The sequence below is a fragment of the Schistocerca americana genome, chromosome 3 (genome assembly GCF_021461395.2).
Source record: "Schistocerca americana isolate TAMUIC-IGC-003095 chromosome 3, iqSchAmer2.1, whole genome shotgun sequence".
NCBI lineage: Eukaryota > Metazoa > Arthropoda > Insecta > Orthoptera > Acrididae > Schistocerca > Schistocerca americana.
Window position 1 is genome coordinate 348,429,824 of NC_060121.1, and position 72,089 is coordinate 348,501,912.

Here is a 72,089-nt window from a genome sequence, read left to right on the forward strand (position 1 = left end):
ATTACATGTCAGACGTCTCTCATTGCTATTGTATTTTCAATGCTCTGCAGTATCTAGACGGATATATCTGGCCCCCACAGCTCGAATGTCAACTCTGTCCCAGTGCCAGTATATCAGAGCCTGGTTACAACAGTTGTACACCAGTTTGCCTGAGAAGAGGATACAGCGGCTTTATGGCACACTTCCAAACCGAGTCAGTGCATGCATTCAGGCCAGATGGAGTGCCACATCAGTGAGCTCATACTGCCAAGCGCTCTATAAATTTGACTCAATTTTGTAATCACTGAAATAACATCGGTTACTCTCTCCACCTTTCCTCCTCCTCTCCTGGGTACTTTACTTTTTTTGTTTGGCAGAGTACACGTGATATTGCGGTGATGAGTGAAGGTGACAACTACTTTCTTAAAATGGACACACGACCACACAATGCAAGTAACAAAAATAACTATAACAAAAAATAAATGTAACAGGTAAAAACCAGTCTAAAAATAAACTAAAACAAATCTTTCACTTAATATGGGAATAAAATGAATTCTTCTTCTTTTATGCCTTATTCTGTGTCTCTCTTCTCTTGGGGTCCATCCTCCTAGTCTTGTTATTCCATCCTGGTCGTATTTGCAGTGTACAGTTACAATGTTTTCAGGTCGTTCTTTAGGTTCCTCATCCATGTACTCGGTGGATGTCTGGGGACTCTTTCCAGTTATTTTACGCCAAGCACTGTTCTTGTTATACGGTTAGGTTCACAGGGCATGATGTGTCTGCACCAGCATAGGCAGTAACCTAGTTCCTGTATTCAAGCATTGGTCTCCCACCATGATTTTTAGCCACCACACTTCTTGATGTTACCAATTTGGTGATTCCTTAATGCCTAAGGACGTGTCCTATCAATCCATCCCTTGGAATTTCCTGGCAGATTAAAACCATTTGGTGGACTGCAACTCACACATGGGATCTTTGCCTTTCATGAGCAAGTGTTTTATTTACTGAGCTATCCCAGCTCAACTTATGACCTGCCCTCACAGCTTTACTTCCACCGGTACCTCATTTCATATCTAAGTAATGTCTGCAATATCCTTTCTTCCAGGAGTTCCAGTCCTGTTAGGTATGCAGGAGAACTTCTGTGACAGTTTGGAAGGTAGCAGATGAAATACTGGCCTCAGTAAAGCAGTGAGGGCAGGTTGTGAGTTGTCCTTGTATAGCTCAATCAATAGAGCACTTACCTGCAAAAATCAAAGGCCCCATATTTGTGTCCTGGCCAATTTTAATCTTCTAGCAAGTTTCAAATCAGAGCACACTCCACTGCAAAGAAAGAATTCATCCTGGACACCTATCCCTTGTTTTAGTCAAGTTCTGACAAAATGTTTGATTCTTCCCAATTGGATTTAGTAATCTACATTAAATATTACTGAATATAAAACTGTACACTATTTGAATGAATGATTTATTTCACTGCAACTATTTTTGCGTGTATGCCCTTTGTTAGATAGTAGTGCGGATTTCTTGGCTGAAGATGGCACTCAGCCCAAAATCAATGATAGTGAAATACATTATTCATTCAAAAAATGGAGCTGATAGCAGATTTTTCTTCAGTGGAGTTTATGAAAACAGCTGTGATATTCCCAAGCATCATGGACATTTTCATTAACTGATCTCCCCATATGGTTCTCAGCTTCTTCTATAAAATCTGACAGACAAATATAAACACAGTATAAGTGAGTATTTATAACATAACTACATTTTGAGAAGTCGAGTTCACGTAAAAAAATATGGACCACATTTATAAACTATTCTCTAGGATTTTAGTTTGTGATCTTGTATTTTTATTCACTATAATTACACCTTGGTACAACATAAAATGCAGTCACAACATACGGGATAATATTTTCTGTTTATGAAATTGTACGCTCCCCTCAATACTTTCAACTGGCTACTGTTCGGTAGAGTTTACAGACAAATTTTATATAAACCAAGACAGTAAAATTACAGAAATGGTCCACAGTATTCTTCAGCAGTCACAAGGGTTACAGGCAATGGAACAATATCTTGCAGCACATACCCACCATCACATCATATTGTAACTTGCAGATGGTATGCAAATTGAATGACTGACTAATTTTGAAGGGTTCCTTAAAATGAGTGCATGGATATAAATTTTCACTAATTTGTAAAATACAGTTTCATATTTTAAAACAATTACTTATTTTCTGTGGTGTGTATTTTCTCCTCCATATTTTTTCCATGAAACTAATGTTTCCTAATGTGGTATGCTATGTATGTGTCTAAATTGCTATCTGTAATTGCTTGTTTATCAGGTTCCAGCTCCCAGAGTTGGGTGGAGAGGGGATCAAGCAGGAGTAGAGGTAGGAAATGTGCAGCAGACTTTAAGCTTATGAACACCAAACCTAGGAACATCACTAATGTTAGAAAGGAGAAAGTACTGTAGTCAAAAGAGAGGGGTAGGGCTCCCCTTGCAGGAGAAGTTAAGGTGAGTATCAGCTCACCAGTTTTTTCAAGCTGGGTGCAGAGCTCAGTCAAGTGACAGAAGACTGACGGCCTCTGTGTGAAGATTTTACGACAGGTAATCATGTACTACTAGTGGGTGGGACAGGGAAAAGCTTGAAGAGGGACAGTGCTCACAAACAGGTGTTGATCTAAATAAGATAGCCTTGTTAATTGAAATCACAAATGTTTGGCTTGAGCTGTTACAGTGCCCTGATCATCATAGCAAATTTTCCGTATTTTTCAACGAATATTTCTCAGGTACTGCAAAGAAGCTGCAAAAAAATCCCTAAAACAACTGTATCACCAACAATGAATTACACAGCCAGCACAATGATGCACAATAATGCATCCCGTAACAAAACAAAGCATGAAGTCAAGAAGACAACACAGAAATTAGAAACATAGGAAGTTGCAGACCTAGATGAGGTGCTAATCAATACACAAAACATGGACATTATTTTCAAACTGCACAAAAGGGTTTTGAGAATATTAGCTAAATGTAGCACTCATGTTTATTGTAAAGACATGTTTTAAAAATGGGTAGCCTATCCTTACTGTACCAAGTGAGCTCAGTTACCAATCTGTTACGCACATCAGGAAAAACAATTGCAGCACTGTCACAAATAGTTCAGTATGTGATTATGCAGCAAGAGCCCATTTGGACTTACATTTACCAAAGAAAGAACAACCAAAAAACTCAATACAGCAGTTTCTATCTGGGATTAACACTGCACAATAATTTGCCCAAGATAATGACATAACTACAGAATGCCTGGAATAGAATAAAAACAAAGAAAGTGTTGAGTGCTAAACAAGCACATTACAAATATTCACATTACCAGTACCAGTTTCAAAATAATATTGCAATCTGCAGATGTGATAATTAATCCACAAACACTTTCATCATGGTGACCAAATTCTAGTTGTGTGTATACTGAACATTATGAAAAGCTATAAAATATGCATCACAGTGTCATAACAAAAGTATCTCCTTTACCTTGTAACACTCGACTCCACATTTTGATTTTGTTGGCATACTTTTTTTTGTGTGTGTGTGTGTGTGTGTGTGTGTGTGTGTGTGTGTGTGTGTGTAATTCTATAGCTATCACTGTAAAATGATCTTTATACATTATTTTAAGATACCACACTATATTCAGTGCTAATGATTCCTGCAGCAGGAAAAATTACTTAGTAAAGCTTCTTATTATTTAATATAGCTTCACTATTACTTAATATAGCTTAAGGTTTCCTTGATCTGCAGTCACAGAAGTTAACTTCAATAGAGAACATTGTTCTTTCCTCTTCAATAATGTTTAAAATAATTTTTACTTTATACTTCATTATTTTTAGATGCAGTACAGACTGTGTAATAAACAATTTAGTATCCCTTACGTCACGGGTCAAAGCCGACGCGTGAGATCGGACGTTTCTGTCGACCCAAAACTTGTTACTGTAGCTGCTAATCTGAATGTGTGTTCTTCTTAATTAAATGGATCTGTTTGTGTTAGCTAAATTTTGGTTGAGTCTCAACACACATGAAGTTGCATTTTAAATAAATATGATTTAAATGTTTTAATGTTATGTTATAACCTCACTCATTACGTTTTGTTTTCCTGCATAAACACAGCTACCTTGAAAAATAAATTTCTTCAAAACTTTAGGAGCTGAGAAGGTAATGTTGCGTTAAAAATTTTCAGTAAATAAATTTTATGGATCACAAATATATTTTTAACAGTAGCTTCTAAAGCACTACATTATATCTCATTTCTTTTATGATACACACATACACAGATAGACAGATATATAATTTCACATTAAGAGCATCAACTATAACAATTTTTTAAATTGTGTTAACATAACATATAGTGACTTTAGAAATAGTTACAAACTGCACTCATAAAAGTTTCTTGGAATACTTGTTACTCTAAACTAAGGTCACTAGCATTACCATCGTCATCATCATCTTTCTGTTGCCTTATAATTGCAGGTACACATGATTTGTCAGGAAGCATGCCGTGCTGAAGAAGAAAACTCTCGACGTCTTCCATAAAAAAATCATCGCCTAACTCCTCACTGACACGCACAAAGTTTCCTACCAACTGGCCACCTTTATAAACCAACAATGCAGGCACTCCATTGATTTTGAAACGTTTGCTGACACCAGCAGCTGATCCAATAACTTTGCAAAATTTAACATTCGCATATTCCTGGCATAAATTCAAAAGACAGCCATTCATTGCTTCACATGCTGGTACGTGGTCTTCATATATATGGACGACGATAGTGACAGATTTATGTTCTTTATCTATTGCATCAAGGAATTCTTCTCCACTGGTCAAAGCTATAACTTTGCCAAATCTTGGAAGCGAACTTATCTGCTGCATCATTTCTTGCATCCTTTGTTTCTGATATTCAAGTAAAATGTTCTCGTCATTCAAAAGCTCTGCAAGTTCGGGATCTAGCTCCTCATTGTTTTTGTCTCTCTCTTCATCTAATGCTGATCTACACGTCAAGGAAAGTTTTTTTATCAGGTCCAACCGCTCCTTTTCTTGTTCGGCGCGCTTCTCAATCTCCAGTTGTTTATATCGCCGCCAATCCTGAACCACTCCTTTAGGGCCGGTGTTTGTGGAATATCCCTCCCATTTGTATGGGTCAGGCGTAGGTACATCCGATGACTTTCCTTCAGCGCCCGCTACGGCATTTGGTGTTTCACTCTCATCTTCTGATTTCTCTTCATCACTTTCACTACTGCTGCAGTAGCAGTGAACTTTCTCACCCAGAATTTTGTCTTCTAGCGTAGTCATGACCGCTTTCAGTAACCGCGAAAATGCTAATTGTTTACCTGTCAAAACGTTTGATACAACTCAAACAACATAGTGCAAAGATATGCAGTTGATTGCTTCTCGTGCAGTGTTGTTATTTGAGCCATGAGCTCCTTTATATATTTAAGGACACGATCTAAATACTGTAAATAGTTTGGACATGGCGAGGAAAAAGTAATAAAAAGAGCGACTTCATACACACAAGTTATTTTTAAGTCCTAATACAATTTCAGATTCCTGTAAACATGAATGTTATGATTACACGCACTGTGATGAAATCATCTTTGAGCGGTTGCATTAAGTTGATGGTTATGGGCTAGCGTGAAGAGATGGGTGTTTGAAACTTACAGGAAAAAGAAATTTCGGGAGAAGGTATTCGTGTAGACGGACCAGAGTCCGCGAATTCCTTATTTTCGGCGACCGGGACAAGTATGTCCTTAATTCAACATATATTACATTCAAAGTGGTCCTGGTGCTTATCGCTTCATCTGGGCGTTTCCTGCAGATATGTTGAAAAGCTGACAGGAAAAATAAATGCATCTGTTTTCAGGTGAAGACCGAGCCAAACGAAATGGTGGAAAGACACAGCTTTGGAGTAAATCCCATAACGTGTCATGCTTGGAACAGAGACAGAACTCGTGAGTATAGCTTGATAGATAGATACACACGTCTTTAGACTATATGTCTTCTTGGTTTTTGCTTGTGGGCAACAAACATTAGAAGTTTAAGTCCGTCGGGTGCTACAACGGTAAGTACTGGTCTTGAGGATGCGTGCCTTAAATGAAAGACGTGTTTTCCTTCTCGCAATCACTTAACCACCGTCATTCACACACTACCGTGTGCTGACCGACCAGTAATCGGTTCTTAACTGACTGGGTACTCCTACTGTTTGTTCCTAGTGTTTATTCTTAGAACTGATACGTGATCTTTGACACATCCGATCGAAGTAGTTGTAATACTATTTTTACTATAATAGTATTTTCTAACCACATTACCCTTTAGAAAAGTATTCTTTGATACACATACACCAACATATTGAACTGCAAAAAATCTTGTAAAAAAAGAAAAAACTTTTTTCTGATAATTATTCCCTGAAACAGCCCTCTATTGTATCTGAACCTGCCATAAAGCCCACTTTTCCCATTAAATTATTTGCAATGTGAACATTATTTAGAAACCCATCACACCTTTGTGATTACTGCAGTTTCAACAAAACATGAAAGATGAACACTTACTATTAATCAGTCATCTCAACAAAATAATAATCATGTTCAAGTCAGGTCTAACTTGAAAATGGAGGCGAAATAACCATTTGACCACACACTTTATTTCTGTTATGAATATTTGTTAACTGTGCATTGTGATGTATACATTCTGTAAAGCCCATCTGCCTTTCTAAAACATATTAGGCCCTACATAAGGAAAACACATTAATGGAGGTGAAGGAGTTTGAGTGGATTCATTTGGAGGAGCTCAAAATCTTAACACCTAGGTTAGGTATCGCAATTGTTACTAGGACACCCCTATTTAAACAGTCTGACCCTTCTGTGCATATCAGCAGAAATTACATGACTGCTGGGGAAAGGGCTTTTTGTAACTATTCTAGGACAGCTGCCACAATTCTCTCATCACCCTTCACACCAACTTATGAGCAGTGTTGCCATTCACATTTATTTGGCACAGAATGAGCATATCCATTGGTCAGCTCTTACTGAGTTAATACAGCTACTTTCCCATCAAATTCCCCTAAGAGATTTTAATGCACATGGGATGATGGAATTTGTTCTTTGCACAACCTCTGCACTAGGGATATAATTCTTGATAATTCATTTTCACTCAGAATATCTACCACTCAGTAAGTACTTTAGCGACATTTGGATGTGAAAATCACCTCAAAGGGATGACTCCACCGTTTTATTACTGTTGTACACACAGTTTTGTATGCAGCCACAGCTGTTATGTATAACAGTAATGTGCCCAGCCCAAAATTTGCTGGACACCCAATGATACAACTTGTGTCCTGTTTGAGTGACACGTGTATTGCTCTGCCATTGGGAATGTGTAGGTGGCACTGCAGTGGTACAGACAGAATCTATTGACACAGGACAAATTAACATTCTGTATCACAGGCACAAAGACGTTACAGATAATTGAGTAAAGCCAGAAACTGCTCATGTTCCTTAATTCCATTAACTGTTCATCGCCACATTGTCATTTGATACAGAGTTACAGTAGATAACCACCTGTCACAGCTGCACTGAACAATCTAGAACTGTTAATCACTCCAAGGAATTAAGGCCAGATCTCAGAGAACATCAAAGAAACTATATTTCTAATGCAGGAGGAGGCTATAAATTGGGGTTGTCTTCAGCTCAAACATGGAAGCATATATCATTCTGCTCTGTGTGAGAAATTCAATTCAGTTTATCTGTGGCTAAAGGTATACACTGCTAGTATCCAGTAACATTCAGTACTGCATGCTGATCCATCTCAGTTGTGCATCTTTTGACATCATCTTCAGCTTTATCAACCAGATTGACCAGTAGGTACTACATTTCAACTCATGAAATGAGGCTACGCTGATTCCCCTTCTAAAACTACACAAACCTAGCACATCACAAAAGTCTATCACAGTGTTGCCTCAGCAGCTGCCTAGGAATGACTCCTGAAGGAACTGCACACTAGTGCCTCACTTCGATTCCTGAATCATGCAAACTTGGCCTTTGTTTCTAGTGTTAATTCATGAGATATCACTCAAACGTTGATAGTCTGACCCTACTGGAACTGACCGCGTAAATATCATTGGGTTGTGTTTCAACTTTATGAAAAGTCTGACATAACATCGTGGTACCCTTTACTGCAGACAAATTTTGTAGTAGGAATCACTGCCATATTTAAAGTCCCTTGTTGAACTGTCTCAAATGAAATGTAGTGTGTTACTTTCTCAGGTTAAATAGGTGGATACGACAAAGAAGAAATATTATGCAAATTTGTCCAGTCTGTATTTCAGGCATATACCAAGAGACACAAAGCTTTCAACAAACAGAATACTGTCATTATGGAAATATACTTTGCATAGCAATAATCAAGAAAATGTTAACTGGTATGTTATGTTGCTAACTTGTCCTCGTATATGACAACATAGAATTAACATCCCGCATTGGCTCTAAATCGAAGAACATTACTTCTGGTGATGGGTACTATGAAGTTGACAGAAATTTAGAAAGTAATTAGCAGAAATTTCTACTGTTAGCCCAAACCATATGCCTGAAAGAATTTGTGGTGATAGTATACTAGGCTAATAATTCATTATTAGCAGAAGGTGGTTGATAATCAACAGCTGGTACTACTACCAGATGGGGACAGTAGGCATGCAGAGGTTTTCCTATGATTTAATTACTGAAGGAAATTCTAGTCATTTACAGCTTCAGTGAAGAACATGAAAGCACTCATCTTAAGTTGGGACATTTCAATATTACTGATATGAGTAAGGTGGATTGGTTCTTCTGTTGTAGGCCTACTTATTTTATTGGTACTTGACTGGTTTCTGGCTTTTAGGCCATTTTCAAGTTATTTTTTGCAGTAGAAAAATTTGTTATGTGCATTAAAATGGAAGCGTCTTTAAATTTATATGTTCCTTTCATTTCATTCACACATGTTAAACAAGACATAATGGCCTCAAAGACAGAAACTAGTAACATAACAATAAATAAATAAAAATACATACAGAAGTGGAAAAATACCACCTTCTTTTAATAAATTTCTTGCAGTGGTACCTACATAGAAGAAAATATATTGGCAATGTTGACTGGAATACATTCTTTGAAATTCTGAAGATAATAGAGAGAAAATAACAGGAGTGAAATGTTACCTTCAACTTGTACAGAAACCAAACTGCAGTTATCAGTCAGACATGACGGTGAAAAAGTGCTTGAGAAGAGAGGGAAACAGGGTTGTTGCTTATTCATGACTTTATTCAATCTGAGCATTGAGCAAGAAGTAGAGTAGAAATTTGCAAAATATGATTAAGTTTAGGGAAAATAAATAAAAACTGAGGTTTGCCAGAGACAGCACAGCGTAAGACATGGAATGGGTAGAACTGGGAGTCAAACCCAGAATCTTTGCCATTTGCAGTCGGATGCTGTACTGATTGAGCTATCTATGCATGACTCGTGTTCCTCTCACAGCTTTACCTCCACCAGTTCATCCAAACTTAACATAAGTTCTGCACATTTTGTGGGATATTACTGGAAGAAAGTAGTGAAAGTTACACTTTTTAGAGTATATACATTTTTTAGAAAAGGTTGCAAGTTGATCTGTTTCTGGAAACTTGTTCTTCTTACAGTTAGTGCTATGCAAGTTAGTAGGCAGAAATATGGTGCATTCTGCCCAGAGAAAGATAAAGCTAATATTTTGCAGTTTAGAAGCATGCTGGTTTGTATCCATCACCTGTTGTAACTGTTGTCTCCACTAGTAACTTCGTCAATGAACAGAACGAAGAGCATACTGGCAGTTGCAGAATATTTTCCGCCTCACCCAGTGCAGACCAGATCATGCACTTGTCTTTGAACATTCACAGCACTCCAACAGCAGGAAGAATGTCTCCATAACTCATCTGTTTCTTAAGTGAATCCAAACCTCTTGCACTGCTAAGTACAGCCCTTAGTGTCTTGCCTTCAGAGATGAAGTACAGTTGCATGTTAAGTTGTAGGAGTGCCAATAAACCAAAAAATGGCCCATGATATTTTATTCTCAATTCTGTGATTAACATAAGGGACCAAAGGGTGGTGATGAATAATGTTCAGATATGGTGGTGGCTACCTACACTATACACAGGGTGGTTGGAAACTCCTGTTACAAACTTCTAAGACATATAGAGGGTAGTGAGTACATAACATTTTGAATAGGAACCCATGTCTGGAAACGTATCATTTCCTTTCTACCACAGTTTCAGTGCAGATGATTATCTCATCCACACCCACATGAGGAATGTACTTAGGCGTGACACAGTACAGTTGTTGCAATCCATTTGAAAAGAATACTGACTCATTCCGTTATTACTCACGCATTTGCATTACAACTTACACCTTATGGTTTACATTAGTCGACAACAACAAGAACCCAGCATCTACGGCACCAGCCACAACTTACCGATGCATTACAACAGTGGCTCGATGTGGCGGCCACCAACATTGTTACACACATTGTACCTCCGAAGCATGTTCTGGTACACTCTCTCCATCCCACCTGGTCTCTCTTCAGTGTCTTGTGCAGTGGCCAGAACTCGTGCCTGCAGGTCTTCCTCTGTCTCTACAGGTGTCTCATAAATTAGGCTCTTCATATGACCCCACAAGTAGTCCATAGGGGTTAAATTCAACGATCGTGGTGGCCAAGCAGTTCGACCACCACGGCGTATCCATCTTTCACCATACTGTCTGTTGAGATGTGTCTGGACAGCCAGTGAAAAGTGAGGTGGTGCTCCATCATGCTGAAACCACATTTCCTGACGGACATTCGATGGCACAGCTTCCAAGGACGGGTCCATTACGTGTCATAGGAAGACTAAGTATGCAGGACCTGTGAGCTTGGATGGAAGGAGGTATGGTCCAGTCACCTGCCCATATGTTAATTCCAAATCTGTCTTGAAATCCCTGAACATGTGCGGCATGAGGGTTTTCGTTCACACAGACATGGCTATTTTGAGCATTCAGAACACAATCCCTTGTGAACCTACATTCATCTGTGAAGAGAACTTGACATGGAAACAGGCGCGTCGATGCAATGGTGCAGGAAGCATGTGCAGAAGACGACACATTGTGGAAAGTCTGCTGGACCCGTAGGGTGTACCCTTTGTAAGTGGTACGGATGTAATTGTTGCTCATGCAGGATGTCTAAGACAGTACTGTGACTAACAGCCATTGCACACACAATTGTTCACGAACTCGTTGACGGGCTATCTTCAATGTGACGCAGTACACCTTCAAATTCGGGAGTGCGGTGTCGCCGTGGAACACCACAGTCCTGCCTCCTCATGGTGAAGGTACCTGTTTTTCGTAGCCGTTGTGTAACTTGGGCGAACAGTTTGTGTGATAGAGAGTGACTGTGTGGAAAACGTTTGTGATGCAGCTGACTAGCAGCTCTTCCGTTAGCTCCAGCTTCACCATACACAAGGAGCATGTCTGTGTATTCCCCAAACATGTACTGCACCATGTTTCCTCTACGGTGATGCACAGGTATTGACTTGGTCTCACAGGAAAGTGGACAATAAGTGACATCTGGGGATCGTTTAAAGTAGTACACGTCATCGTGTCTACCCTGTTGCATACCAGGACAGGGAACTCTGAGATATTTCTCTTGTCCTAAGCAGACGTTGACGAGGTACACATCTGAATTGAAACTGATGTAGAACAGAAACGATACAATTCCAGACAGGGGTTCCTATGCAAAATGTTCTGTACTCACTACCTCTACATGTCCTAGAAATTTGTAACGGGAATTTCTGACCACCCTGCTGAGCTAAGCACATGGTTTCTGCTTAGCACCCAGCAGCTGCCACATTAATTTCTAGTTTAGTTCCTGATATCTTACCACTGACTACATAAAGTTACGAAGTTGTAATTTCTTAGAACTGACCTTAAGTAGTGCTCTGTTTGCAGCTGAATATTACTCTGTAAGTAATGTTTATATTAATCTTAGTCCATTCTCTGACAGTATACAGAATACATTCCGAGCCACTCGGAATGTTGATTGCTCCATGAATTTACAAACTGTGTGTCAGGTGAATGTTGCAGCTGAATTTAGACAGACAAAGCTGTTAATTATAGCTACAGTATCAACCTGTTTAGCTGTGTATTAGTTGGCATAGCAATTAGTAAAGCAGCTTAAGGCTGTTGAGGTATCTACTGTTGTGATATTCAGTTTTCTGTATGATTCACAAGTGTCTGCTTTGCAAACACCGTATGTCTGTGAAAAGAGTAGAAGGTGCAATCATCTTTTCACTCTAAGGATTTTCCAAAAATGTTCAAATGTGTGTGAAATCTTATGGTGCTTAACTGCTAACGTCATCAGTCCCTAAGCTTACACACTACTTAACCTAAATTATCCTAAGGACAAACACACGCACCCGTGCCCAAGGGAGGACTCGAACCTCCACCGGGACCAGCCGCACAGAAGGATTTTCCAAGATAAGCTGTTGAATATAATTTAGTTTAATACGTACATGTTATAGCTGTGAGACTGCTTAATTTCTTTCCAAATCCATTCAACCATCTCATAAGAGAACATGGTTTCTCTTTTACTATTTAATATGCTCTGGAAGATATTTTATCAACCTGTTGTAGAATTACTTGTACAAGAATGCCAGGAGACTAAATTATAACTGTTTTGATTTCGCACACACAAACAAACTTAAGAATAGAATTGAGAAAAATATTAATGTGAATGCTCCTGAACACTGGACTTGAGACTATAAGTGAGAGACATTTACCACTAGACCATTGGCCCATACAGCAACATGTGAATCAAATGCTAGAGAATGGCTTGTGTAGGCGTAAATGACTCAATGTTGGAAGCTTGTGTAATGTATTGGGCTTCATAGTTGAACTGCTTATCGTAGAGATAGTGATTCATTCTGGTTAGTCACAGTTGTGAGGAGGTGACTGCCCAATTTCTTGTCAGAAACTGAGGTTAGATTCAACTGTCTGTTACATAAAAATTAGAGAATAAATTGTGAGTGGCCAGTATGATAATACCAATATCAACTTCGGAACTCCTGTATTTCAGTAGTTCCTGCTATAAAAAACCAAATGGAGTGCTGCAAACTTTTGAGACATTGATGTGTGCATCAATAAAATAGCAAAAGGGACCCTTAAAGGCCCCCAATTTGGCAACATCCTCAGTGCCGCCCACGTACGTTTGTTGAGCGCCTTTAAAATGTACTTGTCAGGTACTACTGGACCCATTCAGCTGAGTGGTGCCTTGCTGCTGTAGCACTCGAGGGGAGGAAAGCCACCCCCCCCCCCCTACAGTAGTAGGGGTTGCCTGCCCTCAGACACTATAGCAATCATGAGACTCCACTCAGCTGAATGGGTTTTGAAGTCTCTTAGAGGCACACTGCACTGCAAACTGTCGTTTCCAACTGCGAAAATTGTAGAGATCAAAGCCTCAGGGAAGGAGTGGTTTCATTGACTTCTTCGGCCACCCGTAAGAAAAGAGCACAATGTCAGTGCTGGGTGTCGGGGTTATGACCTCTACTGGAGATGCATCAAAAGAAGGGGTGAAATGTGGGTAAGAGGTGGTGTGACAATCTTCCCATCATGCGGAAGGATTGTGGTGAAATTTGGTGATAATGTGGCATTAAACCACCCTACACCTCATACAGACTTCTGAATTGTGACCTTTTTTTGCACATGTTCACACGTTGCTGTCTGAAGTGTTGCTGAGCCTGAGGGTGACGCTGCAGGACACCCTGCTTTTGCATCATTATGAATGAAGATTGTAGGCACCCTTGAGCCAAATTTCAAACTAATGTGATACAGTGGGAGACAATTGAAGGGTTTTGAAAATGTGAATATCTCTCTTCATTCACAAAAGTAACCACACGTAATGCACACATTACTTCCAACCGGTCAGAGTTCCCAGTGGCAATGGTCATGTGCACATGAAGTGTGCTTGCTCGTGTGAATGTGTGTGTTTCCTTTGCTAAAGAAGGCTTTGGCTGAAATCTATAATATATAACAGGCATGTAGTTGTGCCTGTCTGCAACAGTGGGTCGTCTTTTACGGTGAGTATCAATCTATCCTTTCCCTAGTATTGTGGATATTTCAACCTACAGTTTACATTGCTTTATAATAGTCTTGCATTTTTAAATTAAGAGGCGTGTTTTTAAAATAAGTACCATTTTGAAATTTAAAAAAAGACGTACTAAGATATCTCAATAATTTTATTTTCACATGAAAGCCTGTACCTTAATCTACTTTTCTACATAATTTCCGTCAATATTGAGGCACTTGTCATAACATTGTACCAGTTTTTGAATACCCTCCTCATAGAAGTCTGCCGCCTGACTTGTTAACCACTGCATCACCACTGTTTTGACTACGTCATGAAGATGCTGACCGCCCAGGTGTTTCTTCAAGCGCAGGAACAGATGGTAGTCACTGGGCGCAAGATCAGGGCTGTACGGAGGATGATCTAGAGTTTCCCACCGAAAAGATGTGATGAGATCTTTGGTCTGATTCGCCACATGTGGACGGGCATTGTCTTGCAGCAAAACGATGCCCTTGCTCAACTTGCCACGTCTTTTCTTCTGAATTGAACAGCGCAGATTGTGCAATGTCTTACAGTAAGCTGCTGCATTGATTGTCTCATTATGAGACAGAAATTCCACAAGCAATACTCTTTTTCTGTCCCAAAAAACTGTGCACATGATTTTCCGGGCAGAAATTGTTTGCTTAAACTCCACTTTTCTGGGTGGATCTGAAAGCCACCATTCCGTGGACTGTTGCTTTGTTTCTGGTGTGACATAGGCCACCCATGTTTCATCTTGAAGAAACACATCGGTGGTCAGCGTCTTCAAGACGATGATGAAGTCAAAACTGTGGTGATGCAGTGGTTAACAAGTCAGGCGGCAGACTTCTATGAGGAGGGTATTCAAAAACTGGTACAACATTATGACAAGTGCCTCAATATTGGCGGAAATTATGTAGAAAAGTAGATTAAGGTACAGGCTTTCATGTAAAAATAAAATTATTGAGATATCGTAGCATGGTCTCTTTCTAATTTCAAAACAGTACTTACTTAAAAAACACGTCTCGTACCTTTACTGCAGCTGTTACTTTCATGTTACAATATACAGTCTAATTCTTTATTTTTTTGTGCCTCTGATGCGTTTCTTCCATGTTGTGATGATTTTTGACATCAAAGTTCATTATAGAGGGGTGAGCACACAATTGATGTTAGAGTATCATTGAAGCATATGGTAGTTCCACTCCAGACTGTATAATTTGTTATGATATTTTTTGCAGAAGTGGCTTTGTCTCCTAACAACCATGAGGTTCACATTTATAAACGTCTAGATAATGACTGGAAGTTACTGGATGTGTTGAACCAGCATGATTTACGTGTGACTGGTATTGATTGGGCTCCTAAAACAAATAGGATTGTGACCTGTGCTGTGGTATGTTTAATGTACTATTTAATCTTGTAATATTTTTATTTTGCTCTTTATATCTTCAGAGATCACAGAATTTCTGGATATTGACAGTTGTTTTATTTCATTACAATATTAACCATATATATATATATTTTTTATTTGTATACCTATTAAGTACATTTTGAGAAAAATTTCTTTATTTTTAGGATCGAAATGCGTATGTGTGGACTCAGGGTGAAGATGGAAAGTGGAAACCAACACTTGTCTTGCTGCGCATCAATAGAGCAGCCACATGTGTGAAGTGGTCACCACTTGGTATGCTTAGAATCATACTTTTTGATGTTGTTTTAGTAGTTAATACTAGGAATATGTAATGGAGTGCTAAAATTTCATGGCTGCAAATTTAATAATTGTACATAACAACTCCACATTGTGCTTTGAAAAATACTATAATGCATTGGCCCATAACGTATTTGTTGTTTCCGCTCTTTCGATGTGGTCACTCCAACCCAGTACAATTGACTGTGTAAGAGTGGAAGAAGGAAGTTTCTTACATTATGTAACAAAAGCTTTCTGAAAAAGTGTGTGTGTGTGTGTGTGTGTGTGTGTGTGTGTGTGTGTGTGTGTGTGTGTGTGTGTTGGATCTGTATAGCTCATACATAGTACAGGGGTGTTTTTTAAGTAAGTATCATTTTGAAATTAAAAAAAGACATACTAAGATATCTCAATAATTTTATTTTTACATGAAAGCCTGTACCTTAATCTACTTTTCTACATAATTTCCGTCAATATTGAGGCACTTGTCATAACGTTGTACCAGTTTTTGAATACCGTCCTCATAGAAGTCCGCCGCTTGACTTGTTAACCACTGCATCACCACTGTTTTGATTTCGTCATGAAGACGCTGACTGCCCAGGTGTTTCTTCAAGTGCAGGAACAGATGGTAGTCACTGGATGCAAGATCGGTGCTGCACGGAGGATGATCTAGAGTTTTCCATCAAAAAGATGTGATGAGGTCTTTGGTCTGATTCACCACATGCGGACAGGTATTGTCTTGCAGCAAAATAATGCCCTTGCTCAACTTCCATGGACTGTTGCTTTGATTCTGGTGTGACGTAGACGACGCATGTTTCATCGCCCATAACAATTTGGCTTAAGAAATCATCACCGTCATTGTGGTATCACTCAAGGAAAGTCGATGCACTGTCTAAACGTTTGGTTTTGTGCACATCCGTCAACATTTTCGGTTTCCAACTTGCGCACAATTTTCGGTAATTCAAGTGCTCGGTCACAATGCCACACAAAGCACTACGAGAAACTTTAGGAAAGTCATCCCGCAAGGAGGAAATTGTAAAGCATCTGTTTTCTCTCACCTTATTGTCCACTTCCTGCACAAAACTTTCATTAACGACCAAAGGACGCCCACTCCTTTGTTCATCATGCACATTTGTGCAGCCATCTTTAAATGCTCTCACCCACTTTCTTACCATTCCATCACTCTTAATGTTTTCTCCGTAAACTACACAGATCTCACGATGAATATCAATTGCTTTTAGGCCTTTAACACTAAGAAATCTTATAACAGCCCGTACTTCGCAGTCGGCGGACTCACGATTATCGGAGGCATCTTAAACACTCAGTACACAACGTAAACAAGGAAGAATCGGACTGCAATGGCATCAGTGCATAGATTAAGGTACAGGCTTTCATGTAAAAATAAAATTATTGAGATATCTTAACATGTCTTTTTATAATTTCAAAACGGTACTTACTTAAAAAAACACACCTCGTAGTGTTTTATGACAATTTCATACAGATTCTGTTCAATGCAATAATTCTTGCTCAGTTAGTGTGATTTATGATGTGCAGTCTCCTCATGATCCTTGATCAGTCATCTCAGTTATTTACCAAAATCATCAGTCAGTAATTAACTTTTCATACATTTTTTTGAGTTCCTATGTTTCTGTTGAAATTGCAGCACTGTAATTACACATTTGTGGCATAAACCACATTGCTATGAAATATTCAAATATGTTTTGGTTTAAAAAACAAGCATTAACAATGACACATTATTTTAAATGTGTAAAGGGAAACAGTTTCTAATCTAAAAGAATGTTGTTGTGAAATGGCAAAAGGTACGTTTCATTATAGCTCGCCTGCTGATTGTTCTTATTAGTTAGAAGGATAAAATATGTATGATTAAGCACACTGTCTGATCACACTTCTCTGGACACCTATTAGGGGAAATTCATGTGGGTTGTATCCATCCTTTTTCATTATGATGGCATGGACTCTGCTGGGGTCACTCTCAGTGTTGTGTGTGTGTGTGTGTGTGTGTGTGTGTGTGTGTGTGAGAGAGAGAGAGAGAGAGAGAGAGAGAGAGAGAGAGAGAGAGAGAGAGAGAGAGAGAGAGAGAGGCAGGGGGGGGGGGGGGGAGAGGAATGGTAGCCCGTTCTTCCTCAAGACCCAAAACCAGGGAAGGTGGCGATGTTGGACACAGGGGTCTTGGGTCTTGAGCCAAGTCAGTGTCTTAACTTGTCCATTGGGCTCAGGTCGAGACTGGTGCGGCAGGCCACTCCATTTCAGGAATTTATTGTCCACCAAATATGGCTTTAATGCTTAGCATTGTCATGCTGAAACAAATAATTATCTCAAGAATGTTCCTCTGCTGTACACAGGTCACAGTGCTGTAAATAATGTGTTCATAAGCTTTCACATTTAGTATTTCCTTAAGCTCAATAAGATGACTACACCCCAACCAGGGAAAACACCCCAATGCCATATCACCATATCTTTGGTACTTCACTGTTGGCACTACACATGATGGTACATAATGTTCTTCAGGCAATCACCAACCCTAAACTCTTCCATCGGATTGCCACAGGTTATAGCTGGATTCATCACTCGTTTCTAGTCATTCACTGTCCAATGACATCTTTACACCACCTCAAGTCTCGCATAGCGTTGGCTGCAGAAATGTGTGCTCAACCTTTGTATCCCATTCATTTTTAACTTCCTATGCACAGACATTGTGCTAGCTGAACTGCTGATAGCACTTACGAGTGATATTTTGCACTAATTTCATGCAGTATTTTACATCCCCCCTCCACAATGCTGGTTCCTGTCTGTCAGTATATGAGGTCTGCTTGAACTTGGTTGGCTATGCTTCCTTCCTTGATGTTTCCAGTTAACATGGGCAGCATTATAAGGATTGAAATATCTTTGATGAGTTTGTTACTCACGTGACATCCAATGTTCCAAATCAGTGAGATCACCTGGCTGACTCATTTTGCTGTCACTACTTCTCTACTGACAACACAATATTCCCTACCCCGTTTGATACAGGCAATCTGCCTCTCGTGAAATCTAGTGGTCAGTTGCGAATTATATTGGATTTTTAATCAGTTAGTGTATTTCATTGCAAGTTTGTATACAACAGATATTTTAAACAAAATTTACATATAATTTGAAGAAAAAGTGAATAAACAAATATGAAACCTAAAATGTCATTTAAAAATATGTGAGTTACCTCCAGACACTGAGATTAGCACCCGGCTCAAGATTAGTTATTTTGAGTTCTCATCCTGGTGAACTCTCTTCATTACAAGTATTGACCAAGAGGATGAAAGATGAACATTCTGGTTACTGAATTATTGTTTGGTTTCAGGTTCAATTCAGGGGTTCAGAGTTGTACACTATTGGGTATTGTTAGAATACATTTCATCTGTTAGCCATATATTACAGTACACTATATATAAGTTCTTCCGTGATAAGATGAGATTGCATGAAATCCAGCGCTCGCAGAGGTATTTAGATAGTCATTCTTCCCTCACACTCCATATGCAGATCAAACAGGAGGAAAGCCTGATACATGGCGCAGTGGAAAGTACTTTGTCACACTTTTTACAGTTGTTTGCAGAGTATGAGTATAAGTGTAAAAGTCTTATTATTTAATTTACTGCCACAATGAGAAATTGTCAAGTATGGATCCTCCTTGAGCTTGGATATTTGTGAAAGTGTTTTTTCATAAAAGCCTTCATTTGCCAAAAGGGCTTTAGAATGTAAATGTTTAGTATCACATGAAATAGTGACTGCCTATACACTTGCTATTGGTATTACATCATCCTTGGTGAGAAGTCATGTAATGACCTTAATTAAATCCTGTAGTATTCCTTATTATATCTTTGTTTGCTAGTAATTTGGACAAGTATCATAATTGCTGCATTATGTACACTGATGAATTCAAGTACTTTTGTTGTTTTGTATTCCAAGTTATATATGAGCTTCTGAAAAAAAGAGAAAGAAGCTAGAGCTATTCGTACACAAGCAACAGCCAGAAAATTTAGTAATAATAGCAATAATAATACCACAAATAAAAATTTCATGTACTTGCACAGCTTTTACTTGCACTTCTCTCTACACAAATGAAAGCCATTTTTTCAGAGCTTCAGTTAATAAATGTTACCCTATTGACTGTTTTTGAATCAAATGCTTTTGTCATTTGTGCTGCAGAAAACAAGTTTGCTGTTGGTTCCGGAGCACGACTGATTTCTGTGTGCTACTTTGAAAGTGAAAATGATTGGTGGGTTTCAAAACATATAAAGAAGCCCATCCGCTCCACTATCACAGCAATTGATTGGCATCCAAACAATGTGTTGCTCGTTGCCGGATCAACAGATTTTAAGGTGAGTAATTGTATGTGAATGTAATAAAGAAGAAACTTGTTTTCTGTGTTTGTAGGTAAATCATTATTTTCAAAGTAGCTGCAAGTTTTAATAATGTTTACAACTTTAAATGTCAGTCATGTGCATTTCCCAAATTGCTTAAAAACAAATGCAACATAGCTTTGGAGAGGATGAGGCTTACCAGTTTTGTACTTACTTGTGGAAAGGTAATGTGTTCACTCTCCATTCTTCCTTATTTTTTCTAAGATAGAAAGCATTCCAAACCTTTATAACGGTTCTTCTAATAGCGTTGATCTGGTGTATCATTTTAACTTCAGTAAGCGTGTGCAGATGCAGTTATCTGCTCTGCTGTGATGTCGTACAATTTTGAAGTACTGTACAATTTTGAAGTACCGTACAATTTTGAAGTCATGTATATCACATGGTTTTGAAGTCGTGTGATGAAATTATTTACCTCTCGAAAAAAGTAAACGTCACATGGTTAACAGAGAAGTACATTTTGGTTGTTCATCACACCCATCTCGTTCACATTGCATGTTGGTTGAGCATCCTCATATATGAAAGTCCTCTCATGGCGTGTGAAGTTGTTTCAGCCACCATATAAATCGATTATCAGGAAGATTGTATTTTGCTGCAGATAAGGTTTCACATTGCGAACCAGATAAGATTCATGCAGTTGGGAGGTAATTTTGCCATTTTAAGCATGTGGCAAAAAAACGTTTCCAGATTGGCTGTGCAGAGCTTCAGCTTCCTGAGAGACTGGTGGACTGAATTTTCTAGTGTATTCTTGCTAACACAAGAACACTGTCAGCATCAGTTTTTCAGATGCAGCAATGGAATATTGCATGATGTAAGAGAGTTCTCAGTACCAATTGAAACAAATGTTTTTTATTGCTTCAGCGTATCAGCATGTTTTATACTAACTGTACAAGAGGGTATGAAAAAAAGGAATTATTTTTTAAAAGCTATATATTTTCAAGTTGTTTACAAAACAAACTTATCTTCTTTGAAATACTCTCCATTACAACTAATATATTTGTCCCACCAGTGCTGCGCTGCGTGAAAATTTTTTTTGTAGTCATCTTTAGAAATGGCTGACAGCTCCTCCCTTGTTTTTCTCTTGACGTCTCAAATTTTGTCAAATTGGTGTCCTTTCATGCCCCTTTTCATCTGTGGAAATAAGAAAAAGTAACACAGAGCCAGGTCGTGGGAGTAACATGTATCGGGCAGCAGAACCATGCCATTTGTAGCCAAAAACTAACAGAGATGCCTGTGTGTGCAGGTGCATTGTTGTGGTAGAAGAATCAGTCTCCTGTCTGCTACAAATTAGGTCTTTTTTGAAGAACACTGTTGCACAATCCTCTGAAAACTTCCAAATAAAAGGTTTGACTGACTGTCTTACATGGGGGAACAGGCTCTGAATGAACTATGCCCTTGGCATTGTTTTGATGTTTGATTTGACTCAACATTTTTCTGGCAGGGTGGCGATGACATCTTCCATTGGTTTGCGGGTCGTAACCATAGCACCATTACTCAGCACCCGTAATGACCTTTGACACAGAATCTTGATCAGTTTCAAGCTGTTGCTTCAAAGCACGCAACTTGATGTTGCTTTGGATTATCAGTCAGAACCCGAGGAACAAACTCAGCAGCAACCCTTTTCATTCCCAGATCTTCTGTTAAATTCCGCTGAACTGAGCTCCAAGATAATCCACTAATTCCTGACAGTTGATCAGTTGTCTTTCAATGGTCTGTGAGCAACAAGCTCTCAAATTTTTTCAATACTTTTGTCGATTTGGGCAGTTGATGTACGTCCTGAACCAGGTTTGTCATCAATGGGCATATCGCCATTTTTAAATCGAGAAAATCACTCATACATAGCATCATCTTGGTAAGCTGTTTCCAACATTAAAATAGTTTCAACAGAATTTTTACTGAGTAGAAAAACAAGAATGAAGCAGCACTAGCAGAAACAATCACTACAGATGAACAGAACAAGCCAGGTCAACAATGCAGGCAGCACTGAACTGGCAATGAGTTATGCTGTACATGCCTAGCAACAGAAATGCATACTGTGCAAGCTCCGCCCACTTCAGTGTTATTCCAATATCTCTCTCTCTCTCTCTCTCTCTCTCTCTCTCTCTCTCTCTCTCTCTCTCTCTTCTCGTAAATATTGTCATCCTGTGTGGTCAGTGTTTATTACAAAATCTCAGTCATAGGTTGCAATGGAGGCTTGGCCTGTCGCTGAAAGAGCTTGATAGGATGATGACGACGACGACGACGACTCTGTGAACTGAACATCACTTGCCTGTGATTTAAACTGCATACTTGCTGCTATCGCCCACTGCTGAAGAGAAGCTGCTATGTGCTCTGCACCTTCTCTGGCTTCAGTGAATCTCTTGAATGCCCATTTATTGACAGCATTTAATTTACCAACTCAGTATACTCCGTTTTCGATGTCTGCTGCTTCCCATCTTTTCACTAAGTCCTTTCTTATTAACCTTGAACTTACTTCCTTGGTCTGCAATGTTTTCAGACTCCAATCAGGATGCTGTTTCGCCAATACAATTGCAGTTATTTTGACACTCAATGTTACTTACCCCCAGGTCTTCTCTCTTTGATTTGGTTCATACACTGAATCTTCATATTTTCATCCTAATTGTACAGGTGATGCGGTTGATGCACTTGAGTCATCGGTGATATTAATACTGTCAACAAAATCTGGAAGAGCTTCAGTTTTATTTTCATAGACAACCTCTTCAACTTTTACAAAAGTCACTTCCTGGTGCATACCATATAATCCAAAACTGTGGATAAAACAAGATCTTTCAGAAATTGATGTGCTCGCAGCTGGCAGTGCAAAGCTCTTGTCTCAAAATAAATTTGAGAACTTTTATCACGTCAGTGAGTGCTTGTTTGCTTTTTTCACTCTTGTTTTCAACAATACCTGCAACATCTTCAACATTTTGAACTTCACATTGTGCCAGCAAACTTGTCGAAGGTTGTTGATTCTCTGAATTCGTGAACAACACTGACAGTTTAATGTGAACGCAGACCACCAACCTCACTCTGCTATATGCAGAGAATCACGGGTAAACAAGCTACAGCATGAAAACACAAAAAACATTAATAACTTGAACATAATTAACTAAGCATCTCATATTATATTAATAATGGATGTTTGTTTTTAGATGCTCTTTCTATGTATAGTATTGAATGTTCGATTTTTCATAATCGACTTTGACCTCATTTTTTCAAAAACTAACACTGTATTCATCTTTTTGATGTTATCACGTACTTTGCCTCCTCAGTTATGTAGGTAAACCCCCACACATGCCAGCTATCACTTACATTGATTGTTTGTATAACATCACAAAAAATACATACGTAAATACTGCACCTGACAATGAGAATAAATTCTCGAAACACATTTCATCCAGCATTAAAAAAATCATAATTATATGGCACTGTGTTTAAACCAACACGCAAGCAACACAAAGTGACTGAAGGTTTCAACTAGTGCTGCAGGCGGTCAATCGGTGAAACGCACTAAATATGATTCGACAAAGATGTAGCCTCGATCACAACAATTACGACATTGTGCAAGACTGTATAAGCAGTTTGGAACTGGTCGTGATTCGTCATTATATCTTTATTCGAAGTAACGTTGATGACCCAGAAGCGGTATTTGGACATCAGTTTACGAAATCCGTTTTGGGAGCACCATATATATGGGGTGCAATTACTCCCATCAGCCACCACACTGAGTAGAACTTCGCAGCAGCAGGAGATACGGCACAAATTGTTCCAACTTTTACATGTTTCCCGCTCCAAATCCACTGAGCAGAGCGCCTAGGTGTCAAGAAACTTAACCACGTAATGTTTGTAAATACTACTTGATGGCCAACATCATTCCAGCGTCATTTTATGTAATTTTTTTTCTTCGCAAACTTCTTTTATAAAGTTTAAGTTACGGGAAAATGATAAATATGTTGATGTAAACTTGGGTGCAAATTAACATTGTGGACATAGGATATTTCATGGGAGCGATAAAAAAGTGTTGTAAATGGCAGGAAAACATTAATTCCAAGAATATAAAAGTGGGGTTATACTGTAGAATGTCCTTGCTAAACCTGATAAATATTGGTGACCCACATGTCAGTCCCTCACCTTGTTAGTCCCTAGAACAGATTCCCTGCTGACAACCTAGCTTATACATTGGACTGGACTACAGCTTTTCCTTCATTCTTTCATTATTTTACACCACCTATTTGTTGACTTACATTTGCTCCTCACTTCTAGGTTTGAACTACACCCTTTCAGAATTTTTTCCTGAAATGCAGGGAAGGTCACTCAGTCCATGTGGAGATTTATCAGGTACTTGTACAGTGGTAGAACCTGAATGCACAGGGAATGCCCCGTCAATACTAAAGCTGTCACCTCCCTGTTCATGTCAAGGAGTAGGTGCCTGTCCGTTTGGGTGCACCATGACTATGGGCAACGGCCATTGAGACAGACGGTTATTGCTCTGGCTGGGTGGCTCCCATGGGAAGAGCCTTTGTTTGGAATAGGCAGCAACATGGTGGATAGCTGGCCAAAGTTTGGATAGCTGGCCAAAGTTATCATCTGGTGGTCACAGGGCTCTGACAATCTTTCCACAGCAGATATCAGGCACCATGAAAAGAAATAAGCTTTCAGCTTGCTGCTGTGAAGCTGCAGCTGTGTTAAGACATATGAGAATACTTCTGTGCAGATTTTTACAAACATGTGACCTTTTTCTCCTTGGAAAAGTCTTAGGAGGCAAGCAAAACAAAGTGATGTACTCCTCTCTGTTCCTGGTTTGCATCCAGACAGATGGAGAAGGTCAAAATCATGGTTTACTGCTGTGATGTGAAGCTGCGTTTCCCTCACTCAATACCTCCTCTCTGTTACATAGGACATATTGGCCTCATCAGCTGACTGAGGAATTGGAGGCGTGCCCTGTCGCCCACTCTGACTATGGGAGCACATAACTGATGATGTTCGTTGGTCGGACCTGGCTCCTGTCCTCCCAACCTTTTCCATTTTCCTTATTCTTTTACGTTGTTGTTGATTTACTGTCTCATCATTGTTGTTGCATTTCCTGAGATTCGATAAATTTGTCCACATTGCTAGTTTTCTTGTGGTAGTGAAGGGTGAGAGAATGAGTCAGATGCAGCAAGTGCATCTCCCATTGCATAATATGTCGTGGGGTTCTCCAGCTGCTTTCTGAGCTGAGCATTTTGCTCACCTACACCCTCAGCCCACTCTCACTTCTACTTGCGTCTGTCTCTTAATTTTATCGGTTCTTAGTTACAATCATATTGATCAGTATTTGTCTTCTGTATACATCCTCTCAGAAGACTCTTCCCGGCTTGATGCATATAGAGTGGAGCCAGTGATGATCACACCTAATGCAATGTCAGTGCGTCAGGCACATATTTACCCACGGTACTTACGACCTGATTTGTGGAGACTGCGGTTGACTACTGCATGAAAATGCACCATGTGAGCTGCCCCTTGACTGTGGCAGTTGCATAAACAGCCAGCCTCACCAGCCCCCATAGTGTGCTACATTATTTAAGAAATGCAAAATCCAAGCATTGAAGATAGCCAATCGCCTCTCAAATTTTTAAGAGTGGAAAAAATACTATTTGTTTATATTCTGTCTACATGATATCGACTTTTGCCACCACTTTAACCAGGTCGTCGGCAATACTTTGTATATTTACTCCCACATTGTTGACTTCTTGTGGTTCCTGCAGCACCATGTTCAGGGACCTAAACTCCCTGTACCCAGCCAGAGAAGGAGCATCCTCCTCTGGTGTCTACCAGTGACAGGAACCCCTTTTGGAAACCCTGTTGCCAGAAGTCTGCAGACCAGTGACCCAACACCAGCCAGTTGCTGAGGAAGCCAAGACTATGGATCCCAGGATTGGCCTCTCCTCTTCCATTCCCATGCACATTCAACTCGGTTCTTCAGAGAACCCGTCAACCTCTTTATATGACACAGTTCTAACACCTAAGTGTTTGGCCTACCGTGCAACTACCATGATGTTGTGGTTTTCTCTTTTGATTATCTTGGGGATTTGTGATTTAGATTCTCCTTCTTGGCCTTTGCTGTTGGCTGTGTTTCTGGTAGCATGACTGTAGTCAGCCAGGATGATCAGTCCTGCAGCTCGCACCCGTGAGCACGCGAGGTAGCAAGTTAAGCTGCTAGATGTTGAGCAGCTGGCAACTTGGCTGTACCCACAGCAGTGTCACAGACATCTAGAGCAGCAGGTTGTTTGACTATGTTCATCGTACGATCAAAGAGTATCAGGAGCAATGTGACAAAGCTGTCGATGTCTCCACTTCTAGCAGCGTCAGTATAGTTGGTGCTGAGTGCCATGTTGTTGCAGTTGGTAGCTCCGTCATGGTCATGGCTACTGCCACCTTCCGAGAAGCTGACATCTAACCTAGTCTTCTGGCTTGTGGGACAGAGATTTGTAGTCTCATGTTCTGTCTCCACCGCTGCTTGTGGGCCGCACTACATCTCCAGGACATGTGGGATGTCAATCTGCACCTGCAGTGTGCAGTTTATGGAGCAACATGCCTCCTACTGGGAGTTGGTGTGGGCACAACTGTTGCCTCGGTTCAGCAGTAGCGGTTGTTCCACATTGTTGAAGCCTCCGACGAGGCTCACATTCAGTGGTGCTTTTGCACAAGGACCTCAACCAGAGTGCTGCTTTGCTTTGCTGACCTAACATGACGGTGTGCAGACAGAGTGAGTTGTCTACTGGATGGTTGGTGTCTTGTAGGTTATTCCACATTGGCAACCTAAGGCAGCTTTGAATTTCTCACAACTAGAATAACATGCTGAGTGTTTTCTACCACAGTTTGTACACTTAAGTGCCTCTTCATGTGGAAGTGAGCAGATATAGACATCAGGCATAAAGCATTGGCGTACCCTGTGCCCGATGCACTGGCATCTGAAACATTGATGTTGTTGTTGCCTCGCCTTCAAGTTCCGCACTGTGACTGGCATATTTGCCATTTTATTACAAACTTTCTTGGTGCACTGAATGTATGTAAATAATTGCAACAGTATGTTATCTAAGGTGCTTGTATTTTCAGGTGAGAATCTTTTCTGCCTTTATCAAAGACATAGAGGAAATGCCACAACCTTCTCCATGGGGAATGAAGATGACCTTGGGACAGTTACTTGCAGAGTTTCCAAATTCATCAGGAGGAGGTATGTCCATAAATATTCTGTATTTAGGTGAAACAGTTTCTCTGTAATCTACGAAAATTTTGCAAACCTTTTCCACTTTTTCTCATGTGAGATTTCCTATTTTATTTGCAGGAGGATGGGTGCGTGCTGTTGCCTTCTCAGGTGATGGGAACAAAGTTTGTTGGGTGGGGCATGACTCTTCCATATCTGTAGCTGATGCAAACAAACAAATGACAGTTAGCAAATTACGTACTGAGTTCCTGCCATTTCTGAGCTGTGCATGGGTTGGTCGAAACTCGGTAGTTGCAGCTGTAAGTAATTTTATGAAGTGAAGTGTCTCAGAATATTTTGAAACTTACCAGTTGTCATTCAGTCAGTCATCTTTTGGATATATTCAGTAGTTGATTGGAGAACAAATGTTGGTGCTCTTATATGACCACATTGGTTACCCACTTTTTGCAGGTGTGCAGACAAAAGAAGTCATGTGCTCACTACTCTTACCTTTTGTATTTGCCAATGAGATCAGTATGTTACTTACAAGAAATTGATAAATGTGGCTGATATGATTAGTCCCATGAAGTTCGAAGTGAACAGTCTAACTGATTGAAACTTACCAAGATAGTAATTAAAACTGTGTGCTGAACTGAGTCCCAAACCTTGACCCTTGCCTTTTGTGGAATGCTGTTTCTAGGAGAACTATTGAGACAGGCCATATCATCAACCTTGCAGCTTCAACTTAGCAGTACCTCACTCCCACTTCATGAATTACACAGAGGGTCTAATATATACATCTTGCTGAACTAGCACCGTTGGAAAAAGAATTGGAGAATTGCTTAGCTACAGTCTGTGTGTTGTTTTGAGAGTGAATGGCACAGTCTGAGAGAATACTTTGACCATACATACATGCAGTTATTCTGTTAGGATGGCATTTTTTCTTTTGTGGCTGTTATTATCTTATGAATAATGAGCATTGAAGAATGTTGTTCTAAGCTTCTTTGTTCCAAATGGGAAAGCACACTTGTATGGTGAAGGTACAAACCAAGTATTTGAGTAACTGCAAGGGCAGAATATCCTTTGCAGCTCATTTCACAGAAAGATCATTGTTGAATGATTCAAATGGTACTGCAATAATTATTTATGTTGACAGCATTTACATAGACATTACTGGGAAGTTTAGAAAACAAAAAGTGTGCACACTTTATTTGCTGATGCAAGTAAAGCTCCACCACCACCACCACCACTGCCGCCACCAACCCTACTTCCGATGGGAAAAAAAATTGTGATGGCTTAATAAATTAGTAAATGTTGACTAAAGGTCCATTGTTCTAGATTCCAATCCCCAGTTAGTCCTAGTAGAATTTTTTGTCATCCTTATTGTTTCTTCTGTTTGAATAGGATGCTGGCAACAATCAGAGCAAAATGTTTCAGACCTTTGGAGGTGACGGAGTCCCACCTCTAATTGACAAACCAGGGACTCCTCAGATACAACTCGGCAAACGAATGGTAATGAGATGGGGAGCTATTAATATCAATGGGGGCTACTCCGGGAAGAAGGTAGAGCTGGCAGAGGCTGCAAGTAAGATGGGGTTGGACGTTTTAGCTGTTAGTGACATTCAGGTAAGGGGTGAGAAAGAAGAGGAAGTGGGAGAATACAAGGTCTACCTGTCAGGAGTCAAAGCAGGAATAGCACAATGGGGTATGGGGCTTTACATCAGGAAAGAAATGGAACCCAGCGTAGTTGCAATAAGGTATGCAAATGAACGACTGATGTGGATAGATTTGAAAGTGTCTAGCAAAAAAATTAGGATTGTGTCAGTATATTCACATTGTGAAGGGACAGATCAAGATAAAATGGATAGTTTTTATGACGCACTCAGTGATGTGGTTGTTAGAGTAAAGGACAAGGATGGTGTTCTGCTCATGGGTGATTTTAATGCCAGGATTGGAAATCGAACAGAAGGGTATGAAAAGGTTATGGGTAAATTTGGAGAGGATATGGAGGCCAACAGGAATGGGAAACAACTCTTGGATTTCTGTGCCAGTGTGGGCTTAGTAATCACCAACTCCTTTTTTAAACATAAGAACATTCACCGGTATACCTGGGAAGGCAGGGGAACCAGATCTGTCATTGACTATATAATAACAGATCAGGAATTTAGGAAGGTTGTGAGGGGGACACGTGTATTCAGGGGATTCTTTGATGGCACTGATCATTATTTAATCTGCAGTGAAATTGGGATTGTGAGGCCGAAAGTGCAGGAGGTCAGGTCCATATGTAGGAGGATAGGAGTGGAGAAACTTCAGGATAAGGAAATCGGGCACAAATACGTAACAGTGATCTCAGGTACCAGTTAGTTGAATGTAGTCAGTTACAGTCATTGGAAAAGAAACGGACAAGGTACAGGGACACAGTACTAGAAGTGGCTAAAGAAAGTCTTGCAACATTAGTGCTTAAAGGTAGGATGAAGCAAACAGCTTGGTGGAATGACACAGTCAAGGCAGCCTGTAAAAGGAAGAAGGCATATCAAAAATGGCTACATACTAGAACTCAGGTAAACAGAGAAAGTTATGTTGAAGAAAGAAACAAAGCCAAACAGATAATTGCAGCATGCAAGAAGAAATCTTGGAAAGACTTTGGAAACAGGTTGGAGACTTTGGGTCAAGCTGCTGGAAAACCATTCTGGAGCACAATTAGCAGTCTTCGAAAGGGAGATAAGAAGGAAATGACAAGTATTTTGGTCAGGTCAGGAAAACTGCTGGTGAATCCTGTTGATGCCTTGGGCAGATGGAGGGAATATTTTGAAGAGTTGCTCAATGTAGGTGAAAATACAATCAGTAATGTTTCAGATTTTGATGTACAATGGGATAGGAATGATAATGGAAATAGGATCACATTTGAGGAAGTGGAGAAAATGGTCAATAGATTGCAATGCAATAAAGTGGCTGGGGTGGATGAAATTAAGTCGGAACTCGTCAAATACAGTGGAATGTCAGGTCTTAAATGGCTACACAGGATAATTGAAATGACGTGGGAGTTGGGACAGGTTCCATCAGACTGGACGAAAGCAGTAATCACACCAATCTTTAAACGTGGAAACAGAAAAGATTGTAACAACTACAGAGGCTTCTCTTTAATCAGCGTTGTGGGTAAAATCTTCTCAGGTACTGCTGAAAGGAAAGTGCGAGCATTGGATGAAAATCAGTGTGGGTTTAGGACCAGATCTTTAGCTTACGACAAATAGTGGAGAAGTGTTATGAGTGGAACAGGGAGTTGTATCTATGCTTTATAGATCTAGAAAAGGCATATGACCAGGTTCCTAGGAGGAAGATATTGTCTGTTCTACGAAATTATGGAATAGGAGGCAAACTTTTGCAAGCAATTAAAGGTCTTTACGTAAATAGTCAGGCAGCAGTTAGAGTTGACGGTAAATTGAGTTCATGGTTCAGAGTAGTTTCAGGGGTAAGACAAGACTGCAACCTGTCTCCACTGTTGTTCATATTATTTATGGTTCATATGTTGAAAACAATAGACTGGCTGGGTGAGATTAAGATATGTGAACACAAAATAAGCAGTCTCGCATATGCGAATGACAGTTGTGATGGCAGATTCGATTGAAAGTTTACAAAGTAATATTTCAGAGCTAGATCAGAAATGTAAGGAATGTAGTATGAAGATTAGCATCTCCAAAATGAAAGTAATGTCAGTGGGAAAGAGATATAAACGGATTGAGTGCGAAATAGGAGGAACAAAGTTAGAACAGGTGGACGCTTTCAAGTACTTAGGATGCATATTCTCACAGGATGGCAACATAGTGAAAGAACTGGAAGCGAGGTGTAGCAAAGCTAATGCAGTGAGCACTCAGCTACGATCTACTCTCTTTTTCAAGAAGGAAGTCAGTACCAAGACTAAGTTATCAGTGCACCGTTCAATCTTTTGACCATCTTTGTTGTATGGGAGCGAAAGCTGGGTGGATTCAGGTTACCTTATCAATAAGGTTGAGGTTGCGGATATGAAAGTAGCTAGGATGATTGGGAACAATGGCAGGAGGGTGTCCACACAATGAGGGGGTGAGGGGGGGGGGGGGGGGACTGGGAATGAACTCTATAGATGTAGCAGTCAGGGCGAGCAGGCTTAGATGGTGGGGTCATGTTACACGCATGGGAGAAGCAAGGTTACCCAAGAGACTCGTGGGTTCAGCAGTAGAGGGTAGGAGGAGTCGGGGTAGACCAAGAAGAAGGTACCTGGATTCGGTTAAGAATGATTTTGAAGTAATAGGCTTAACATCAAAAGAGGCACCAATGTTAGCACTGAATAGGGGATCATGGAAGAATTTTATAAAGGGGGCTATGCTCCAGACTGAACGCTGAAAGGCGTAATCAGTCTTAGATGATGATGATGATGATGATATTGTTTCTTTCATCTGTGGCAACAAATTGTATAAGTGAAAAATGTCATGTTGTCCAATTGTCAAGAGTCCACATTAAAATAGTTTCCCCCATAACTGATGTTGTCACGAGATAAAGGTTACTCATAGACAGTTAATAATAGTAATGGATCATTCTATAAGTTACATTTGGCATTGTAACTGTGAGAGTGCATGACAGAGTTCCATTCTGAGTCCTGAAGATGGCGTGATGTTGGTCTTAAGTTGATTGTGTTCAGTAGAAATAGTAGTGCAGCTATGTATTATTTTACAAAGCTATTTTTAACCTTCCTAAAAATGTTCATCACCTACAATAAAAACAGCGAATGTGTGCTTACAATTTTATTTTTATTATTAACGCCACCATGCTGTATAGGCTGTACAATAATTTTGTGTTGCCTGATGATCAGTTCAGTTGCAACAGTAACACACAAAAGTTTATATACTAAAATGTAGACTTTCATGGCCGGGAATGTCATGTTCATTATAATTATCCGTGCTGTTTTGCTGTGGTCAACCGACCACGGCATAACAACGCGGATAATTATAATGGACATGACATAAAGGTTTGTTTCATGAGCAGTTTTAGAAAAATGACATTCTGTAAATAAATTGATCTCAGCTGTATTATCCTTATACTGTACAACATTTTTCTTGCATCACGCCCTTTTCAAGCATATTGCCGGTATATAAGAGTAAGTTTAATGCAATGATGAGTTATGGTTCTGATTTTCTCAACAAAGTAACATTATATGCCTACCTGTTCTGGCAATTGCGTGAAAATTGGTGTGGCGTCCTAAACCTGTGTGCATAGCCAAACAATAAAAGAGTTGTATAGCTTAGATTGAATTATGTTCTTGTTTCACATGTCATTCACATATTTGTGGCACCACTTTGTTCACCCAGTAAAATGTTAATAGTACTGTACAAAAAAGTGGACACTTATCCAGCTGACTATTTGCTTTGCCTTATGAGGTTTGGCATTATCAGATAGAATTCTCTCACTTGTTTTAAACTATAACTGCACATATTTCCACAAGCTACCATCTGGTGCCTTATGCCTTACATGGTCATTACTCATTTCATTGAAAGCAGGGAAAGAATGTTCTTTTTGCATGTATCTGTACATGCTAAAATCCTTTTAGTGTGTCTAAAGTACAGAGTCTTCATTTATTTTTCTGGGTTACAAACCATAGTGGCCAGTTACTAAACATAGTAGCCTTTTTTAAATTTGAAGTTACATGCATCATGCATCAACTGTTGTCAGGATTAGCATCTATTTTTTCACAGATTTAACAACACCAGTTGTCTATTGGTGCATTGTTAGTGGTTTCAAATTGATCGAAAACAGAAAAACAATAAGTAAAAATTATTGGTGATCAGGGAAAATAATAGAGGGAATAAATTGTTTTTATTCTTTATAATAAGAGGTTTCTGACTGGAATGTTTACTTCTGCAAAACCTTGAACAGTTTCTTTCCCAAAATGGTCCGTGCTTGTTTTCTTCTTTTGGCTCTATGTAAGCTTTCAACAAATGATTGTTTCAGTTGAGAAGCAGCAGCATTTTCCCACTTGTGAGTAGTGTATTTCCCTAAGTTAGTGTTTTCAACATTATCTTTCTTTTCCATCCAGTTCAATAATTAACAAAAAAAATGCAGAACACTGATTTCAAATTTATAGTGTATGAGCCCTGATTAGCATACTGCACAGCCCTTCTATGGGCATGTACAGCCTTGAGGTCCATAACTGACAGTGTTACAGGCAGAACTGACAAGGTACTTAGACTACAGGTAGAACCAAAAATAGTTACTTGTGCTTTACAGGTAAACTGTGTGTGGTAAAAATATGTTGACCAATGTTTTCTGGTTGCTGTAGTGTGGTCGTGTGGTCACTTGTGGCAGTCTGCTACAAGCAAGAACTTAGACCCCTTCTATTCCATAGGTGAATATCTTAACAGAGACTGTTAAGCCAGCTTAAGTAAATGTATCTTTTAGATTTCAGTTTTGACAACACTTGGTCACAACAGTCAAGATTAGGTATTTTGTGTATGATACATTTATTAATAGTGCATAACAGTGCTTCATTCTGACAGTGTGTTAATTCTGTAAATACTAGCTGCTCCAGTTTACTGCATTGTATTAACCTATTTTGACTATCTGCTGACAAAAGGTCAGGGTAGTAAGTATTATATTCAAATGATTTATGTTTTATGTTATACTTTCCGACATGTTCCTCACTCACGAGAATCATCTCATTTTTTGGGTCTGCAGAACGAAAACTGAATCTAATCTAATCACATGTGATGATAATATCACCAATCCCTTCTGATGTGGGAGCCTTACCCCTACCCTGTGATGGACCAGTGTTGGTATCATCACTCATTTTAAAGTAAGAAAAGAACTAGCAAAGTGTCGTGAGCACTGAACTTGATGTGGTTGGCATCATCATAAACGAGATAGTTTAGGTTGCACCTCCATCCCATCTAAAACTTCCGTATTTAAAGTTTCAACATACTAGCAACTTCAACTAGCAGAAAAATGTACTTGTTTCTTTGTTCTAAAATGCTAGGTCCCACATCTGAGTCCAGTGCTGCCATTCTTATGGAGACCATTCAGCTGCCCACAGTTGACCAGGCACTAGAGCATAGCTTGAGAGTGCACTGATACATTGTTGCATTTGTGCACAGTTGCATTGTTTATGTTTCAGGCATGTTCTTATGCACTTCTTTTTTTAAACTGGGCATTGCCAGATAATGTGCAATACGAGAAACTGAAAATGGGTTAATTTCTTTTGATATTTATATGCAGAAAATAAAGATATTTCAAACTGTCCCTGATCAAATAGTTCATTTGGATAAAGTTTGCTGTGAAATGGCATTTATTAGTCAATTTCCTATTTTGGCCTCAAAATGGGAAACTACCTAATAAATTCCATTTATCATAAAAGTGAATTTTTTAAGTCCCTAGATATTAAATTTAATAGTGAGAAATTTTCCCCCATATCTCTGTTTGAAGATTTATATAAAATATTTGAAGTGGCCTGGAATGCCAAGGCCTTCAGTTTTAATGTTACAGTAAAAATATGATATTTCGTGGTTCTGCAGTGGATTATCCAGAAGTAGTGACCATCAGGCACTGCGCTATTCTGCCAGTAGCTCCAACATTACATATATATTTTATTTTTTATTTTTTTAAATATAGAGTGATGACAGCTGGCATCTGTGTGTCGGAAATCATTGTATTAGCGATGAATGGCTTGCCTTTTCAGAATTTTCCTCAGCCAAATTATATATTCTTACAAGGGAACCTGCCCATCGCACCCCCCTCAGATTTACTTATAAGTTGGCAGAGTGGATAGGCCTTGAAAAACTGAACACAGATCAATCGAGTAAACAGGAAGAAGTTGTGTGGAACTACGAAAAAAAAAAAAGAAAATGTACAAATTGAGTAGTCCATGCGCAAGATAAGCAACATCAAGGAGATAGTCAGCTCAGGAGCCCCCTGGTCCCGTGGTTAGCGTGAGCAGCTGCGGAACGAGGGGTCCTTGGTTCAAGTCTTCCCTCGAGTGAAAAGTATATTTTATTTATTTTCGCAACGTTATGATCTGTCTGTTCGTTCATTGACGTCCCTGTTCACTGTAATAAGTTAAGTGTCTGTGTTTTGCGGCCGCACCGCAAAACCATGCTATTAGTAGACGAAAGGACGTGCCTCTCCAATGGGAACCGAAAACATTTGATCGCAAGGTCGTAGGTCAACCGATTCCTCCACAGGAAAACACGTTTGATATATTCTATACGACTCTGGTGACGGCATGTGCGTCACATGACAGGAATATGTTGTCGACCCACCTAACTTGTACTCTTGGCGAATGGGTAAAAAGATTCTTCTACCTTGCCCGATTTAGGTTTTCTTGTGGATGTGATAATCACTCCCAAAAAAATGATGAAAACATAAGAGTTTGTCACATAAACTGCAACAAATGAATGCAACAGTTTCAGAGTCGCACAGTTTTCCCTGTGCTTTGTCAAAACATATGGTTTTAACGTTTGCAAATTTTTCCGTGCGTAGACCGTCAAATCCTACATATGTCCAAGCAAATCTGAACATGTCCTGGAATTTTGGAGACCGAAGTTGATTATATAAAAAATTAACTTCTCACTCGAGTGAAGATTTGAACCAAGGACCTCCAGTTCCGCAGCTGCTCACGCTAACCACGGGACCACGGCACTCCTAAGCCCAAATTACCCTCCATGTTGCTTATATTGCGCATGGACTAATCAGTTTGTATATTTTGCTTGTTTTTTTTTTTTCATAGTTCCACACAAATTCTTCTTGTTTTCTCGACTGATCTGTGTTCAGTTTTTCAAGGCCTATCCACTGTGCCAACTTATGTTAGTTATAGTTACTACAATATAATACATTCCAATAATGTAATATCACTTGAATGAAAACTGCAACAGACTTTTTTACTAAACAGATATTTTCCCAGTCTTTTTGAGAGAGTGTTTAGCTGTGGTCATAGCAATTGGATGATAGCAGTTTGTTGTATTTTTGGTAACTGTCAAGAAGTTTGCTTCACTTTACTGCCAGGAGAACTCTCAGTGATGTAACATTTAGGTGTATGGTGACTTCTCAAAGCAATCTATATTATTTACCCCAAACTGTTTTTCTTTACTGATGGCAATGAAAACATGGCATCTTCCTATGTAATGGTTCACACTGATTGAAATTTTGTAATATGTGCCACTATTATTGGTTGATTTTTGTGCAAATTGATGTACTACTACCTATAGTGCCAAAATTATTTTCAGGCCCCTAGTGGACAGGTATGTGCTACGTGAATGTTTGAATACTGCAGATTGTCACTTCTTGGCTGATACTGTTTAATAAGGCTCTAACTAAACAAAAAGTCACGCTCGTGTCTGAAATGGAAGAGTGAGTAGCAGTCTTCATTGCTGCTGACATTTTACTGTTATGACACATCCTTACAGTCTTACTTTTGAAATGTGACACTTAGCACTCTGTTTTCATTAGCTCAGTTCGTTGCATTTTTCATCAAAGGAGATGGTGCACTAGTAAGGAAGTGGAATCGCCTTAGAGATAATGGTGACTCAAATCTCCATATGGCTTCAATCTTTAAGTTCGTTTCAGTAAATCACTCAAGGCAAATTCTAGAATGATTTCCTTAACAAGGACACAACCGATTTCCTTCCACATTTGATCTTGTGCTCCTTCTGTAATGACTTTGTTATTGACAGGGCGTAATACTCTACTCTTACTATTTGTTGTTTTTTCTTCTTACATATTTTAATTTATTTTTAATGTTTATGAAGATATCTCTCATATTCATAAACTTAAATTTTCTGGTGTGTATTTACCATAGTTACTCTTCACTGCTTCTGGATCCTGTAACAGTTATTTATTTAATTTGATCTTTTTACGGAAGCTCTGTTTGCTGATATAATTTGAATTATCCTTAAAGTGGTTGAGGTACCTGATAATATTGTAAATACAGAACTATCCAGTGATTCTTATTCTTTCAGGGTCACAGTTGTTGCCCAATGTTGTACACAGTAAATGATGCTGGGCAGATATATTTAAATTGTAAACTTGATCAGTCACAGAAGAAAGAAGCAGGGGGCTTAAGGTAAGTGTAGATGATAAACTAGTTTACACAAGATAGATGCAGATAGGAGCCAAAAGCTTGTATGAGGACTCTCTGGAGCTAAAGAAATTTCCAAGGCTATATTTTCCAAATATCCTGTGTTGGCATGGTCTGTAATACACACAGGAGATCTGATGGAGCTCCATGTAGGCAAACAAGGTTTTAGCAAATGTCAGCCCACATTTGCTATGATAGAAAGCAAAATAATAACTGATATTGGGAATATTGAAAGAATGCTTTAAGTGAGGATGGTCTCTTGGCAGTTTGAGTTGTTGGAATTTTGTTAACAGCCCAAGAAATATAGTTCCTTATTTTTCACAATCATTTTCAAATTTCAATTTGTTATTAGCTATCTCTACCTCTCTGCTCAATGTCACTCCTCTGTCCAATCCGCTCCCCTGCTCTTTGTATTTATCCCAGTACCTTCTATATAAGGCAAGACAAATTTAATAAATGCAGTTTAACGAGTGGCACCACATGAATGAAGTTAGGTTTTCATAGTTGAAGCTTGTACTCATTTCTGCTACAGTAGCTCCACTCATCTTGTGAATTGTTAGAACTGAAAAAAGAATATTAATGCATATCTACAAGTAATTAGAATTTTTGCTGGTACTAATTCTAGTACAGTAATTGACAAGTTTCTTATTAATAGTTATTAACATTAATGAAATTCCACAGCATCTTAGATTGTATTCATTGAAAGTTGTTGGATGACACAGACTAATTCACATGTTGCCTGGAAACTGGGAAAAAATGTTCTGTGCATCAACACAGAGTATCTTCAGTGAAGCAGCAAAAATAGCACACACACAATTTTCAGCAACATACTGTGAATTCTGTTGGAATTATGCTGGTAATAAGAGAGCATCGGAATGGGTCAGTATATTGGTTCATATATATGTTGTCAAGTGAGTGGATTCCCTCCATAACACACTGAAAGGAACAGCAGGGTGAGTTTTAACAACTCCAACAGTCGCCATTTGTAATATTTGTTTAAACCAGTCCGTGCAACTGCGTACTTTCAAATGGCCACCCTAATCCAAAAACACCCTCATCCCCTTCCTGCTGCCTATGGATTTCAATGCACACCATCCCCTTAGAAGTAGTGCCACATAGTCTTGTAGGGGCCTGTGCCACTCATGGCATCTTTTCAGCTATTGGCCTTGCAGTGTCTTCTGTCAAACTCATAACTTCACTGCAGTGGTCACTATACAATGACCCATATGACACTGACCACTTTCCGGTGATTATGTCTCTTCTTTCTCACCATGTGACTGACCTGTTACGATGTTGGACTCTTTGAAGAGCCATTTGTTAGTTGTATACCTCTTCTGTTCTCATCCCAGATTGCATCAGTAAGGTCGTTGGAAACATCTCCAAAACAGTCACCTGTGCCACGGGAATTGTTATCCCATTTTCTAAGGGCACCCTCTGCCCCTGTCCAATGCCATAGTGGACCAGAGTTGTTGCAACAGCTATCCAGGATCACCAAAGGGCTCTGGAATGACTCAAGTGGCCTCCTTTGCAGACCACCCTCATCACTTTTAAGTTACTCCATGCAAAGGCTCACCATCTAATTAAATCTGTGAGAAGAAATGCTGGAAGCACTACATCTCATCCTCAGAAGCGTATGCCACTTCATCCCCAGTCTGCTGGGCAACCGGAGATCAGCAACTGTTCCAGATCTCTTCTTTCATAGTGGTATTTCTACCGATGCTTCTGTTCTTGCTAAACACCTCGTGACCCAGTTTGTGACTGTGTTGGAGTTCTCTTCTTACCTGGCTATGTTTTGAATGCATGAAAGACAAGTTGGAAACATCTCCTTATCCTTTACCTCTTGTCATGCTAAATTGTATAATGAATCTTTCACTGACTGACCGGAAACTCCTTCGCCCCATGCCCCAGACCTTGATTAGATTCAGAATCAGATGGTCCAACATCTGGATGTTACAGCCTATTAGCCTCACCAGTGTGCTCTGCAAATTGCTTGCAAAGATGGTAGCCCAATGAGTATGCACCCACAATCGACCATCTGGTTAGGTTGGAAGCAACAATCCAACAATCTTTTTCTGAATGCCAACATCTCATTGCAGTTTTTTTACCTTCATAAGACATACAACACCTCTTGGCACCATTACATTTTATTTACTGTCTGTGACTAGGGCTCCCTACAGATTTTTATCAGTTTATATTCCACCGGTTGTTTCGGGTTAGAGTTGATACTTACTCAGCCATCTCCACAGGTCCAGTAGAACTGTGTTCCACAGGCCTCTGTGTTGAGTGTCTCTATCTTCCTCATGGCCATCAGTGGGCTAGTTACCTCTGTTGGACCGGTGGACACCCTCACACAGTATCTCAGCGATGTTTGCATTTGATCTAATTCCCATTTTGTAGGTCTGCCTTCTTGCCAGTTCCAGGGTGCCATCAAAAGCATGTCCATTTGGACCTTTTTCTGATGGCTGATAATGGATGCTGTTCCCAATCATTAACATTTGAACTAAGAGTGGGGGTGGGACAGCTGTGGGAGGGCAGCCATTGTTGCATGCAGGCCCTTGGAGCCCCTCTCCTGGCCCTATCCACCTGGTAACGTGGTTATTTCTGTCAGCTTATCTTACTACTGTCGATCCAAGTGATGTTAGTTATGTATTTTGTGTTCTCGCCCTTACTATTACGAATCTTCTGGCTAAAAGGTGTTCATTCCTACGGAAGTGAGTTAGCTCTCAATCAGGTTGGTGGGGGAGGGCGACGGTTGCAGAGGCGGGTGAGGTGTCTCTCACCAGAGATGAGTCCTAGAGGAGTTCTTGTTTGCTCTCAGACCTGTGTAAGGGCCCAGCCTATTTACTTTTTTGTATCTTTAAATTATTTCTCAGCTCTACCATCAATATCTTTTTCAATACCTCAATTTTACTAATCCTAGACAATTTCATAATTTGATCAACTTTCTGGCTGATGTCACAAATTCCAGATGACCTACCTCTTAACTGAGAGACTGGTGACCTTATCTTTTTGTCCCTCAATCCCCCAATCAACCAGAAACATAACACTGTGTGATGCCAGTTCAGAAAGAAAACTATTACTTTTTATCCCAGGAACTAAAGTGGAAGGAAAGCTAGAAACGCATGTCCAAAATAAACACCATAAAGTGTAAGTTTTAAGGAAATTAGTGTGCCAAAAGAAGACATGACTAACAGAAATTTTTGTTTCTAAATATTTAAACTGTTAGGCAAAGTTCAGATATAATGCGTCTTGACGCATGGTAACGTGTGATCAGATAATGAACGGTAGAACACATTAGTCGCTGCATTTCCTCACAGTCATAATGTGTTTCACACATTTTGCAAGCAGTTGTTCAGTTGCAGAGCTATATTATTCATATAAAAATGGAAAGTTGTCTGTCTAGGATAATTCATCAAGTATGCAAATTTCTTTAGATGGAGTTGAGGGGAGGTTCACTATCTTTGGCCCGAAAAAAGCATGTTCCCTGAGAATTTTTTTCTCAGGGTGTGTTCTAGACATCATTGTCAAATTTGGTCAAAATATTTATTGATATTTCCTCTACAAACTGGAATTTTTTCGACCAGAAATGTCGAAGAGCAAAGGCAGAAGTGCTGTCGGGACAAAACAAAATTTTGATGTAGACCTCCACGCGTGGTATGTCACAGGTCAGCTGGCTCATCTGGAATCATAATTGAGTTGACGTTAGCCAAGTATATAAGAGTCTTTAGGAGTTTTACCTCACTTAAGTTATTTGGACCATAGGAAACAAAATGGCGGCCTCTTGAAAAAAACTACGATTTTTTTCATTGATTTTTCAACTTTGTTGGCCAAATAAAAATGTTTATATTTGATGGAACGGAATAAAAGTGGTGCAACTCTTAGACAATTTAGTTAGCTTCGTCGGAAACAAAGAACTTGCCAATCGCTTCAGTAGATTTGAAATTACCATAACGCGCGATAAAAAAAAAAGTCATTTCGAGAAAACTGCATTTGAAATTTTGACTACATATAAATGCAATATTATGCAACTTACATTCAATCTGCTATTCCGGGTCCATAAACTAGTCCTTCCTCTTCCTCATAGAGGGCGTTCTGGTCCATCCTGCGCTGCTCCAGAGCTGCTCATATGGCTGGTGACAGCGGTTTTCGGCCACTTGAATGCAGTGCTCATCCGAATGCTTGGTGAACTGCGTCGAATAGAGTCCCAGGGTGACGTCCATCGTTGTCATGGTCTTCAAAATTGCTGAATACCCTTCGTTGAAGCTGCTCACTGCCATGCTAGTCGCAATCTCCACAGTCTTTGCACCAGAATGCAAATGCTTGGGGGCTAACATCCAAACACATGCGTTCAAACTTTCATTTGAATTTTGTGTGTTTCCTCCCAAGCACCGGTACAATAACTCATCCTCCGAAAGAAAAAAAGTGTAAAAGGCCGATTTCAGGCAGGTGTATTTTTTTGTTGAACCACGAATAACAAACATTTCTGTTCCGTATTCGGAAAAACCGTTTCAGGGGTGGATTCTAAACACTTTTATGGATCCAAAAATGCAATTTTTAATAAATCTGTTGTTTGAACCAAAATATAGTAAACCTCCTCTTAAGTTAAGAGGTCATTTGCCTGTATTATTATTTATCTCAACATATTGTGAGTGACTTCTTGACTTACAAACTTCATAACACTTTCAGCTTGTCAGACAGGTGTGTGTATCTCACTATAAACATATTTCTTGATAAGTCATTTTATATTCATTCAGCTCACATAATATATCTTCTATGTGTATGCTATTTAATTTTTTCACTGTATTTTGTGGTCTATTGACTGCACAGTCATGTGGGCATCTGAGGATGGAGTTATATTATTCTGAAAGCGATAGCAGATTGTTCGTATGTGCACACCGGTGGTAGCAATTTATATTACCCCTACAGTTTTCTTAGTAAGTAATCTTTTGATGAGGCCCTATCTTCCGTACTAATCTTGATCTGCTATCCACTTTATCTTTGTGTTTGTCTGCTGTAAGGCATATTGTTAACTTGAGTGTATTTTGCTCTGATTAACATAGGAATTTGATAATTTTGAATCATATTGAGAGCTTCAGTTAAGATGTCAGTTGTACATAATGTATTGAGTTTCACTATGAGCACTGTTTCTGTAAAATATTTCCTTGTCACTTGTTTGATTATGATTATACATAAATCAAGCACCATAATACTTAGTTACTAAATTAACACTTTCACTTTTGCAGTGCAATGAAGAAATTTCAGTCTCTAGATCGGCAGGCCCGAGTAGAGGCAAATGATACTACTCTTGAAACGGTTCATCAGAATGCAATAACATGTTTGTGCCTTTACACTGGAGAGAAGGGTGCTGCCACAAAAGTCAGCACAAGTGGACTAGATGGTCAGCTTGTTATCTGGGATTTACAGGTATTTAAACCCATGCAAGTTTTTGCCAAATGGGAGCTTTAGCTTGTTCTGTACCATAGTAAGTTCTGTGACACAAAAGTAATTTTATGCAATGTGTCTTGTTGTCTTCGTGAAGCATGCATGTTTTGTCTTCTTCACATTAAATTATTGTACTATGTGAATTCATGTACTTTCTTTTCTTACTCATTGTGGTAATGGTTCATTGCTGTGTTCATTCCCTTCACTTACATCCCTGATGCTTCCCCTTCCCCCACCCCCCTTTGCTGCCCCCATAATCTGCGGGAACTGATGCATTTGGTGTGTGCATTTGAAGAAATTATGATACTATATAAAATATGTTCAGCATGTCTTCCTTAATACAGTTCTTCGGTTATATGCTGAGTGGAAATGTCAACTGATTATTACTTTTTTCAGTCGCTGGAGAATGCCATCCAAGGAATGAAGATAGTTTAACTGGTAAAAACATTTGCAGATATTGAATTAGGATACAATTATTCTTATGTAATATGCCAACAGAGTCGTCATGGCTGCAATAGTGCAGATAAAAGTACTACTGCTGTTTTAGTAATGTAAAAGTAATATGATTTTTTAGCTGTTAATGACATAGCACAAACATTTTTCTTTTTGTTTTGTACTATGAAACATGCTTTATGATTGTACACTGCCATTTCTTTAAATATTAAAAAGAAAATGATTCTTTTAAGTTGCATTTTATTACTTTTAATTGCTATTCATACACAATTCGAACTCATTACAAACTACATTAAATATTTATTTCTAAGATTGTATCCAGCTCACTTTTCTGCCTGTCAATCTTAACAGCAACATTATCAGAGTAGTAGTAATTTCCAGCTGGGTTTTAAAGTTCATAGAAAAGGTGAATCAATTGACTACTCTAACCATTCCATGTAAATGTGTTATGTGAAACTAAAATTCTTGTAGAATAAAACATAAAAGACAGGAGGAGGGATACTGACTGTTCTGAGAGTGATTTCAGTAAAATTATTTGTTTATCATTTCACAAGAATATCAAAACCATAGGATAAACTGAAGTGTCTAGTAATAGCATTTCTCCGTTACGTCTGGGCAGTGACCTGGTGTCCACTATTACCATGGTGTGTTGTAGTCCCAAAATAGAACACAAAGATCCTGTGAGCCGTAATGTGTTGATAAATCTATCATGATGTATAAAAAAGAATACTGACAGATGCCTGATGTAAATAAAATACATTTGTCCAATATATCTGTATATCTCATTTGTTGTGATGAATGAATGAATGAAGCTTCATTTTTAAATAAAAAATTAAAATTAATATTTTGGATTAATTATTTGCCTACTTCATGTATTACTGTATAGAAAAAATGTTTCTTCCAGCTGGCAGCTAATATCAGATAACATAAATAGTGGAGACAAGAAGTTCCTTTGTCTAGAAAAGTGAAAGTCCAACGGCATCAGAAACAAATCAGCAGGCTGATGTACAAATTTGCAGACTGGATGCATGGGATAACCCTGAGGGAGCTGCTGCTGTCGCAGAAAATTGCATCCCATATCATAACTCCAGATCTGACTAACACAGACAGATTATTGCAAGCCCTCAACTGGCCTCCTCCAAATCAACACGTGACCATCTCAGTAGTGCTACGTGGTCGTCCAGAGCCTGCCTTCTTGCAGCCGTACATTCTCGTGGTCACCACTGTCACCTCTAATGTATAGTGGCTACACTCCAGCAAAGTTTTTCTGCATTATTGCAGAAGAAATATCCAGCTTCTCGTAGCCTTACTACATGACCATGTTCGAAGTCAGTAAGGTGTTGATAATGGATTCTTAGTTGCCTTAAAGGCATTCTTGACTAACATCAACTCACCATGTCCAATCTCAAAGGTAACTAACAATCACGACCTTCACAGCTTGTAATTACAGTAAACTTAATATGCATTTTCATAGTGTCAGTACTAGCGCTACTCTTATGTGACTGACGTGAAATTTGAATAAATGTCATCTTTCATATGTAGAAACATGCCTACCAACTTTCGTTTAGGCTGCATAACTCCTACTTGGTTTTGCAACACCACCTATTAATGTTCAGAAAGTAGATGTACTAGATTTTTATATTTTTTTTAGACAAGATGTATTCGAAAAAAGAAACACAGGATACTGTTGATATACTTGTTGAAAACTTTTTCCACATAATTGTCTTCTCATTCAATGCATGTGGTGAGCTGTGGCACCCTCCTGAAAGAACTTTCCCTTCAGCTGTGTCCCCCCCCCCCCCCCTCCACCACTTCAGAACCTCTCTGCATCTGCTTCTTGGTTGAAAATTTAATTCCATTCATGCGTGCCTTCAGGGAAGTGAAAAGATGATAGTCTGAAGGCATCAAGTCCAGGAAATATGGGGGTTCAAAACATCCCAACCAAATGAGTTCAAGAGCACATTGGTGGCTAAGGTTGTGTGAGGACCCCCATTGTCACACACCAAGCACACGTCTCTTGTCAGCATTCCCGTCCCTTTGTTTTGAATGCAGCATTGCTGGCACCCCCCTGAGGTAGAAATTCAATCAAGATGATGCCTTTTCAGTCCCAAAACACTAAGACCAAGATTTTTTTCGCCTGAAATTGTGGTGGTTTTTTTTTTTTTTTTTATTCCATATAAGAAATCAGTGTGATGCTACTGACGACTCTCTTCTTGTCTCAGGCGTGTAACGAGCTGCCCCCGTTTCATCTCCAGTCACAGTAGAGCTCAGAAAATCACTGCCTTCCAATTCAAGTTGCTAAAGAATCTTGCAAGTGCTATTGACCTTATTTTTCTTGTGCTGCTCTGTCAGCTGTTTTGGTACCCATCTTGTGCACAGTTTCTGGTATCGCATTTCTGTGAGTGTCTTGTTTAACAGATTTCTAGAAAGTCGTGGAAAATCATAGAAATTTCATCCACTGTCAATTGGCTGTCTTCGTGAAGAGTTTCCTCCCCCCCTCCCCGCACACCAACTTGTCAGTCAAAATAGGTCTTCCACTCCTCAGTTCATGAACATTTGTTCTGCTTCCAGGAAACTCCGTACACAACTTAAACACACTCATTGTTTGTACCACCTTTGCTGTAAATCATTTTGATTAGTGAAAAAATTTCAGTAGGTTTTACTCCTTCCACAAGAAGGAAGCGGGTCACAGCACATTTCTCACACTTGGAGGGATTTCTTACCAACATCTTTTACACAACTGGACATTACAATGTGAGTTACATACTACACTGTTCCTGCGATGCTCACTCTGATCAAGAGATCCCCTTAGCCCATTATGGTCATAGGACACTTACTTTCTGAACATGCCTTGTAAACACCTATACTTACAAATGGCCAATTTACAACTTACACACAGCATACACCAACAAAAGGTTGGACCATACACCTGATGAAAATGCATACAATAAAAAATGTTATGTATACAACACCAAAAAAGTGTTTTCTTTTTATTATTATTAAAAAAACACAGCATACCAGATAGACAAAGTGCCCTGTGATAACGAACCAATATGTGATTTGCAGTGCAGTTTCTTTGGCGATAATACTCAGTAAATGTCAGAAGATGGCCCCTGCACAGGGGGAGGGGTTTATTAGTTATTGGGAGCTCCAACGTTAGGCGGGTGATGGAGCCCCTTAGGGAAGTAGCGGAAAGGTCGGGAAAGAAGGCCAGTGTTCACTCTGTCTGCTTGCCAGGGTGGTCTCACCCGAGATGTGGAGGAGGCCCTGCCGGCGGCGATAGAGAGCACTGGGTGCACCCGACTGCAAATTGTTGCTCATGTCGGCACCAGTTAGTGCTGCCGTCTGTGTTCAGAGGTCATCCTCAGTTCGTACAGGCGGTTGGCGGAATTGGTGAAGGCGGAAAGCCTCGCTCGCGGGGTGGAATCTGAGCTAACTATTTGTAGTATCGTTCCCAGAACCGATCGCGGTCCTCTGGTATGGAGCCGAGTAGAAGGCTTAAACCAGAGGCTCAGACGATTCTGCGGAGATCTGGGGTGCAAATTTCTCAACCTCTGCTATCGGGTGGAGAAATGTAGGGTCCCCCTGAATAGGTCAGGCATGCACTACATGCCGGAAGTGGCTACAAGGGTAGGGGAGTACATGTGGGTTTTTTAGGTTAGAGAATTCCCTCCCTAGGCCCGACAAGACGCCTCCTGAGATGCGGCAATGTAGGAGTAGGCAAAATGCAACAGGGAATAACAATATTAATGTGCTAATAGTAAACTGCAGGAGCATCTATAGAAAGGTCCCAGAACTGCTCTCATTAATAAACGGTCACAATGCCCATATAGTACTAGGGACAGAAAGTTGGCTGAAACCAGACGTAAACAGTAATGAAATCCTAAACTCAGATTGGAATGTATACTGCAGAGACAGGCTGGACAGTGAAAGGGGAGGCTTGTTTATAGTGATAAGAAGTGCAATAGTATCGAAGGAAATTGACAGAGATCCGAAATGTGAAATAATTTGGGTGAAGGTCACGGTTAAAGCAGGCTTATACATGGTAATTGGATGTCTTTATAGGCCCTCTGGCTCAGCAGCTGCTGTGGCTGAGCACCTGAAGGATAATTTGGAAAATATTTCGAGTAGATTTCACCACCATGTTATAGTTCTGGGTGGAGATTTTAATTTGCCGGATGTAGACTGGGTGGCAGGGACAAAGAATCCAGTGAAATTTTAATAAGTGCTTTATCTGAAAACTACCTTGAGCAGTTAAACAGAGAACTGACTCGTGGCGATAACATATTAGACCTTCTGGTGACAAACAGACCCGAACTATTTGAAGCAGTTAACGCAGAACAGGGAATCAGCGATCATAAAGCGATTACTGCATCGATGATTTCAGCCGTAAATAGAAATATTAAAAAAGGTAGGAAGATGTTTCTGTTTAGCAAAAGTGACAAAAAACAGATTACAGAGTACCTGACGGCTCAACACAAAAGTTGTGTCTCAAGTACAGATAGTGTTGAGGATCAGTGGACAAAGTTCAAAACCATCGTACAATATGTGTTAGATGAGTATGTGCCAAGCAAGATAATAAGAGATGGAAAAGAGCCACCGTGGTACAACAACCGAGTTAGAAAACTGCTGTGGAAGCAAAGGGAACTTCACAGCAAACAGAAACATAGCCAAAGCCTTGCAGACAAACAAAAATTACGCGAAGCGAAATGTAGTGTGATGAGGGCTATGCGAGAGGCGTTCAATGAATTCGAAAGTAAAGTTCTATGTACTGACCTGGCAGAAAATCCTAAGAAATTTTGGTCTTATGTCAAAGCAGTAGGTGGATCAAAACAAAATGTCCAGACACTCTGTGACCAAAAAGGGTGCTGAAACAGAGGATGACAGACTAAAGGCCGAAATACTAAATGTCTTTTTCCAAAGATGTTTCACAGAGGAAGAATGCACTGTAGTTCCTTCTCTAGATTGTCGTACAGATTACAAAATGGTAGATATCGAAATAGACGACAGAGGGATAGAGAAACAATTAAAATCGCTCAAAAGAGGAAAGGCTGCTGGACCTGATGGGATACCAGTTCGATTTTTCACAGAGTACGCGAAGGAACTTGCCCCCCTTCTTGCAGCGGTGTACCGTAGGTCTCTAGAAGAGTGTAGCGTTCCAAAGGATTGGAAAAGGGCACAGGTCATAACCGTTTTCAAGAAGGGACGTCGAACAGATGTGCAAAACTGTAGACCTATATCTCTAACGTCGATCAGTTGTAGAATTTTGGAACACGTATTATGTTAGAGTATAATGACTTTTCTGGAGACTAGAAATCTACTCTGTAGGAATCAGCATGGGTTTCGAAAAAGACGGTCCTGTGAAACCCAGCTCGCGCTATTCGTCCACGAGACTCAGAGGGCCATAGACACAGGTTCACAGGTAGATGCCATGTTTCTTGACTTCTGCAAGGTGTTCGATACAGTTCCCCACAGTCGTTTAATGAACAAAGTAAGAGCATATGGACTATCAGACCAATTGTGTGATTGGATTGAAGAGTTCCTAGATAACAGAACACAGCATGTCATTCTCAATGGAGAGAAGTCTTCCGAAGTGAGAGTGATTTCAGGTGTGCTACAGGGGAGTGTCATAGGACCATTGCTATTCACAATATACATAAATGACCTTGTGGATGACATCGGAAGTTCACTGAGGCTTTTTGCAGATGATGCTGTGGTGTATCGAGAGTTTGTAACAATGGAAAATTGTACTGAAATGCAAGAGGATCTGCAGCGAATTGACACATGGTGCAGGGAATGGCAATTGAATCTCAATGTAGACAAGTGTAATGTGCTGCGAATACACAGAAAGATAGATCCCTTATCATTTAGCTACAAAATAGCAGGTCAGCAACTGGAAGCAGTTATTTCCATAAACTATCTGGGAGTATGCATTAGGAGTGATTTAAAATGGAATGATCATATAAAATTAATCGTCGGTAAAGCAGATGCCAGACTGAGATTCATTGGAAGAATCCTAACGAAAACAAGGGAAGTAGGTTACAGTACACTTGTTCGCCCACTGCTTTAATACTGCTCAGCAGTGTGGGATCCGTACCAGATAGGGTTGATAGAAGAGATAGAGAAGATCCAACGGAGAGCAGCACGCTTCGTTACAGGATCATTTAGTAATCGCGAAAGCGTTACGAAGATGATAGATAAACTCCAGTGGAAGACTCTGCAGGAGAGACGCTCAGTAGCTCGGTACGGGCTTTTGTTAAAGTTTCGAGAACATACCTTCACCGAAGAGTCCAGCAGTATATTGCTCCCTCCTATGTATATCTCGTGAAGAGGCCATGAGGATAAAATCAGAGAGATTAGAGCCCACACAGAAACATACCAACAATCCTTCTTTCCACGAACAATACGAGACTGGAATAGAAGGGAGAGCCAATATAGGTACCCTCCGCCACACACCGTCAGGTGGCTTGCGGAGTATGGATGTGGATGTAGATGTAAGCCAAAAACCAGTTGAGAATTAAAGCAATATTGTAGAACAAAAGCAAACTGGTCCGTTTCATTTATTATAATGTTGTTCTACCAAGAACCGACAGAAGATTCTGTTAACATGTTAAAAGTTCTCATGAACACCACCAAGGTGACAGATCGTTCGTTAATGAAGTTGGCAGCTCAGTTACAACCTATAATGAGAGACATTAAATGCGTCAGTAACTAATACTTAAGCTAGAGAAGAAAATAATGCAAAAGATCACATGTTCCAGCAGTACTTTATCAGTTAAAGTTAGTGTTAGTTAATTAAAAAGAACGGAAGGGAGTGTGGACAGGGTCTCTTACTGTACTATATAGTTACAGTTCTACAGAAACATTTCGTCCACTTTCTGTTTAACATCTTTGCAGTTATTGAATTTAGAGAGGCACCTTCAACAGCTCCCTCCTTACTCTCTAGGTGTTCCCAACTAAGCTTGAGGGAAGAAAGTTTAAAAGGGAGTGGAATCTGTGATGTTAATGATGGGTTTGGGGGATATACCCCATGCTTTTTATGTGAAGTTACTCATAATTATCAAACACTATAAGATAGTGAAATGAAATAATGAATGAAAGCTGTGGACATTTAGAAACATACTCCCAGAAGAATTTGGTTTTATAGGGGAAGTTTTTCAAGACGCTGGTGTTATGCTGCCTCTGTGCAATGGTTGCAAATGACAGTTGTCTTTGCCCAAAAATCAACACTCGTGTTATTGTAGGCACAAATGTTATGAGTTGGGATAAATTCTTGGAGAAGACTGTGAGTGTGCCAATCAGCTGTTTTCTACAACCTTCCTTAGCAGAGTAGACATCCAACTGTGTGGTCCATACTATGTTCCACCCAATCTGGTTAACTTCTACCTTCTTAAAAGGATATACTTAGCATATTCTGCTCCATCCTTCTGCCCCCACTCCCTTCCATAGCAAGGAACATTCTGATCAGTGGCTTTTCACACTGCTCATTTCATTTAATATATTAATCCCTTGTGTGGTTCACACCCTGATAAAAATTTAAAATTTGACTGCTTTATTAAAATAACATTATAATCTTTTCTAGTAATAATTACCAGCAGTGCAAAGGTTAAATACAATAAAGACAGGTTTGCAGTTTAAAATTTGCTCCCGAGTGATCTCAGGATTATTCTCTAAAATACAGTATTATGTTCAGTGACTTCTTATTAAACAGTTTTGTCGGTTTTCCTTTCTTGAAAAGCATCCACTACATGCTGTGTAGACCTTTCCCTGTGTTCTGTTTCAGAGGATCATCTATTTTGAAATCTGTCTTTTCCATACTCACAACAGTAAATCTTTTGGAAGTTTTAGCATCTACCTGTTGTCATTGTTCTGGCACAAAATTTTCTCACAGTAGCAGGTTACTGGACCATTAGGATAAAGCGTGGAGCAATTGAGAAGAGATGAAGAATTTCACATTTTGCATAACCACATTTACTGAAAACTTAAATAAAATTTAACATGACCATTATCCAAGAGCATGAAATTCAATTCGACATGGACTTGCCGCCCAGTGTAAGGAAAAATGAACTTAAATAAATGACCAGTGTTCCAATGACAACTCTGATTATTAAGAAACATCAATCCTGCAGTTATTGAAATAAGTTGACAACTAACATTGAGTTAAAAAAACATTAGTCTCTAATCTAATTATTCAACAACTCGATACGTAACATCCCATTAGAGCAGACCTTTCAGTTATTCAAACAGGTTTGCCAGCAACACTTAATTCAGAAAACAATTATGCTTTTAGTTATTTAAAACAGGCTGGCATGTAACACTTAATTAAAAACAGCCAAAATACCCTGCAACTGTTCCAGCTACACTTAGTTGAGAACAGCTTTGTTTCAGTTCTTTAAATTAGACTGGCAAGTAACACTTAATTCAAACTTTTCAAAAAATACATCCTTTAGTTATTCCTATAGGTTTGCCAGCACCAACCTGAGGAAAATGTATACTTTAGTTATTTAATATAGGCTGGCAAGTACCACCTCACTGGTAAAGGTTATCTTCAAAAACTAGCGAATATTCAGAGTACAATTATGATCAATAAGGAAGAACTTAATCATATAGCTGCCTGGGATATATAGGAATGTTCCATACTTTTTATCAATTTTGAACAGTGACATAGGAAACATGACAAACATTGTAAACAGTATAGCGACTATAAAATGGTGTTACTGGCGATTTTTTGAAATGGACTAAGCTACAGATCAGTCTGTCACCAGAACCAGGTTTTTTAGTATCACATTCATTAGATTTGCTAACTCATACCAAACTGTTACCTTCCAACCTAACATGTATCGCAGGCAAAGGGAGAGACAGACGATAGGGGATGAAGTTGCTTGTTGACTTGAGGTAATCATAAAAAAAAGCTGTCTTACCAACACTTCCAACTAACGTGAGTAAAATACTACTCTAAGGGATACAATGCACTTAGGGTCAGAGACATGGCAGATTTAACAGCCAAGAGGGAGGCAAAGGGGGTGGCAGCATATATACACACAAATTTGTTCCCAAAAGTCAAGCTTCTGTCTAAAAATGCAGACGAAGAGGCCAAATACATCTTCATGGAAGTGAAACCTCTCAACAGTAAGTGTCTCATTGTGTAATATACAACCCATTTAAAGGTAGACAGCTCTTTAGCTTTGAATCTGCATTCTCCAATCTTGACTCTTTCTACGAACACATAATTGTAGCCAGAGACAAGAACATAAATTTTCTAAACAATAGTCCTTCCATAGCAAAATTATGCGTGAACTTGACTGCTCAAACCTTACATTGATTCCACTATGGCCCAGTTACCATACAGCTGACTCTCATACGTTTATCGATATTTTCGCAAGCAAATCTCCAAATAGAGTAATTCACACAGATCACATCTCCACACCTGGTCTGTCGGTTCATGATGTAATATTCATGACATACTCATTGCAATGCCCAAAGAAAAAACTGCAAGTGATGACTTTAAGAGATTTTAAGTGGATGAATATGTCTTGATGCTTACAGTATTTCATGGTGGACAACAGCAGAAAATAACTTCGATGTAAATAATGAAGTATCTAATTTCACCGAGAGCTTTAACAATTTTGTTTGATAAACAAATTCCTCTAAAAAGAGTAAGGAGAAACCTGAACTATGGCTTACAGACCACCTCAAACAGGACATTCACAGACCTTCCATCTCTCAAAAAATCTACAAGTTCTAGGAATAGGTGAACTTAAATCTGCAGCTAAACCCCTAATTCCTGTTGAGGATTTAAAAGAATTGCTTTGCCACGCTGAATTTTTTTTTTTTTTTTTTTTTTTTTTAATGAAGCATAAGGGCACAAACCATAGACTCCATTGAAGTATCAATGGTTGGCACCCCTGAAAATTTTTTCCTGGAGCTGGTAAGCCCCAACATTGTCAGAGTCTATTGTGTGTATTCATTTGGCAGCCACAGAACATGATAATATAAAAGTGCAAATGATCAATTTCTCATTGACCCTCAACTACCTAAAATAATTTAACATTTTCAACCATTCTCTGGCCTCCAGCATCTTCCCAACATCCTGGAAGCAGGAACTCATAAAACCATTACCCAAGAAGGAATCTGACAAACAATGTTCTGATACAGGTCCATCTGCAGTCTGTCAGCATTATCGAGGATGCCATAATTTGTTTAACATCAAATAACCTTTGAGATGAATAATGGTCAGGTTTCCACCAAAATTGCAGCACAATGACCACTCATAAAAGTGACTAACAAGCTATGGACAAACAACAGGTGACTATTATGTACTTTTTGGATTTCAGCAAAGCTTTCGACACTGTTGACTTTGACATTCTACTTGCTAAACTCAGAAGTCAAAATCTTTTTTCAAGTGTTTTACAATGGATCCACTCATATCTTACATCCCACCAACAGGGTATGATAATTGGAACTAAAAGACTGTAGTGGATCACTGGCCACAGAGGTCAGTATAGGGCCCACTACTTTTCTCGTTACATGTTGGTGATGTGTCAACTATTGTCATCATCATCATCATCTCAGCCTTTTCCTATGTCATGTGGGGTCAGCACTGCTTTGCTGGATCCTTCTCTTCCATAAATGACTATCCAGTGCTTCTTCTCTGAGCCATCCTTTCTCCCATAGGTCCCCTGCTACCTTGTCTTTCCATGTCAGTTTTGGTCTTCTACTTATCCTTGATCCTTCAATTTCTAGGTCTTCAACTCTTCTCCCCATGTAGTACTCCCCTCTTCTCTGCACATGTCCATACCATCTTAGCCTACTTTCTTGGATCTTCTTTCCTATGGGCCCCACTTTCACTGTTCCCCTGATGTACTCATTCCTTAGTCTGTCCTTTCATGTCACCCCACTCATCCACCTTAACATTCTCATTTCTGCCACTTCCATCTTTTTCTCTTGGGCTTTTGTAATTGACCAACTCTGTAATATACAGCATCGCAGGCCTCACTACAGACTTGTAAAGCTTTCCTCTCATTCTGCAGCTAACCTTCTTATCACACAGTACTCCACTCAGTTTCCTCTAGTTCATACATCCACTATTTATCCTGTGCTGTATTTCGGCCTCCAGTCCTCCATCACTTTGCATGTAAGAGCTTAGGTATTTAAATTTCTTCACTAGCGTCAGCTGTTCTCCTTGCAGGTTAATATCAATGTGTCAACTATTGTCTCCCACTGCAAATATGAGGGTGAGTCAAATTAAAACCTTAAATATGTTTTTAAATATTATTTATTGTGCAGAAGTAGTACAAAGCTGTACCACTTTTCAACATAATCTCCCCCACACTCAATGCAAGTCCTCCAGCGCTTACAAAGTGCATAAATTCCTTTAGAAAAAAATTCTTTTGGTAGTCCGCACAACCACTCATGCACTGCGTGGCATACCTCTTCATCAGAACGAAACTTCTTTCCTCCCATTGCGTCTTTGAGTGGTCCAAACATATGGAAATCACTTGGGGCAAGGTCTGGTGAGTATGGTGGATGAGGAAGCGGTTGGTGAAGTGAACCCAGGTTTTGTCCCCAGTAACGATTCTTGCAAGGAAGTCATCACCTTCTCAATCAAAGTGCCGAAGAAGCTCTTCACAAGCATCAACACGTCGTTCTCTCATTTCAGGAAGCAGCTGCCATGGCACCCATCTTACAGACACTTTGTGAAACTAGAGCACATCATGCACAATGTGGTGTGCCGACCCATGACTAATCTGTAAACATGCTGCAATGTTATTCAGTGTCACTTGGCGGTTTCCCTTAACTATGCCTTCAACTGCTGCAATGTTCTGTGGAGTCACAACTCGTTGTGCCTGACCTGGAGAAGGAGCATCTTCCACTGAAGTCACACCATTTGCAAACTTCCTACTCCATTCGTAGACTTGCTGCTGTGACAAACAATCATCACCATACTGAACCTTCATTCGCCGATGACTTTCAATAGGTTTCACACCTTCACTATGCAAAAACCGAATAACAGAATGCTGTTCTTCCCTGGTGTAAGTCGTAAGTGGGGTGGCCATCTTTATATTGATACTGTGATGGTATGTGTGCATCTGCACTATACTGCCACCTACAGGCCATTCTACATGCTGTTTGTAGTGCGCTTACCAACTTACAGGATAAAGATGTGAAATTTCGATTTGTTATTACAAATTTAAGGTTTTCATTTGACTCACCCTTGTATCATCTTATACATTGACTACCTGCAGTTATATCTAAGTGCAAGTCCAACAAACATGTGTACAATCATCCAACATGTAAATGCTGATTTACTTGCTTTATCTGAGTGGATGTAGAGCATAAGTTTGAAGCTTAACTCATCTAAAATGCAAGCAACCTTAGTCACTAACAAAAGACTTATTACTTCATAGTTCAGAGAATCTCTTTCACCCTTAATATGCTAAACAGCACAGAAATATTTTCCTCATCTGCAAAGAACATGGGGTTGATCCTGGACCATCACTTATGCTGGACTGAAAAAACAACTGCAGTCTGTAAGAAGGTGTCAGTGTCATTTCACTCACAACAAAAATATAAAAAAGTATTTCCTTTTGAGCTAAAAAAGAAACTTGTAGAGTCACAAATACTCTCCATATTTGACTACATGGTGAAGTTATTCCTACAAGATCTTTTGTATGAAAGCTCATGCATGCTCATTTTCTGTATCACGACCCAACTTTGTGACAATTTTCCTCAAAAAATCAGAGACATTAAATTCCTTCCAACTCCAAAGGTCATTTCATGGCCCACATTCTATCACAGTAGCCACTGTAGTTCGCCCAGAATTTTACGAAAGTCTGAAGACACTTGTGTTCCAGCCATTTTCAACATGCATTATTTTAAAGCAGGGCGTAAGAATGAGCGTGGGATACTGAACCCATTTATTGTTTGTGCAGGCGAAACTGGAAGGGAGATAATTCATCGGCGCTGGCAAGTGTTCAGCGCAACCTGCCAAGAATAAACAAACAGCCCGGAAGCTCCGTGGCCGGCTGCAAGGAGTAATGTAGCTTTGTATTGTTGAAAAACAAATGGAGTGACTCGAAATAGTGACTGTTTAGTAGACGTTGAACTGCCGTTGAGAGTACGTGGACTGGACGTGGATAGTCAGCCATGATAAAAGCTTATGTATTAATTGTGTTCAAAAATGTGTAATTAACTGATCTTGGGTGCCTGGTAATGTGTGGGCTTATGTCATAAAGTTTAGTTGTTTTATTGTACAAAGTGGAAATAAATATGTTCTGGTGCATTGAATGATATTCCAAGAGAAGCGTATTTTTTAAATAACAAGAGAGAGAGAGAGAAAGCGAGAGATTGAAAATTTTCCCTTCCTAGCAGTGAAATCTTTGGAGAAGCGTCCGGTGCTAGCAGAAGACATCGGCGCTGCAAGAAAGCAGAACCAACATTCTTCAACATGTAAGTCCACGAAAACACTTAACATTACACCGGGCCACCGCACCATCTCTCTCAAATACTGACCTGCAGATGCTCTCGTTAATCCCTCCTCCCCCACAACTTTTCCCTCCCCCATGTGGGCTGAGTTCTGTATTTAAATTCTGTTCTTTCCTAACAGTCACTGGCACTGTCATTTCAATCTTCTCCTCTTTCTTTATCCTTTCTGCTTCTATAGTAATAAACATGAATACAAATGTGCTATTCTAATCTGTATCATTCTTAATTCCCTTTACTATTATTATCATTATTATTGTTAGTGTCAATTATTATTTTCATTATTATTATTATTATTATTATTGCCAGTTATTATTATCATTATTAGTGTCAGTTATTATTATTTTACTACTTCTACTACTATTATTATTCTTGTGAATGTTTTGCAATATCTTTGGTATTTGTTGTTCTTGATCAGATGTAAGAGTATGCCTTAAGACCAAATCTGGCTAGGCTAAATAAGCAATAAATAAATAAACAAACTGTTAGGTCCCATGTTCACTGCGTTCTGCATTGTGATAGCCCTCCATCCCACATGTGGCAGGCATTTAGCACATTGATTCATTCAAGTAATAAGTGTACAATGGAATCAAACTTGCAACAACCTATAATTAATGACTGGCAAAAACTTTTCTTTATTTATCAAGGCCAGTCAATATTTCTCCGGTTCACTACAATGTGGCCCTGAGAATATAACAGTACATATCCAAGTAACCGAACATCAGTTACATAAGCCCAACTTCGATTCAGAAAATAGCACGTAGAAATATCAGAGTCAATAAAAACCATGTGTGTGCTTCCAACACAAGAACCCAGCAAATACAGCAGTACCTGCTAACACAACGAGCTCGAGCAGCCAGGCTGACTACACATGCCACATATGACATATGCACTGTCTTCCATACCACAAGCTCACCAGTGTGCTGACAGTTTACCAGTGCACAAACTTCATTCAACTCTCCAGACCAGCTGCTGGCAGTGCATTCACAAGGAAAAAGCCACAATGGGCCACAATCTAGTCATGGCCCACTTGTCCTCTCTCTATACTCTCCCAACTTCCTAGGCAACAATTTGGTTCATGCCAGGTGCCAGAATTACTGCCAACTTAAGCTACTTGTTGGAACAGTGCCAACCATGGTACATCACTGACAGTGATGTTTTGGTTTTCTCTATGACATTGAAATCTTGTTCATAACATACCAGCCAGAACTTTACAATAACATGGGTTTTGTAGTGGCAAACACAGTTCCTTAAAGTGTTTCACACAAGGAAGTAATTTTTGCAAGAATTTCAGTAAGCAAAAACATTATTTCTTGCCAACCCGAATAATGCTCACTCCCCATTAACTGCTACTGTTTGTTTATAGTTTTCTTCATAGTTATGACTGAAAATATTTTCTCCTGAAATGTTTTCAGTTTCAAAGTCCTTACCAGCATCCATATTTCTCACTTCCAAATCATGGGGCATTGGTTGAGAGTGACAATAATTGGAGAACAACTGGCCTATGTAATTATATCCATTGGCTATTAAGCAATACAATTAAAATCTGCCCTAGCACCTACCTCTGGCACTAGATCTCAGCACCTGGTGGACTAACAACTTACTTCACCTATCTTCTGAACAGAGGACACTTATATCCATTCAGTGCAGCACTCAACTGTAGAGCCTGAAAACTGCACTTATCTCCATTGTCTTCTAGGCACTGAACTTTATAGATAGAACACTGTATAATAGGAATTATGATCTGAAGAAAATGAAATGGGTGCTTGTCATCACAGTTCATTTACCATCAGCCATACTGAAGCATTTTCATCACACTCTGATAATAGGTCATCCTTGACATATATGATGACCATTGGTAGAATCAGAAGCAGTTGTCATTTGCCAGCTCTTCACCAAACTTTCAGACTTAAATCTCTATAGGTTGGAGGGAGTGCCAGTGACAATGAAGCGTGTGCCTCAGGTACCCCCAGGACATCTGGTACCAATTCCTTCTGTAGATGGTCCATTTCCTTGGACTGGAATTTAATGTTTGTGGTTTCCTAAGTCAATAAAGGGGAAATGTGGACTGACTGTTCTGCTTCTTTTCACACAGTCTGTACAAACTGGCAAGGTTCTTCTCATAGAAGACATAGTTTTGAAACATGGAGCATCCTCTTAGATCTCTGGTCATGGTAAAAATTTGATATGCTATTTGTTCCATAGGTGCATACTGACAAGAACCCCTTGAGTGTGAGGTCACAATTTCAGTCTTTAGTAAATATGACTGGAAAAATATTACCTGCTAATGACTCACCATGTGGATCAGCAGGGCAACAGAAAATAAGTGTCCAGGAGGTGCTGAGATCAACCCTCTATGGGTGTATGTGCTACATTTTCAAAACGGACACTGTTGACATTCAAGAAATGTGAAAAACAAACCATTAACTTGCACCATGAACACCAAACGAAAAATGACACACCACAGTGATCACAAAGGTTCACACCATTAAGACTGAAGGAGAATTCCTTGGGAGTTACAAACCATGCAGGACGTTCAGCTAGGTATCCACTCTTAAAGAATGCATATAGAATCATATTGGTGTAATGGGGTGATGAGAACCGACGGAAGTGATGGCATGCAGCTGAATGTGAAATAGTCTGTCATGAAGCTTACCATGAAACTGGCTATCCTTTAAGGCATAGATGCAGATAGTGTGATAATATGTTTTATAGACACTGAAAAAACAAACATTCAAAGGCTGAATTTGTCCACTGATTCTAGCTGGTATGAAATGCAATGTCACAGGCTTTACAAAAGGGTTAGTCTGCTCTGAAGGAGTATGATTTTTATATGTAGATTGGCAATTAGGCAAAATAAAGTTATTTTGACCAGATATTGGCCACAAGCAGTACTCAGGCCATAGTTGTAGTTCTCGTACACCCGTTTTCCCACTCTTGCTTGCTGTGGCGTAAATGTTCGCCACTGCCCTTGCAAGCTCGTGCACACGAGAAAGAAGCATGGGGGCAGAGCATCTAAACTTTTCAAAGCATGGTAAATAACTTTCCAGATTAACAGTAGGCATAATTGTATATGAATGCATAAAGAAAACTGAAGTTGGTTGATCTTGATACAACTATCTTGGTACCTCTAATTTCCAGGGTTCCTTTCATATGCATTGCCTCTTCAAATCCTGATTTGTCAGAGTTGAAAACATATTCATTGCTGAATGATGGGATAAGCTGGTTTATCTCATCTACAAATTTTTGGGGTGATTTCACTGTTTACTACGCATTGTCAAGCGGAAGCTTTGTTTGAAATTTTGTTACCATATGTCTTCCAATTCTGTAGTACTATTTGAAGCTATGCAACGATCCACAGATTCCCTTGAAATCACTGTAATGTACATTGCACACTTTTTTTGTTCTGTGCTGTGGATGATCTTCCATGTATGTAATTATGTTCAGTACCTGCTACTTGGCCAACAATTGTCCTTTCTTTAGAGTGTTTCACTGGAGGCCAGATTTGTGGCTCCCTGTCTGAAAAGGATGGTGAACTACATGGCCCAACACCTGTTTCAATTCACTGTCACTTGCTAAGCATGTATCTTCGCCTTTGTACTCCTCATGTACATTTTCCATACTGTCAAGCTTATATGACACCACATATTCCACTGACTCATCTTGCAGCAATGCTAATATTTAATCTGTCTCTTCTTTCTTACTCTGTGAAATTCCTTGGGTTTCTTTCTGATGAAATTTTGTTGTAGATATAATGCAATGTTTGTTTTGTTTATCAGTGGCATTGATTTGCACTCTATCAACACCACTAGCACTGTAGCACTGTTGTGAGTAACTCATCAACAAAGCACTTCAACTTCACTCTTTAGCCCCATGTTGTGCTCATCATTGGGTACCTTCAGTCCCGGCCCCTGTTACCATTAACAGCCAATATTGTGGTTGTGCAATAGACAAGATGCTAAGTGTTGAATGTTGTAAACATCACTAGAATTTTGCAACCTCATGTTCATGAAGAGATACTCAAAGATGTAGAACATACCATAAAACAAGACTGTATAATAGATATTTGATAAAAAGTTATGAAATGGGTTTCTCAATGTGAAATGTCATAAAACCTGAAACATATTTTCATTTAAGAGACAATAACAAATTTGTCACAAGACATATAAATGTTAGCTTCATGTGATAATTTTTATCCTCTTACAGCAATCTATTATCAAAGAGAAAATCAGTTTTCAACAAAATTTTTTTCATCGATTACATTACTAAACTGAAGGTGTGCAGAAGACAGACTTAATACAGCACTCACATTATTTGATATTAATTGCATACATCCAGTTGCTTTTAGTATGAAATATAAGTATAAAAAGATTATTCTTATTTCTAGTATTGATTTTATGAACTAAGCTTTTGTTTTGAAAACTGAGATATGTTCTTTATCACAAATTTCATTGATGTTATTGGGAAGCAATAATTAGTATTCCCAGTTCCTTTGCCAAGCCTCTACAGGATCTCTTTAAAGTCCCACCACAAATTTAATTCATGTTACATGCTTTTGAATCTGAAAATTTTAGCTTGGCTGGATGAGTTACATCAAAAAATGATACCATATGACATTATGAAAAAGAAGTAAGTGAAGTATGCTAGCTTTTTTATATTTAAATAGTTGCTTGTATCCCAACATCTGCATAGCAAATAAAGGTTTTTATGGAGTTTAGCAGTTCTCTGGCAAACTTCTCCCAGCTGAATTTGTTACCAAATTGTAATTCCATGAACTACATGCTGTCAAGCTCTTCTATCTGTTTGTTGTCATATTTTAGACATGTACAACCTCTTAAAAGTTCTAAATTGCATACAGTTTGTATTTTTAAAGTTTAGTGACTTGTTTGTTGTCATTGTCACCATTTTCATAGTGTTCAGTCTGAAGACTGATTTTATGTGCCTGTCCATGCTACTTTATTGTGTATGCCCTCCATGCTACCTTATCGTATATGCCTCTTGATCTCTCCATAACTACTGCAACTTATATCTATTTCAGACTTCTCATTGCAGTCAGGCCTTGGTCTCACTCTGTAGTTGTTACTCCTCACCTCCCCCTCTTACCAAACTGACAATTGCTCGACATCTCATGATGTGTCCTCTTAAAAAAATCCCTTCTTTTAGTCAAAATGTGCCATAAATTTCTTTTTCTACCAAACTGATTCAGTACCTCCTCATTAGTTATCCAACCTACCAATTTAATCTTTAGTGTTCATCTGTGGTACCACTTATCAAAAGCTTCTATTTTCTTCTTATACACACTGTTTACTGACGATATTTCATTTCCATATGATACTTCACTCCAGACAAATCTCTTCATAAGAGATCTCCTAACATGTGAAATTTGTATTCAAAGTCAAACACTTTTGTTGCAGTCATTGGTCTTCATTTTATATCCTCTCTACCTTGGCCAGCATTAGTTATTTTTCTCCCCAAATGTCAATACTCATGTACAACTTTCATTGTCTTATTGCCTAATCCAATTCCCTCATAATCACCTGATTTGAGTGGACTACATTCCATTGTTCTTGTTTAACTTTTCTTGATGTTCAACTTATATTTTCAAGACAATGCCCATTCTTCTCAACTCTTCTTCGAAGTCTGACATCTCTAACAGAATTTCAATGTCACTGGTAAACCTGGAAGTTTTTAGTTCTGTTCCTTGAACTTAAATTACGTTTCCAAATTTATTCTTGGTTCACTTTGTTGCTTGCCCAAAGTGTAGACTGAATAACATTATGCACAGGCTAGAAATCTGTCCTGCTCCCTTCTCAACTACTGCTTCCCTTTCATGGTCTATGTCTCTTAACCTGTTGTTTGGTCTTTAAAACTTTATTTGATTTTCTATAAACTGCATTGTTTGTACCATTTTCAAACAAAACAAATGTTGTATCTGGTAATGTTGCTGATTAAAGTTCACTAATTTACACCAGAAAAAATAAATTCCCTAAAATGGAACCTTCTGTGACACTGCCTGTAAGTAGTTCCCAGATTGATTATGGCTGACAGCTTAAAACAAGATTCTTTCCTATTGACATCCTGTGTTTCCTGTCAAAGAGATAGGGTTTCAACCATATTGTGCATTTGCAGTTTCACTATATTATTCTAATTTATTTAAAAAGATATTATGATATACTGAGACACTTTCGACAGATCATGAAATGCACCAGCAGCCTGTAATTTATCATCTAATAAATTATTTTCCTTCTTGCTGTATGTAAAACAGCCTTCTCAATATTGCAAGCCATCAGAAATCTGGACTTCAGCTTTGACAATATATTATTTCTAATCAGTTAGTTAAAAAGACGCTTGTGTATTACATTTTCTAAGATTCAGAGTATGCTGACAGAAATGAATTTGATGAAAATTTGATTAAATTTCTCTATTTCCTTTCCTCTACAGAGCCTTAATTTCAGCTTATTTCAGCCAACTAGAACATGTTCCAGTGCTAAATGATGTGGTACACAAATAACTTAATATGTCACTTGCAATGTTCCATTGGTTCCTTACCATGATATTGGATGGTGAAGTAAAGTCTGGTTGGGAGCTGAGACTGCATGATGTTCAATCTCGCTTGCCTTGTTATTTCTACATACTTGTGAATATCTTCTGAATGAACTTTGTTCTTGGAGTTCTGCAGTTAATGACGGAAGATAAGAGTACAAATCCATTATACCATTCTTGAAATAAATATGACACTTCTTATGTGTCATATGTTGTTCTTTTGTTTACTATAACCATTCATTACAAAGTTGCTTCATTATTTGGAACTTCACAATCATATTGATGAGGGCCAAGTCCAGAAATGGTCTGTTTTATTTAATGGATTCCAATTGAGTAAGAATATACGAAGTTTTCTTTTATCCCTGTGATGCCATAGACCTTGTAAGAGGTGGTCTGCCTCCATGACTTCCACCATACCTGCAAGGCATAGCCCGATGACATGGGATAAACCGTCCAACCAGCAGGTACTGCAAATGTGGTATGATATGTATCATTGTCCCAGCTTGCAGGTATGCTGTGTCCATCCATTTCACAACACATGTGCATAAATAAAACATACATTCAAACAGTAAGTTCTACTAATTCATTATCGATTCAGAGAATGCTTATGCAACACATCACTTCATCAGAGTGATATTTTACACTACTCAACAAACTCTTTGAGGACCCTCTTTATGTAGCTTTTTTATATTTTATTATGACCACTAGAATTTTATTTTATTTTAAAGGTTTTATGGTGGACTGTACTACTTCTGTTGTTCTGAGTGTCATATTCTGACTGGTGTCAAACGTAAGTTGACTATGCCACACTGTCTGTAGTATTACAACTGCGCCCTCTCATCAACAAATGGTCTCAGGGAACATTTCTTTAAGATGTTGGCAGCTATGCTCTTGATGCATGTTGATGTCAAACAGAAAGACTGGGATACAATACTGGCTGTTGTGACAGTTGCATATGACGTATCAGTGCAAGATACTAAAGGCTTCAAGCCATTTTTCCAAATCCAAGGGCAATTGTCAGAGACAACAATTGATACTTTATTTCCATTTAACTTAACAATGCTCAGCATGATTACATCAAACAGCTCATCACCAGCAGTAAAGAAGCAAGACAGCCAGCACATATATGGACATTGTACTCCCAGTGATACAGCAGTAGAACACTGATGTGGCAGCTGTTCGTAATTTTGTTGTGCATGTGTTTCACTCTATCAAAAAATATCCAAAAGTTGATCATAGGTAACAAAAGTACAGTTTCCTGAACAGTACCATGAACAATCTTGTTTGTGAAAACAGAAATATTAATTAATGCTATACTGGCAGTATACAAGGGGTGATCAAAAAGTTTTCATTTGAAGGCCGTACAGTCAAGAATTGGTATGCCAGTCAGGGAAAATCAACGTGACCATTGAGGCAATCATCCCACCAATGCACCAGGATGAAGGTATCCATTTAGTACAACACCATTTCCTGCTGCATGATGGGGTCTGTAACTGCCTGCTGCACATCCTCTCTGACAGGAATCATCAACCCTTCCAGGCCTCTTTAAGAGACCAAGGGCATGATAATCACACGAGATCAGGACTATAGGTTGGGTGCTTGGGTGTCTCCTACTTGAGTTGGTGTAAGTTCTGTGTTATGACATTTGCGATATGGGGGGGGGGGGGGGGTGGGGGGGGGGGGTGTCTTGTGTTGCATTGCAATCACCACAGAACTTGGTGCACCATTCCACAATGGTGGTTCTTGACAGACATGCTGCCCCATACACAGTCAATGTTCTACAATGGATGTTTATCAGTATTTGTCCTTCAGCAGCCAAGAAAAGAATGACAGCACATTGGTACTGTTTGGACATATTTGGTAATGTCACCATAGTACACATTTCTGCACACAAGTGGGAAACACACGAATGCCACACTAATCCCTTGTCTAAATACTGATGCTTATATACCTGCATTGGTGTTGCACTGTGTTTCATATATGCTGCAGCAGTGCCCTCAAATAGAAACTTTGTGATTGCCCCTTATATTAAGTCTAGTAGCGGCAATGTAAAGACAGCTTTCAATGGCTGCTCCAGCTTAGTAATAAGTAACCTGACACATCACACATCTCTGGAATACAGTATGTGAATCAGAGAGCAAATGAATGCTTAAGTTAAAGCATATTTGTAAGTGCAAGACTCTATTCATCTACATTTATATCTATACTCCCCAACTGAGTACTTCTGGTACCGTTACATTCCCCTCCATTCACTTATGGTGCACCAGAAGGGCTGTCGGTAAGCCTCCATATTGAGCTTTAATTTATCTGAGTTTCCCATTATGAAGTAATATGTTGTATGATGCATTTTGAAACGCACACTCTCAAAATTTTGATAGCTATCCCCTACTTGATGCATAACACTTCTCTTATCACATCTGTAACTGAAGTTTGATAACATCCTCTGTAACACTCAAACGCTTTGAAACGAACCTATCACAAAATGCACAGCTCTGATGTGTATCTTTTTTATTTCCTCTATTAATGCTACCAGGTAAAGGGCAAGACTAACATACAGATTTGTGTTTTGGAGGCCAGTTCTTTAGTGGATTCTAGCCAAATTAGCTTAGCATCCCTGCTTCATACAGCTGCATTTGATTGATAGATTGATTTTTAATTGGTCCATTTATATCATGCAGTAGAAATTGTGCCAATTTATTTTGGGCAGATCAAAGAAAAGTTGAAGTAATCCACAGTATTAGCAATAGTAGCAAATTAAAATTAGGTACACATTCTTACAATATAATTTTGAAGTAAATTTTTTTATTACATGTTCATAAATTCTTTTATGGAATATAAGTAGTTATTTATTAGACTAGCCTTTAGTTTGATTTTAAATTTAGTTCAATTTTAAAGTTAATACCTAGTGAACAAGACAGTTTCATAATTGAACAAGCTAGGAACATTCAGAACACCAAGCTCACGAAAATGAGATTTGCAGGACTCCACGTTTATAAGGCCACAAATTGTTCTTAGAGCTCTTTTCTGTATTCTAAAAACCTTTATGCTGTGTGTCTCCAAAAAATGATCTCACATCGGAACAGTGAGTGCACTGTGCAGAACACGCTTGCAGTACTGTAGTTTAGCTTGTTGTAGACTAATTTTCTTAGACCATAGCACACAGATGAAAGTTTCCTTGACATGTTATAAATATGTGTGTCCCACTTGAAGTCTTGCTGAACCCACAAACCCAAGAATTTTGTGATACATTTTCTTTGCCGGCCAGAGCGGTTCTAGGCACTACAGTCTGGAGCTGACCGACCGCTACGGTCGCAGGTTCGAATCCTGCTTCGGGTATGGATGTGTGTGATGTCTTTAGGTTAGTTAGGTTTAATTAGTTCTAAGTTCTAGGCGACTGATGACCTCAGAAGTCAAGTCGCATAGTGCTCAGAGCCATTTGAACCATTACATTTTCTTTGGAGTAATTTTTTGACCATACTTCAATAGACATTTGGTTAGGTGGAGGAAATAAATGAGAGTTGACACACACAGAGTTTTTTTCAGTATTTACAATGAGGATTTTTTTAAAAAAAAAAAAAAGAAACACCCAGAAAGTCTTTTCATAGAAATTTAAATTTCTGCTGTTGACTGCAAGGTTTCTGGGATGGATCCAGTATGCAATATGCTGGATGCTGGTGTCATCGGCAAATGTGTTAGTTTTTTTTTTTTTTTTGGGGGGGGGGGGGGGGTGGCTATCTTCAACAAAGTCGTCCATGTACATCAAGATGAGCGTGGTTGGCCCAGGTAGTTACTCGCAGATATTTTACGTTTGTTACTGTTTTCAATGATTTATCGCCAACATTGCAATCGAACAGTGGCGGGGTTCTTCGTACCTCTTTAGAGTCAATACGCTTCATTTATTTGTTCAGGGTCTACTGCCACCAGAGATTCCAACGTTATCCGGCCATAATTTATGTTTCCGTGAACAGTAATTGCTCTATATCACTCCTTTGCGGTACAGCAAGTGAAGAGGTATTTACGGTAATCGACGTAGAGAGCAGTGTCGCCAGTTGCAGGACATTTACCCGATTTTCGGGTAAAACCTTGATCGGTGGGTATTTTAGAGGGTTATTGATATTTGATAATTTTGAAACTAAACACTTTTGTGTACATTCAAATCTTTCTTGAAAATATCAGAATTGTGCCACATGTTATACTGTGCAATGAGCCTGGGAATTCCCCGGCATCTTTGCTCTTGCTTCCGCTGTTTGTTTGAAGTGGTATGTGGGATTGGTGTTGTGGGGTGTCATAACTCGTAAGCCTACTGTCAGCTTGTTGTGCTTGCGATAGTAGTTTCTCACAGTTTCACCACACAACTAGATTGAAGATTCTGGTGCGTACCGTGATCTGTAGACAATCTGCATGCTCCTTCCTAAATTTTCTGTCTCAATTTACCTGAAACCCCTAATTTAGAAAGTGAGCTTATTGAAAATATCCATAATGCAACCTCTACCACAATATCGTGTTGTTTAAATAGGAAATCAAAAAAATACACAATAAATAGATTTTTTGATTCTTGAGTAAGCTCGCCTGAGTTGCATTGGTTGGCTACAGAAGAGCACCAAAAGAAGGAACGTACACAATTTGGCGTACTGAAAGATATGTGATAATGTTTTAACAGCGCATAAATCTGAAATGTTGAGGCTGTTGAATCTACTTCTAATATATCGCCAATGCTAAATAGCAATGCCGACGGTCTAAAAATTAACAGCACTTATTGCGGCCAATAATTTACCGTTTAGTTGCCTGGATATACTGATTTCTCTTTGTAAGAATGTTTTTTTCTGAATCAACAATCGCTCAGAAGATTTCTTTAAAACGTACGAAATCTTCAAGTGTTATTAAGAATATGTTAAGGAAGTCATGCTCAGAGTCCTCGTCTGATAAACAGAGACATCCAGATACATTTTTTTCACCGATCATGGATGGAACTACTGATCTGTCACTGAACAATGTGCATTACAGTCGTGTATTTTGATACGGATTCAGGTCACATTTCTTTGATATGTTTGAAATTTCATTGTGTACTGCTGACACCTTACACAAGATAATGATAGATTCTTTAAAGACGGCTTTTTCGAGCCTAAAAAGACACTTCCAACATGTAGCATGTATTAAATGTTCATGTCTTATGAATCATATTTATGCTTCAAAAGCTTGCTTAAAACTTCCAAGAAGCGTCGAGGATTTGCTGAAAAACTTAGGTTCTCATTTCAGTAGATGTTTTTGAGAGAGAAAAGACATTTAAAGAATTTAAAGTATTTTTCCATATTGAAATACACCATTTTCTACATCCTTGTGCAATTCGATGATTGTCTTCAAACAGTGTGTGGTCACAGTATTGGAACAGCATAATGCACTTAATGCCTACATGAGAAATGTTGTCATGGAAGACCAATCTTCAGCTACAGAACATATGCTTTCAACCGTGGATAATACATTTCCTTGGTATATTTGGCATTTATGTCTTATGTTTTAGGCTTATTTACATACACTCCTGGAAATGGAAAAAAGAACACATTGACACCGGTGTGTCAGACCCACCATACTTGCTCCGGACACTGCGAGAGGGCTGTACAAGCAATGATCACACGCACGGCACAGCGGACACACCAGGAACCGCGGTGTTGGCCGTCGAATGGTGCTAGCTGTGCAGCATTTGTGCACCGCCGCCGTCAGTGTCAGCCAGTTTGCCGTGGCATACGAAGCTCCATCGCAGTCTTTAACACTGGTAGCATGCCGCGACAGCGTGGACGTGAACCGTATGTGCAGTTGACGGACTTTGAGCGAGGGTGTATAGTGGGCATGCGGGAGGCCGGGTGGACGTACCGCCGAATTGCTCAACACGTGGGGCGTGAGGTCTCCACAGTACATCGATGTTGTCGCCAGTGGTTGGCGGAAGGTGCACGTGCCCGTCGACCTGGGACCGGACCGCAGCGACGCACGGATGCACGCCAAGACCGTAGGATCCTACGCAGTGCCGTAGGGGACCGCACCGCCACTTCCCAGCAAATTAGGGACACTGTTGCTCCTGGGGTATCGGCGAGGACCATTCGCAACCGTCTCCATGAAGCTGAGCTACGGTCCCGCACACCGTTAGGCCGTCTTCCGCTCACGCCCCAACATCGTGCAGCCCGCCTCCAGTGGTGTCGCGACAGGCGTGAATGGAGGGACGAATGGAGACGTGTCGTCTTCAGCGATGAGAGTCGCTTCTGCCTTGGTGCCAATGATGGTCGTATGCGTGTTTGGCGCCATGCAGGTGAGCGCCACAATCAGGACTGCATACGACCGAGGCACACAGGGCCAACACTCGGCATCATGGTGTGGGGAGCGATCTCCTACACTGGCCGTACACCACTGGTGATCGTCGAGGGGACACTGAATAGTGCACGGTACATCCAAACCGTCATCGAACCCATCGTTCTACCATTCCTAGACCGGCAAGGGAACTTGCTGTTCCAACAAGACAATGCACGTCCGCATGTATCCCGTGCCACCCAACGTGCTCTAGAAGGTGTAAGTCAACTACCCTGGCCAGCAAGATCTCCGGATCTGTCCCCCATTGAGCATGTTCGGGACTGGATGAAGCGTAGTCTCACGTGGTCTGCACGTCCAGCACGAACGCTGGTCCAACTGAGGCGCCAGGTGGAAATGGCATGGCAAGCCGTTCCACAGGACTACATCCAGCATCTCTACGATCGTCTCCATGGGAGAATAGCAGCCTGCATTGCTGCGAAAGGTGGATATACACTGTACTAGTGCCGACATTGTGCATGCTCTGTTGCCTGTGTCTATGTGCCTGTGGTTCTGTCAGTGTGATCATGTGATGTATCTGACCCCAGGAATGTGTCAATAAAGTTTCCCCTTCCTGGGACAATGAATTCACGGTGTTCTTATTTCAATTTCCAGGAGTGTATTTCAACACCTTTTTTCAAAGTTAAATTCATGTCCTTCGTCAACAGAAGTCAGAGAAATCACAGAAAACCTAAAACAGGATGGTTGGTCGAGGACTGAACCGTCGTCCTCCCGAGTCCAGTGCCCTAACAACTGCGCCATCTCGCTTGGTAGTCTATTCTGAAAAGCTGTTAAGACATTACTGGTACTTCATGTGTAGGTTGCATATTTATGCAAAACTAAATCAGTTGAGGACAGAGGAAAACAGATATGACAAGTGCACACTAAGTTAACGTTGTTCAAAGGGCAATGATGGGCATTTCTTGTTAATTGGGCTACTTAATGAAGAAATATAGTCTCAGCTACATTTCATTGCTGAAGGGCTGTAGGCCTAGGTAACGGAGTGCTATTTATTATTAAACTTGTCAATTACTGTATATCACAAACGTGTTTCATTTCCTTTCTCTTTATTCCGATTTGCTTTTCAACAGAAATATTAGATTGTCGGTAGAGATTTGTATTTTTAGCTCAATGCACAACAATATGTTTCTCTTTTATATTATCCATTATCAAATAATCCTTGAAATGGTTTTGCTTGATGAACAATATTGGCTTTTATGCAATGACAGCAGCAAATTGATATAAGTTTTGTGTTGTGTTATAGGATGTTGAATCATGCAGCAGCTTATACACTTGTATTAAAATACAACCTAAATGAACTGTTGACACATGATTTCGTAATTGCTGTTTTCCGAAAAACATATCCTAACGCAATATGACATAAAACATGACAGCCCTGGCTTCCATTACAATTGCTCGAAGTCACACGAAAGCGGAATAACGCTACAACAGCAAAAATATATCTACATATATGCATTTCTCCTCAACAACAATGACAATTAAGCATTCTTAGCAAGTTTTTAAATATTTGTTTATTCACCATTTCCGTCTACTACAAACACCAACGATCTGTTGAAAATACCTCTGATGCATTGACACATATGATAGTGTGGGTAGTGATCTGGATGCAACATGGTACTTCAAAGCGTAAAATGTCATTCGAATCAGAAGTAGCACAGCCGAGTGTAAAAGTTATTAACGAATTCGTCTGTATATATGTGGAAAGATACATCTGTAATTACAAAAATATGCTTGTTGATGTTACAGTAAAGTCCCCAAAATATTGCAGTAGCTCGCACATCGCAAATATTTTACGCGTAAGATGGCGTAGTACAAGACAAACGTTATCAGGATTATTTACTGAAAGACGTCGTTTCTGTGACTGGCAGCAGCAACTGCTGTCGTGTAATAGAAACAAATATATAATCCTTTGTTAGCAGAATACTAGGAAAGAAGGAAATTTTGCAATTACTCCACCAAAGGCTCCTATGGAGGATATTATAGCTAATATAGAGGCGGAGATTCGGCAGTTATCACCACATTTTGCTGATGAAATCAGGATGGAAACAGCCAGGATACGACGTAAAGCTAAGCCACCTAGCAGTACTTTGCCTGAAGGAGAAAAAAAATTGTGCAAATGGCTCTGAGCACTATGGGACTTAACTTCTGAGGTCATCAGTCCCCTAGAACTTAGAACTACTTAAACCTAACTAATCTAAGGACATCAAACACATCCATGTCTGAGGCAGGATTCGAACCTGCGACCGTAGTGGTCGCGCGGTTCCAGATTGTAGCGCCTAGAACCGCTCGGCCACGCCGCCCGGCTGAAGGAGAAAGGAAGGTGTTACAGGAGATTAAT

At 39.5% G+C, this 72,089-nt stretch overlaps 2 protein-coding genes across 3 annotated transcripts; one reads left to right on the forward strand and one right to left on the reverse strand.

Moving 5' to 3' along the window:
* Positions 1-4,222: 4,222 nt before the first annotated feature.
* LOC124605456 (phosducin-like protein) lies at positions 4,223-5,384 on the reverse strand. The gene has a single exon (XM_047137142.1). It carries the CDS (start codon positions 5,304-5,306, stop codon positions 4,422-4,424), a length of 885 nt encoding a protein of 294 aa, XP_046993098.1. The 5' UTR covers positions 5,307-5,384; the 3' UTR covers positions 4,223-4,421.
* A 208-nt stretch (positions 5,385-5,592) lies between these two features.
* On the forward strand, positions 5,593-44,214 carry LOC124605455 (actin-related protein 2/3 complex subunit 1A-B). 2 transcript variants are annotated; one of them, XM_047137140.1, is made up of 10 exons: positions 5,593-5,753; positions 5,875-5,962; positions 15,350-15,501; positions 15,684-15,792; positions 19,990-20,162; positions 27,297-27,414; positions 27,526-27,704; positions 37,359-37,462; positions 42,721-42,901; positions 43,316-44,214. In XM_047137140.1, the coding sequence occupies exons 2-10, from the start codon at positions 5,896-5,898 to the stop codon at positions 43,352-43,354; spliced, it is 1,122 nt and encodes a 373-aa protein (XP_046993096.1). In that variant the 5' UTR covers positions 5,593-5,753; positions 5,875-5,895; the 3' UTR covers positions 43,355-44,214. The 2 variants fall into 2 exon arrangements, with proteins under 2 accessions (XP_046993096.1, XP_046993097.1); XM_047137141.1 differs by having other exon boundaries at positions 5,631-5,796.
* The last annotated feature ends 27,875 nt before the right edge of the window (positions 44,215-72,089 follow it).

Coding starts and splice junctions, on each gene's coding strand:
- LOC124605456 (XM_047137142.1), bottom strand. CDS start 5,306: ATGACTACGCTAGAAGACAAAATTCTGGGTGAGAAAGTTCACTGCTAC.
- LOC124605455 (XM_047137140.1), top strand. CDS start 5,896: ATGGTGGAAAGACACAGCTTTGGAGTAAATCCCATAACGTGTCATGCT. Junction 15,502..15,683: donor GGATTGTGACCTGTGCTGTG/GTATGTTTAATG, acceptor CTTTATTTTTAG/GATCGAAATGCGTATGTGTG. Junction 27,415..27,525: donor TCCAAATTCATCAGGAGGAG/GTATGTCCATAA, acceptor TTTTATTTGCAG/GAGGATGGGTGCGTGCTGTT.